This window comes from Nicotiana tabacum, chromosome 12 (genome assembly GCF_000715075.1).
Source record: "Nicotiana tabacum cultivar K326 chromosome 12, ASM71507v2, whole genome shotgun sequence".
Taxonomy (NCBI): Eukaryota; Viridiplantae; Streptophyta; class Magnoliopsida; order Solanales; family Solanaceae; genus Nicotiana; species Nicotiana tabacum.
In genome coordinates, this window is record NC_134091.1 from 39,656,698 (window position 1) to 39,728,786 (window position 72,089).

At 36.6% G+C, this 72,089-nt stretch overlaps 1 long non-coding RNA gene across 1 annotated transcript; it reads left to right on the forward strand.

Annotated features, from left to right (window-relative positions):
* The first annotated feature begins 12,798 nt into the window (after window positions 1-12,798).
* On the forward strand, window positions 12,799-41,401 carry LOC142167415 (uncharacterized). The gene is made up of 4 exons (XR_012697550.1): window positions 12,799-13,124; window positions 13,501-13,572; window positions 39,959-40,054; window positions 40,972-41,401. It is a non-coding gene; the product is annotated as an uncharacterized LOC142167415 (long non-coding RNA).
* Window positions 41,402-72,089: the final 30,688 nt, after the last annotated feature.

Below are 72,089 nucleotides of genomic sequence, written 5' to 3' on the forward strand. Positions count from 1 at the left end.
CAATATTAATGGTGTTCTTATTGCCCTGCTGTGCATATCACTGGTTGATTTGTGCTTCCCTTATTGTTATTTGTTTTCTATTATTTTTGTATACTATATTGCACAGGTTATTAGACTAGTGAGTGTCTCGACTGTACCTCGTCACTACTCCACTGAGGTTAGTATTGATACTTACTGGGTACCGATCGTGGTGTATTCATACTACACTTCTGCACATTTTTGTGCGAAGCCAGGTATCGGAGCTATCAGACTCGGATAGAGTTAAAGTGTGATTGCAAGAATTCAAGGTAGAGTTGCTTGGTCGTCGCAGTCCCTTGAAGTCTTTTTATTTTATTGTACTGTTAATTATTAATCAAACAGTATTGAGTATTCGATCCTTGAGATCATTTCATGTATTCAGTTAGAGTTCGTGACTCAGTATTACCAGTCTTGGGAGGTTGTTATATTCATAATTATTTTCGCTGTTGGTTTATATATATAACAAAAATGGCTTGAAATGTAATTGTAATCAGCTTACCTAGTCTTAGAGACTAAGTTCCATCACGACGCCTGTGGTGGGAGTTTTGGTTCGTGACAAGATGGATGTGCGGGCACACTAGGTTAGATAGGGTCAGAAATAAGGCTATTCGCGACAAGGTGGGTGTGGCCCCTATTAAGGACAAGATGCAGGAAGTGCGGCTTAGGTGGTTTGGTCATGTGAAGAGGAGGAGCACAGACGCCCCGGTAAGGAGGTGTGAGAGGTTGACATTGGAGGGCCTACAGAGAGGTAGAGGTAGGCCAAAGAAGAGGTGGGGAAAGATGATTAGGCAAGACATGGCGCAGCTTCAGCTGACTGAGGACATGACCTTTGATACGAAGGTATGGAGGTCGAGGATTAGGGTAGTAGAGTCGGTAGTGTAGAGTGTTCATAACAGTAGTATTGACACGCATTTTCGCTTTCTGTTAGTAGTATGTTTTTATGACTAACCGTTGTTTTCATTCATTGTTGATCACCTTACTATCTTGTTATTTTTATTTTGCTTTTATATGGCTTTTTGATACTATCCCTTCTTGTCTATATTTTGATTAATGGGGTGCTTATACTTTCCTGAGCCGAGTGTCTATTGAAAACAACCTCTCTATCCTCACAAGGTAGGGGTAAGGTCTGCGTACACACTACCCTCCCCAGACCCCACGGTGTGGGATAATACTGGGTATGTTGTTGTTGTTGTTGTTGTTGTTGTTGTAAACTAAATAAATATATTTGACAATCTGACCCCTGATGTCGCCCAAACTCACACCACTAATTTAGGCTGCGAGGCGGTCGATGTAATAATAAAACCCCAATGCGAGTTGGGGTCGATTCCACAGGGAGCTTGATGTGGGATTAGGTATATACCTAGTGTGAATATATGACGTGCCTAAGATTACACTTCCCCATTTTCAATTGTTGTTTCTACTTCTACTTTTACGCTAAGGCTTGTAATTGTAAAGCTAAGAGACAATATTTTTGGTTTTGGTTATTTTTCAAGTTATAAAAGATCTAGGGTTGTGACTTCCGCCTAGTTGGTTACCTAACAGATTTATAGCTTTAGGGCATGTTTGGTTGATCGGGATACAATATAGCAATCACACGTAATTACTCACTATATACCTCTCGGTAGTTTGAGTGATTTTTCCCAATTCGGCTTTCTTAAGTCCAAATAAGTGAATTGGGGCTATCAATTTCTTGAGTTCATCCCAATTTCTTGTTAGCCAAGTTTTCCTAGACTTAGTCTCACTTTCACAAGTATAGATTAAGTCAATTAGGCATGAATCAATGTTTGCAACCATCAATTCTCAAATTCAAGCAAGAACTAGGCTAAAATTCATATACCCAATCACGAATAAGCCCTAAATCAATCACCCATTAAGTACCTATACTAGGGTTGGGTCACAACCCTAGCTAAGGGTTTAGCTACTCATGGACAATGAAGAAATTAAAGAAGAAACTAAGATAAAATGCATAATAATTGATTAAGGAAAGAAAATCTAATGTTTAAATGCTAAACTAGTACAAAGTTGCTCAATATAATAAATAAAAATGGCTCTAAATGTTCAGGTGCACTAAACTTAACCTAAAAATGACAAAAAGATCTATTTATACCCAGCTGAAAATATCTGACAAAATTGCCCCTGCGAAGGTTGTGCAGCCGCAAAATTCTGTGTGCGGTCCGCACTTTGAGACTGACTGGTGGGTATGTCTTTCTGCGATCGCACAAAGGTGAGATGCGACTGCATTTCCTCTAATTGTGCGGACCGCATAATTCTGAGTGCGGCTGCACCCTTGTGCTTGGGCTGGATCAGGGCTTCACTCTACGGACCACACATTTGTGAGTGCGGCCGCATTTTAGCATCCTGCGGCCGCACAATAATGATGCGGTCCGCACATCTTCAAGCTCCCAAAACTAAAGGTCTCTGAATCTAGTCTTCTGCAGCTGCAGAATAATTGTGCGGTCCTCACTCTGTGAAGAGAATCTATCAGTGCATCTTTAGAGTTTGCGGCCGCACACAGTATTGTGCGGTACGCACTGTAGCCCTTTTTGCCTTGTTTTGGTTCTTGTCCAATTTTACTCCTTTTTGAGTTGTTTTTCACTTCTTTGGCTCGTTTCCTAATATTCCTGCAAGAAAGCACATTTCATTAGTTCTCGGAAATACCTTTAAGCATTTTCGAGCTAAAATGTAAGTAAAAGAGAGCAAATAAGCGATCAAAATCCCTACTTATCAACTCCCCCAAACTTAAGCTTTTGCTTGTCCTCAAGCAATTAAGGCAATTTCCCACCTCCACTACAAAAGGGCTATTTCAGCTGGCCTAAGTTGAATCAAACACAAATCAATTGGGACCAACAATTACCCTCACACTCATGAATCATTAACAAGCCTATGAATTGAATGTTAAAGCACAAATGGCTCTAATGTGACCCTTGAGCATCAAGGGTTGACTTTGTTCATCAAGGAAGCTCGCTCTTTCATGCAGGTCACTGTGGATCCCAAACTCCTCCTCCTATACTCCCCGAAAGCTCATCTCACTCATGAATGAAGAATTTAATTCAATGACTCGAGAAAGATTCGCTTGTCACTCTCAAAAGAATGTCACCCGGCTCTAAGTACCATATGCTTACCCCTCATGTAGATCGCCACTAATGTAAGCTCGCTCAGCTTGAAATCACGTAGGGCTTTTTCGGCATGTAATGAAGGCTTTTGGACTAAGGAGGGAAATATCGGAATGGAATTGGTTCAGCTTCCCTTTAGCACTTCATATTCTCTTTTTGGCTCTTACTTTGCCGACTCTTTGAGTCATTTTCTTTTCCCTTAGGGGGGTTAGGGGGACTTACGTCACTCTTTCTTTGTCATGCTATTCATACTTTCCTTCTTTGTTATCCTTGCTTTGAACTTTTGCTTTCTTTTGCATCTTTTCAACCGTTTTCACATTATTCACTTTCTTTGTGTTTTTTCTTTAGTTCTTCCTTTCTTTTTCTTTGCCTTTCCTCTTCTTCATTTCTTTTCCCTTAAGACCATCTTTAAACTCCTCGTCTCTCCCCCAAACTTATGTTTTTGCTATTTTAATCACATGAGTGCTAAAGAATGTTCGGGTGCCAAGAGAGAGTCACTATAAAACGGGTAAAGGCTTGTAATGTGGTTATCGAATAAAAAGGCTTTAGGCTCAAAAGGGTTTACTAAGGATGATATCATTGGTGGGCCATGGAAGGTTTCAAAACGGGTCAAGGAAAGCCTACAATCACTTCTCAAGCCAGTCTAACTTAGAATTTTGCCTAGAAACACATTCGGGGCAAGTTCTAGATCACTCGCACGGGTACTTGGACTTGTAACAAAATACCTCACCTCCCACACAACCGGATTGTCAAAGAGAATAGAGTCGAGGGCCCACAAACAACCGCATTCAAGATTGAAAATCGCTAATGGTTCAACTAAACCACCCGATGATTGCCTAAGTCAACACAAGAGTCACAAGGTCACTAACTAGGGTTATTTCTTTACAAAAACTTATTTTTAACCATAAGCGCATAGTTAAGTGTGTTGGTACCATGTGAAGCATGCTTGACCCTTATTTATTCATTAATACTACTTGTTTCTACCTAATCATCAAAAACTGACTCGATCCCTTAAGAAGGTTGTCACGCCATCCATCGTCGGGAAGAGCTACCCAGTTCACACAAGACCCATCTTTGGAAAGAACCGTAGCATTAAGAAAACCAAAGGCTTATTGTTCACTAAAACATAAAAAGAAGCTAACAAATCAAAAAGAAGCTAATAAAATAACTAAGAAGCTATACTATTAAGAAAACAAAATGAATAAGCTATGAACTAAAATACTGAAAGTAAGGCAAATGAATATACAAACCGAGAGGAATAGAATATATACAAGCGGAATGAATATATACATAATGAGGGAGAAAATAAAAATAAGAATAAAAGAAAAAGAGTATTAAAGTTATTACATGCCCAAATGTAATCAAATGTTATCATAGTCATCCAAAATGAACCAAAATAGACCACCCCTCAAATTATAATAAGCATTGTCCTCAATGCTTAGCAAAATCAAAACACAAGAGGATAGAGAGTAAAGAAAACTCCCTATGTGGTCTCAGGGTGACTGGCAGCATCACCACCCTCAGTCTCCTACAGCTGTATCTCATCATCACCGGGCTGAGGGACAACAGGGTTGGTGAGCATCTGAAGCATCTCCTCAGCAGTGGGGGCAGTGAGATCTAGCTTGTCAGACTGGCCAGCTGGTGCCTCTGCTGATGGTGCTGCTGGATCAGCTGGTACTGATGGATCTATCTCTATTAGTAGGTCAAAAGGCAAATCACTTGTTGTTGATATCTTCTTCACCTCCCTGCTCAAACTCTTCACTGCTTTCGTTGAAGCCTGGGATTTCCTCATATTCTTCACCTGCTTGGTCAACTCCTCAATAGCACCCCCGTGAGCCACCAGAGTATCCATAATAGTCTTCTGGTTGTCCAGAATCTGCTTCAATGTTTCCTCTACTGACGGAGGGACCTGTGGTGTTGCTGGGGTGGAGGACTGTGCTGCAACAACACTGGATATGTTAGACAGCTTAGAAGTGGCTGTCTGCATCCAGTTGTTGAGGCTCGCCAAAGTTTGGGAGACTCGCAGCGCAGTGAGAGGATAAGTGGATGAGGTTGGCATTGGTACTGCAGCTGATGGCCTAGAAGATGAAGATGGTAGTTGTCCTGGTGGAAGGCTCGACTGTTGTGGAAGGTATGGGAGCTGTAGATGGCTCAGCAGCAGCTCAGAACCCACCACTGATGGCTCGTCATACTGGCCAACGATAATAGTGACCTTACCCTTGAACTTTGGGTTGTCAGCACCCTGTAGGTGGAACCATGAGAAAGGCTTCTTGGCCTTTACTTTTGTGTCATATGGCCTTGGCTCCACCTTGGCATCATTGAAGTACTCTGTGAGGGTATTTGGATAAGGGTAGGACTTTTCACTTTTTCGGACCGCCAATGTGATCTTGGTTGACATGATGGCACCTACATTTATCGGCTACCCCACCATAATAGAAGCCACCAAAACTGCCCGGGGAAGTGGGAGGTTGTTATCATTCAAACTCGGATCAATCCGGCTGCACACAATGGTTTGCCACCCTTTAGCTTCAAAATTTAGGGTGGCCCGGAGGATAGGAACTCCTGTTGTAATCCATGGTGGTGCTGGTCCTCGGGCGGCCAAAATCTCAGCTAGCCACGGGCGAGCTACGTCACTCAGAGCCAACTTCTCTAGGTACTGGACGGCCTCTACGTCTTCGAATCCCACATAAGTGTTCAAAGAGCAGGCGTCGAAGCGGACTTTCAAATTTTTCACCTTTGTCACTTTCGTCCCCTTCTTGATGTGAGCCACATTGGCGTAGAACTCCCTGACCAAGTGCTCATTTGCATCGATGACACTGTGGGTGAACCACTTCCACCCCTTGCGCTCGTGGAACTGACTAAGGACATTTGGATTACGAATATCCAAATCCTTCAATAAGAACTGTCGCTCAAGTGTGAGCGACCTCTGGGGCCACAATTCCCGGAACCTGTTGAAGGCTGTCAAGCTCATGAACCGATCCTCCTACATTTCCTTTTTCTTCGACCTCTCAAAGCCGCACATGAGTGTCCCCCCCTCTACCATCATCTGGGACATTATCATCATCGATATCAATAGGTATTGGTGTCGGAGTAGTAGGTGTAGAGGAGGGCTCGGGACCCTGGCTTCCCACATCAGAACCCCCAGACGAACTAGATGTAGGTTCGTCGTGCAATGGAAATTTCCCAGTAGGTTGGGATGGTTGAGACTGGGCCTCAGGTTGGACCTCCATTGAATGACCCTTGGAGGCTTCCCTGGATGGGCCATAGGAACAGGATTCTGAGGGCTCTGTGTCCCTTCCTCTCCCGGTGGTCGGCTTTTTAGAAAAAGGCTTCGATTGCACTCGCAAAGGGAGAGTGTCTTTTCCTCTGCTCGGAAGGGTTCACCTCTCCCTTTTGATATATCTCCTCCACCACGTGATCTAACCATTGTCTACAATAAAAGGTGCATAGGTCTGTTGAGTTCAAAATACTTCAAACATTTACAAAACAATTGCAGCACAACAGTCATCAAAGGAGACAGTGTGGATCGCACAATTTTGAGTGCGGCCGCAGACTGTCTAGTGCAGACCACATAATTTTGAAGTGCGGTCGCACACCCTGAAGTACGGACTGCATAATTATGAGTGCGGCCGCATATCCTGAAGTGCGGACCGCACAATTTTAAGTGCGACCGCACAAGTCAATTCTTGAGATACTGATTCTCTAAAGTTCACAAGTGCGGTCGCACACATTTTTATGCGGCCGCACAATTTTTCTGCGGACCGCACAATTTTGAGTACGGCCGCACAAGTCTAATCCTGAGATGTCGATTCTTTGAAGTTCAAAAGTGCTGTCGCACACATATTTATGCGGATGTACAATTTTTTCTGCGGACCGAACAATTTTTAGTGCGGTCCGCACTTTTCATGCACAATATTTTCCCTTATCAAGTGGTATACGGACCGCACAAATTTGTGTGCGGCCGCACAATTTGAGCATTTACGATAGTAAAGTTAGGGTTCATGCAATTTTTCACAATTTAGACATGACATGCACAAATTAACATGATTAATGGTCTACCCAGTCCGTAATGAACATATATGAAACTACCCACATGATTTTAAGCACCCATGACTAACAATTGACATTTTAGGTCTAACAACTCACATCACAAAAGAACAAAAACTAAAAGAAATTGCAAAATCTAAAGATGTAATGAATATACCAGTTATGTAGGATGCAGGTAAGAATCTACACTGATGAAATAAAGGAAGATTGTGAACTAATTGATCGTGCACTGTGCTTGCTTAGGGTTCAAGACTTCAGAGTGGTAAAGTTATGAATAGTATCTCGAGGTTCTATTTGTAGTTTAACCAAGTCGCCCCAAAACTTAAGGACAGTGCGGCCGCACAATTTTGAGTGCGGATCGCACTCTTTACCTGGACCTTGAAGCAACTATGCGGTCCGCATATAAGTGAGTGCGGCCGCAGAATTTGTGCGAAACGCACAATTTTATGTGCGGCCGCAGATTGGCTATGAATTTTAACTGGCCAACTTCAGAGAACTTGCAATTTTTGTCTTCTAGTTGTGCGACCACACATAGAATTGTGCGGCCGCAGAGTGATTTATGCTGCTGCCTTTAGAATTATGCGGTCTGCACAATTAATGTATGGTCCGCACTCTTTCAACACTTAGCAAAAATTATTTTACACAGTCCCTGCAGTGCACAACCATTCCTGCATACACTTTAAAACTAGTTAGCACAAAACAAAGCCTATCTAATGAAAAATAAAAAGAAAAAGACACCATGGGTTGCCTCCCAAGAAATGCCTGATTTAACGGCACGACACGACGCAGGTTACCATCAATCATTTGAAATGAATTAACGCCACAATGTGGCCATCATCAACTTTGCCAAGATAATATTTCACCCGGTGACCATTGACTCTAAACACTTCATCATTCTTGTTGTTCAAGTCTAATGCACCAAAGGGTGTCACATGCACAACCTCAAATGGACCACTCCACTTGGATTTCTACTTTCCCGGAAACATCCGCAACGGAGAATTGAACAAAAGTACAAGATTGCCTTCTTTGAACTCCTTGTTCCGGATGTACTTGTCATGGAGGTACTTCATTAAGCTCATTCAATTGTGCCATCCTTAAGTTGGCGACGATATCCCATTCAAGATTAAGCTTCTTCAATGCCCACATAGCCTTGTGCTCAAGTTCCACCGGTAAGTGACAAGCTTTCCCGAACACTAACCGATACGGAGACATACCAATTGGTGTTTTGTAAGCCGTCCTATAAGCCCAGAGAGCATCATCAAGTTTCTTTGACCAATCCGTCCAGTTGGCATTCACGGTCTTTGAGAAAATACTCTTGATCTCCCAGTTGGAAACTTCAACTTGCCCGCTTGCTTGAGGATGATAGGGGGTTGACACTTTGTGAGTAACACCATACTTTGTAAGTAAGGTATCAAAATTTTTGTTGCAAAAGTGCGATCCCTCATCACTAATAATGGCCCTTGGAGTACCAAACCTTGTGAAGTTATTCTTTTTAAAAAATGCCACCACACTCCGAGCTTCATTGTTGGGCAAAGCCACAGCTTCAACCCACTTTGACATATAATCCACAGCTACCAATATGTAAGTGTTCCCACAAGAGCTCTCGAACGGACCCATGAAATCAATACCCCATATATCAAAAATGTCAATCTCCAAGATGGTGGTGAGGGGAATCTCATTTTTCTTAGAAATCCCACCGGCCCTTTGACATTCATCACAATGCTTGACGAGATCGCTAGCGTCCTTGTAAAGAGTAGTCCAATAGAATCCACAACTCAACACTTTTGTTGCCGTTCTAGCTACACCATGGTGACCACCATATGGAGAAGAGTGGCAAGCCTCAAGAATTTCCATTTGTTCCTCCTTCGGTACACATCGTCAAATCACACCATCGGTACAAATCCGGAAGAGAAAAGGCTCATCCCAATAATAGTCAAGGCAATCCCATTTGAGCTTCTTCCTTTGGTTTGACGAGAACTCATTCGGTACAATGCCACTCACAAGATAATTGGCAAAGTCGGCGAACCATGGCATCCCGATCATAGAAATGTCTAGGAGTTGCTCGCCGGGAAATGAATCATTTATCTCAAGGCCATTATGTGGGCTCCCCTCCTACTCCAAACGAGACAAGTGGTCCGCCACTTGGTTTTCACTACCTTTGCGGTCTTGAATCTCTAGATCAAACTCTTGAAAAAGAAGCACCCACCGCATTAATCTTGCTTTAGAATCTTTCTTGCTCATCAAATATCGAAGCGCCGTATGGTCAGTGTGAACAATCACCTTTGTACCCATCAAGTACGGGCAGAACTTGTCCATAGCAAAAACAATAGCAAGGTGCTCTTTTTCGATCACTGTGTAGTTGACTTGGGCATCATTCATGGTTTTACTAGCATAATAGACCGGATAGAAGATTTTGTTGATACGCTGCCCCAAAACTGCTCCGACCGCAACATCACTTGCGTCACACATGAGCTCAAAAGGCAAGCTCCAATTCGGTGCGGTAATAATAAGAGTAGTAGTCAACTTGAACTTGAGCAATTCGAATGCCTTTATACAATCCTTGTTGAAATTGAACTTGGCATTCTTATCCAAAAGTTTACACAAGGGGTTCAACACCTTAGAAAAGTCCTTGATGAATCGGCGATAGAACCCTGCATGACCCAAGAAACTCCTCACTCCCTTTACGGATGTAGGGGGGAGTTTGGAGATCACCTCAATTTTGGCCTTGTCGACCTCAGTACCATGCTTTGAAATTTTGTGGCCGAGGACTATGCCTTCTTCGACCATGAAGTGACATTTCTCCCAATTCAAAACCAAGTTTGTCTCCTCACATCTTGCCAAGACCTTATCCAAGTTGTTCAAGCAATCATTGAAGGAATTCCCAACCACGGAGAAATCATCCATAAAGACCTCAAGAAAATCCTCCACCATGTCGGTGAAGATGGCCATCATACACCGTTGAAAGGTCGTCGGTGCATTACATAACCCAAATGGCATCCGCGAGAATGCGAAAGTACCATAGGGACAAGTGAAAGTAGTCTTTTCTTGGTCCTTAGGAGCAATGAGAATTTGATTGTAGCCGGAATATCCATCAAGGAAATAATAAAAAGCTCGTCCGGCCAACCTGCCAAGCATTTGATCAAGAAATGGAAGCGAAAAATGATCTTTCCGAGTGACTTTGTTGAGCTTCCGATAGTCCATGCACACTCTCCACCCGGTCAACGTTTTTGTAGGAATTAATTTGTTCTTGTCATTGGTGACCACAGTCATGCTCCCTTTCTTTGGGACAATTTTTCTATTATATAAATATTTTTATATATTGATATATAATATACATATTTTTTTATATATTCAGAATGTAATTGTTTTTAGCTAAGCATCCAAGTTGATCGGATAACTCAGAAGCTAACCACAATTTGGTGTGTTTGGTACGAAAATATTTTTCTAAAAATATTTTTCCTGGATAATGAATATTTTTATCAATTATTTTCCCATGTTTGGTTGGTGGGTGAAAAGCTTTTTCGAAAAAATATTTTCTAGTGTTTGTTTAGAGAGTAAAAAATATTTTTTAAAAAAAATATTTTTTTTGTGCTACTTTCCTTAACCCTACTTCCCCTAAATCCCCATGTTTTCTGTGCTCCTCCCTCCCCTCCCCTCCCCTCCTCCCCCTCCAACATTTTCAGGACTCTATTTTCTTCAAAAATTTAATTATTCTTTTAAAAATTCACACAAACCCAAAAGGGACTAATGTGTTGCCTTACCTTTTTATACTCAGAAACAACGTTGAAATTTGTATTACATAACTAAAAAGAAAATACTCTTTTTTGGTTGAAAAAGAAAGTACTTTTTCTACAACATGAAAAAAATATTCATTTTGTTAAAATGAAAGAAAATACTTTTTTACATTATGAAAAGAAAATACTCATTTTGTTGAAATGAAAAAAATAATACTTTTTATTACATATTTATTGAAACGAAAAAAATTACGTTTTTTACATCATAAAAGAAAGTATTTTTTTTGTTGAAATAAAAGAAAATACTTTTTTACATCATGAAAAGAAAATAGTCATTTTGTTGAAATAAAAAAAAAATACTTTTTACTACATTATTTTGTTGAAATGAAAGAAAATACATTTTCAACATCATGAAAAGAAAGTATTTTTTTTGTTGAAATAAAAGAAAATACTTTTTACTACATCAATTTGTTGAAATGAAAGAAAATTATTTTTCAACATCATGAAAAGAGAGTACTTTTTTTGTTGAAATGAAAAAAGATATTTTTTTTGTTAAAATGAAAAAAGATACTTTTTACTACATTATTTTGTTAAAATAAAATAAAATACTTTTTCTACATCATGAAAAGAAAGTACTTTGTTTGTTGAAATGAAATAAAATACTTTTTTATATCATGAAAAAAATACTAATTTTGTTGAAATGAAAAAAAGAAAGTACTCTATCTATAACATGAAAAGAAAGTATTTTTAATAATATTTCTATTTAGGAAGGGGGTAGGGGAGGGTGTGATGGGTGGGGTAGGAGTGGGGTGGGCGGGATAGGGGTGGGGTAGGATAGGTGTTTGGGGGGGGGGGGGGATTGGTGGGAATGGGGAATAGGGTGGGAAAAGTTGAAGAAAGTTTTGAAAAATGTTTTTCTTTCTCTTGATAGAAAAAACATTTTGAGTTCATGAAGAAAATATTTCAAAAATATTTAAGCCAATCAAACATGAAAATTCATACCAAACATACCCTTTAAAAGAAAACTTTTCCATTTATTATCTAGAGGGATCTCCTAAAAATTACGAAGGAAAATCCCTACGGATTTGAGAGGGGGGGAAAAAGAAGAAGAAAGAGACTTATATCGTCATTAGGATAAATTTCGAACATTAATTTAACACGTATGAAGAGTCTAAATTAAGTGCTTCTAGACCTTTTGAGTTTTCACACTGAAAAGCACTAGTGTAGTAAACAACTAATCAAACACCTATACATGTCAAATTATAACGTACTTTTAACCAAATAAAAAAGGTCTTCAATTCGTGCTGGCATTAGTAATTTAGAGTTGGATAAAATAACCACAAAATAAATAATACTAGTAGTACAAAGAACAACCGAAAGTCCATAAAAAGTTCACAAATGTGAGGTTTATTGGTAAAACCCTCCAACTTTTTTAAGTCCCTCCCGAAACCAATCCTTGTATTACATTAAAGAAAATTATGTTCTCCCCAAGCAAGTAGAATAAAATTATTTTCGGGTAAATTTCATAAATGTTTATATGACTATAATTTTTTTACAGTTAAGTCATATAACTTTGCTTTCTCACATAAAAATCATATAATTATGACTTTTTTTTCATCAAAGTCACATAACTATATTTTCTCACACAAAAATTATAAAAGTTTTACTAACTTACACACAATTCATAGAGAACGAAAAATATAAATTTTAGTAATATTTTCTTATTTTGTGATTTTTTATTTTCAATGTGATAAATAATAATCCAATTAAAATAGGAATGATTTCAAGTCTTGATGGTCGACCAAGGACAAAGTGGTAATTTTACATAGCTAATTATAATATGTATTTTTATTGCTCTGATAATAGCCGTGTCCTTCCTCACATTCTTCCATTTAGAATTCTCGACAGCTCTGTCCTGCAAGCTTCTTTCACTATTGTACTTTGTTAATCATCTACTACGGCTAATGAGTTCTAGCAACAGTCGTCTTCCATTAGCATTAGACCTTTCTCCCTAACCTTTTCTTATCTTTCGTATCCTCTTTTAGGGATTCACATTTCCTTATCTCTGATCAGAATTGGAATAAAACTCTATGTTTCACAAATTGGGATAAACTTACCTGCTACTTCCTGCTGAACGAACCCTTGGAACAGCAATCGTCTACCAGGATGGAGCACTCTTGGAGCTTTCGAAGTGCTGAGTCGAAATATTGTGGTATACCCCTTTAATTGTTGTTTTTCAAGGGTTTAAATATTTTTTTCCTTATTTATTTATCTTAATCGGTTAAAGGTGGATCCTCTGATAATTTTGAGATATAACCTCTTTGAAATATTGAATTCTTTTGAGGTCTAAAACAGGTAAAAATTTAATAATCGATGATTTAAAATTTTGATGTATAACCCCTTTAAATTTTAGTTTGCACTTCCCGACTGCTTAGCACCATCTTTGCTATTATATTCTTGTTCTTTCCCTCATCGAGTTTTGTGTTTTTCGTTATTTATATTTTGATTCTTCTTCCAACCTCCTCTTAAATAAGGTTCAAAGTTTTGCTTCCTTAATTTTATTATTTCAACTGTTCAAATATTTTCAGGTGTTCCATAATATGCTTAGTGGGTTGTAAATGCATAACCAGTGCAACATATGAAATTTTAAGACCATAAAGGTACTAATTAGAGGTTAGTTTTGAATCATTCTATTGTTTAACTAAAATAATTGAGCGGATTGTGTGAAGGTTGTTTATCTTTACGCGCTTTGCTTGCTTCCGTGGCTGCCATTGTGAATAACAAAAATGCATGCATTTTATGTATCAGTTGTTATTGAACTGTATTTGTAAAATAATTCTGGAGAAGATAAAATAACATATAAACAGAAATGTAAAAGAAACAGAATTTAATCCGAGCTCATTGAATTCACAGTGTTTCCTTAAGGAATTTAATCCCCTCTTAGTACCCAAGGTTGTGAATTATTTTCTCCCAGGATAGAACGAATTACACACTGGTGTAGCGATACTTCAAACACCAATGTTTCAGCGAACACAAAGATCGGTAGCAAATCACACTTATTGTTGCTTTGTTTGTAGTTAAAACAATGCAGAAGAAAGGAGGAGAAGTCAGAAATTCGTATGGAAAATCTGAGAGAATGGACTGGTATTTATAGCCAATGTTGAGCTCAAACTGAAGAGGTGCAACTCTTCAAAACTTAGAGGTCTTCAAATCCGAAGAGGTGCAAACTGTTTCTTCAAATCTGAAGAGGTGCAAACTATTCTTCAAATGCGAAGAGGTGCAAACTGTTTCAGCCATATTGTAAATGTGTTTTACAAAAGGCGAAGGGCATATACTATTCCGTTGGATTTTATATTAATATTCTATTTACAAAAAATCGGATATTTAATAACATTTCTGTTAATATTTACTATTAACAAATAAATTTGGTCCAAAAAATCAATCAACCAATCGATCATTTGACAAAATACGAAAAAGGACCGCAGGTGCGAGCTCGCGGATGCGAGGATCATTTGACCAAATCCAAATCCAAATTCGAATAATCCGAAGCTGAAGCCGAGCCGAGCCGAGCGAGCGACGACGACGGCGCGAGGCTTGCCTTCTTCTTAACTCTTTAAGAGCTAGAAGAAGTGCAATTGTATATATCCCCATCAAAATCTTTTCCTCTTCCAATATGGGAAAATGTTCCTTTGTCGAGGAGGGAAACTCAAATATTTTTAATTTTCCTCCTTTTTCCATTCACCCTCTTTTAAGCTACATTTAAGCTTAAAACCCCAATAATTTTAAGCTACATTTAAGCTTAAAAACCCAGCAATCCTCCACATGAATGGGGAATGGCTATATCACGAAAATATGCATGAAAAACTGTGTAATTCGCAAGCAAGGATTAATTGCATATGTGTCACGACCCAAAATCCCGCCACAGGTGTCGTGATGGCACCTAGTCTCTAATACTAGGTAAGCCGATTTCAATAACATTTTTTGAAGCCATGTTTTTTTCTTATTTATTTAAATAAGCAACCAAAACTAACAGCGGAATGAATAAGAACATACAACCTCCCAAGACTGGTAGTACTGAGTCACGAACTCTAGTTGAATACATGGAATGATCATGAGGACCAAATATACAATACTATTTGATTAAAAATTAACAGTACAATGAAATGAACAGACTCCAATGGACTGCGACGACCAAGCATCTCTACCTTGAATCCTTGCGATCACACTCTAACTCTGTCCGGGTCCGATACCTCCAATACCTGGCTCTGCACAAAAATGTTCAGGAGTGTAGTATGAGTACACCACGGTCGGTACCTAGTAAGTATCAAGACTAACCTCAGTGGAGTAGAGACGAGGTACAGTCAAGACACTCACTAGTCTAATAGCCTGTGCAATATAGTATACAAAATAATACTGAAAAATAACTAGCAATGATAACAACAAAATCAACCAGTGATATAACAACAACGCAACAAGAACATCATAATTATTGCTCAGACGAATAAGAAACACAAGTACAACTAATTAATCAAGTCCTTCAAATATAAATTCTTTCGCCTATATATTTTTCAAATAATAATCTTCAGGATACAATACTTTCAAATAAATATATTTTCAAGTAAAAGTCACCTTGTGACACCTCATTTCACAATCATAAAAATTACGGGTCTCAGTCCACTTTCATATTTTTTCACGACACCTCGTGCCCATATTTTTATCACCATCACACGGACAACTCACGTGTCAAAATATCAATATATATAAGATCCACAGGATCAATTTATTTTCACTAAAGTAAGGTTAAAATCTTTAAATCAAGTAAGAAATCAACAAAGGAATAAATTTATTTTAGAAATTATTTGGGTAAAGAAAATGACATTTCAATTAAAATAAAGCATCCGATGACTACTAATTTGGATGTAAAATTTATTAAATTAAAATATAATAGCAATTTTTTTTATTTGAAACAACTCAATTCTAGAAAATCAGTAAAAACCATAAATACAAATGTACAGAGTCTTGTACAAAGAGCCAAAACCAATACGATACAACAAGGAATACAAAACACATAATTAAATCAAATAATACATCGCGGAAGAACATAAGAATTTACATATCACGGAAAAATAAAATAACCTAAGGCAAGCGCATCCATAGAAAAACATCAACAAAAGGACACTCCCGAGGTACCGCCTCGTAGTCCCAAAAGTAAATATGTAAGACAGGGGGATCTCCCGGAATACCGTTCCGTAGTCCCAAAGTAAATATGCAGGGTAGAAGGATCTCCCGGAATACCGTTCTGTAGTCCCAAAGTAAATATGCGGGGCAGGAGGATCTCCCGGAATACCATTCCGTAGTCCCAAAGTAAAAATGCAGGGGCAAGGGGATCTCCCGGTACCCAAAGTAAATATGCAGGGGCAGGGGATCTCCCGGAATACCGTTCCGTAGTCCCAAAGTAAATATGCAGGGCAGGGGGATCTCCCGGAATACCGTTCCGTAGTCCCAAAGTAAATATCATTTCAACAACTACACATCAAGTGCTCACATATCACAAATGGCTCATCAAGTGCTCAAATTTAACAACATATCACAAATTGCACGTCGAGTGCTCAAATATTTCAACTTGCTATAGAAATCAACAATACATCATTTTTTTTACAATAAGGAGCCCATGGCTCGATCATAATGTACACAAAATCTTAACAAAAATATCTGGGAGTGAACAACTCAACAAAATAATATTTCACTTAAATTCAAGGTGACAATCACACCAAATCATCATAGAAAAATAATTTCAACAAACAAGGATCTAGGCGTGACAAATAGAGGATTTAATAAGTTATAAAAATTTTCCAACTTAATACTTAAGGGCGTCTACGAATTTCAACCGATATAATTTGCACATATAAACCAAGTACGTATTCGTCACCTCGCGTACATAGTTTTAAATTACATAATTTTCACATAAGACTCAATGCCTAAGGGATAATTCCCCCACTCGAGGTTAGGCAATATACTTACCTTTTTGAAGTTATGCCAATATTCCATAATCGCCTTCTTGCTTGAATTGACCTCCAAACACCTCGAATCTAGCCACAAATAATTCGATTCAGTCAATAAAATTTATTGGAATTAATTCCATAAGAAAATACTAATTTTCCAACAAAAACCCGAAATTAGCTCAAAAATCGTCCGTGGGGCCCACATCTTGGAACCCTACAAAAGTAACAAAATCCGAAAGCCCATTCAACCACGAGTCTAACCATACCAATTTTACCAAAATCCGACCTCAACTCGTCCTCCAAATCTTCAAATCTTATTTTCAAATCCCTAAGTTCAGACCCTGATTTACACCTCAAAAACATGTAATCTAGTCGGATTAGTCGATGATAATTTAATATTATGGAGTAGAAATGATCACAAATGACTTACCTCAAGTTTTCCTTGAATTCTCTCTCAAAATCTCCCACAAAACAGTGCTTGAAGTCCCAAAAATGGCAAAAACTCGGAATCCCTCTGTTTTTAACATTCTGTCCAGGATTTTCGCACCCGCAGTGATTTTTTTGCTCCCGCGGTCTTCGCACCCGCGATGATTTTTTACGCACCCGCGGGCTTCGCACCTGCAATGATTTTTTTCGCACCCGCGATGATTTTTTTCGCACCCGCGGTGCCTGGACAGCCCATGCATTTTCGCTTCTGCGAATCAATCCTCTCATCCACGAGCTCGCACCTACGGCCCTTTTTCGCGCAGGTGCGATCACACCAGCAGCCCAGCTACTTCAACTCCTCCTCCAAATCCAAATTCGATCCGTTAAGCATCTGAAACCCACCCGAGACCTTCGGGACTCCGTCCGAATATACCAACAAGTTCCATAACATAACACGGACCTACTCGAGGCCTCAAATCATATCAAACAACATCAAAATGACGAATCGCACCTCAAATCAAAATCTATGAATTTTGAACTTTCAAATTCTATATCTTGTGCTTAAACATATCAAATCAATCCGGAATGACTTCAAATTTTGCACACAAGTCATAAATGACATAACGAAGCTATTCAAATTTCCAGAATAAGATTTCGACCCCGATATCAAAAAGTCAACCCCCCCGGTCAAACGTCCCAAATTTAATTTTCGCTATTTCAAGCTTACTTCCACTACGGACCTCCAAATACTTTTTCGGACACGCTCCTAAGTCCAAAATCACCATACGGATCTATTGACATCATCAAAATTCCATTCCGGAGTCGTTTACTCAAAAGTCAACTCTCCAGTCAACTCTTTCCATTTAAGCTTCTAAACAAGGATTGTTCTTTTAATTTAATTTCGAATCTTCAGTAAATCAAACTCGACCATACCCGCGGGTCATAATACATATTGCGAAGCTTCTCGAGACCTTAAGTCACTGAACGGGGCGTAAATTCTTAAAACGACAAGTCGGGTCATTACATTCTTCACCTCTTAAACAAACGTTCGTCCTCGACCGTGTTAAGAATCTTTCTGAGGACTTTAAATTACTGAGTATATTCTTGCACATATACTTGTGGGTGATTCTACATTCCCGCAATTTGACACGGGTCCGACAACACCATCTCAATTGAGATTATTTATTTTCTCCATTCTTATAAGCTTTAGAGCAAAAATCCCTAACTCTCCAATCATTTCCAAAATGCCTGATTTTCACTTCGACGCACGGTATTAGTCTCAATTGGCTATAGCAACTCGTGCCTATGCACACATAAACTTTTTTGATAGTGTTGAAGTACTTCAAACTTTTTCTGGGGTATTTCATTCTTCCCCGCTTAGGATCATTCACCCTCAAACACACAACATAACTTATCTCTTCTTTCGCACATCGCAATCCTCCAAATTTTACTAACTCCCAAATTTTTTAGAAAATTTCGGCAGAGTCTTCACTGTAATTGGGCCTAACCACCTGCCAGAGTAACATCAAAATAACTCCTACAACACATCCGCAACCCAACAAAACACCACAAGGTATATATCAATAACACTAATCTCAGCATTGCATTATCATAATGATATCAGGACATGAAGCAAATCATATGTATGCTTATCACCACATCTCTGGTCTTAAAAGTTGTTCATAATAAATTCCTGTATCATCAATTAATCTCATATTAACCACCACCTCGTTTCGAATTTTTACAACACTGACAACAGAATGCGAGGCATGAAGACCTCATGATTACTTACTCGGATTAATGAGTAACATTTAACGCCACCTGGGCACTCACCTCATAGGCTAAAACTCAATGTTTACAGCACGAAAATGGCTGAATATGAACAGAAAATCTACAGCCTAACATGCATGAATCCCTATTAATATTATTGTACAAATTAAATTTCACAAAGGGAGAATTTTAAAATCATAAATATTTCACCACAAGGACCTCGTCCTTAACTCCGAATCACAAGTATTTTGCATATTGTGCCAACTGAAATTTCAATTTCCTTTCTTTCTTCTTTTCAATAAATTTTTGTAAATATTTTTCATAACACATAATGAACCCTCATACCGGTAGGGCATATAATTCATAAAATTGGAATCAATTATTCCGAAACACATCAAACCCACTTTAATGAATAGTAAAAGTTACTTTTGGACTTATAGTCCTCAATGGTGCCCAAAAATAAAAATGATAGACACAGGCTCACATCTTCAAATCTCCCAACAGGAATAAACATATAAGTGGTTCACAAAATTACGAAGCTCACCCATAAGCAGAGCATAATAGGAGGGCTCACCTCAATATTCAAAACCGAATCAAATTAAGGGAAAAATATCCTTTTATAACAAAAATCAGGATCGTACCTGTAACGTCACCATCTGGTGTATTGGCCTCAGCAAAATCACAGCGATTATATCAACGGGTCGGGTCTCCACCTCTTAGGTGCCCACTACCCGCCTGTCCTCCACCTCTAGCTTACTGTCCACGTGGAGTATTAATTGGAATAAAGCTTGTAGCCTAATTATTCTGATGAAATTCGTCTCTTCCAAGTCTGGGACATTCCTCTTGATGTGTCTAGTACAATCACATTGAAAACAACCCCTCTGCGGGTTCGGCTGCTCATACTGAGTCTCTGTCGGATAACTGGAATAACCATTATAGGAATCCCGTGCCGGTGGTGCATTAAAAGAACTTACTATAGCACCCCGAGTATTCTGAAATTGTTTCTGTGACCTCGCTGGTACTGAAATATAGAATTATTAGGGAAACGGGAATACCGTAAGTCCCAGCATCATCCCATACGAATCTCAGCTCTTAATCATATACAAATTTCGGAGAACCTTTCAATACTACATAAATACATCTCAGGCCAAAACTGATATAACACATGACCCCCACAATCTGATCGTTGATAGTGGACTCCCCTCACTTGGTGTAAAGCCATAGGGCACATTCTGATGATCCACAATACTAACCTTCATCGCTCGTACGACTCCGGTCATAAGACATCTCAAACCATTTATTTGGCGCATGTCATCCTCGTGACAGTTAAACTCGCTTCCTCTAGTGCCTTGGTTGCGTACGTACCCTTCGCTAAATAGAAATCCTATACGAACTACATAGTCTTTAATACCACCAGCTATTTCAGGTCTACATCCACCTCGTGACCCTACTACAATTTATGATGATTAGGCAATTAATTAAACCTTCTTAATATCATACTTATCAACCAGATGTCAGAACCTACTGCACCCCAATGTGCACAACTGAATGATCTCTCAATACTTCTGTATCCTCTATCTGGACGACACGTTGTAATAATGGTTGAGCAACCCTGGATATCTTATAACCCCTCTATAGTATCACGAACTATTGGCGCATAGTTGATACCGAGTGCGCAATTTCATACACGAGCGGATGCAAAAAAACATAAGATATATGCTTCAAGCTGATTAATGTTGCACGATGAGGAATGAAAGAAGTGAAAATATTTCCTACTAGCTCTGTAGCCTCTCGAAGATAAGTACAAACGTCTCCGTACCGATCCGCAAGACACTACTAAACTCGTTCGTGACTCGTAGAACCTATGAACCTAGAGCTTTGATACTAACTTGTCACGACCCAAAATCCCGTCACAGGCGTCGTGATGGCACCTAGTCTCTAATACTAGGTAAGCCGATTTCAGTAACAATTTTTTAAGCCATTTTGTTTTCTTATTTATTTAAATAAGCAACCAAAACTAACAACGGAACGAATAAGAACATACAACCTCCCAAGACTGGTAGTACTGAGTCACGAACTCTAGCTGAATACATGGAATGATCACGAAGACCAAATATATAATACTGTTTGATTAAAAATTAACAGTACAATGAAATGAACAGACTCCAAGGGACTGCGACGACCAAGCAGCTCTATCTTGAATCCTTGCGATCACACTCTAACTTTGTCCGGTCCGATACTTATAATACCTGGCTCTGCACAAAAATATGCAGAAGTGTAGTGTGAGTACACCACGGTCGGTATCCAGTAAGTATCAAGACTAACCTCAGTGGAGTAGAGACGAGGTACAGTTAAGACACTCACTAGTCTAATAGCCTGTGCAATATAGTATACAAAATAATACTGGAAAATAACTAGCAATGATAACAACAAAATCAACCAGTGATATAACAACAATGCAACAAGAACATCATAATTATTGCTCAGACGAATAAGGAACACAAGTACAACCAATTAATCAAGTCCTTCAAATATAAATTCTTTCGCCTATATGTTTTTCAAATAATAATCTTCAGGATATAATACTTTCCAATAAATATATTTTCAAGTAAAAGTCACCATGTGATACCTCATTTCACAATCATAAAAATTATGGGTCTCGGTCCGCTATTATATTTTTTCACGACACCTCGTGCCCATATTTTTATCACCATCACACGGACAACTCACGTGTCAAAATATCAATATATATAAGATCCACAGGATCAATTTATTTTCACTAAAGTAAGGTTAAAATCTTTAAATCAAGAAAGAAATCAACAAAGGAATGAATTTATTTTAGAAATCATTTGGGTAAAGAAAATGACATTTCAATTAAAATGAAGCATCCGATGACTACTAATTTGGATGTAAAATTTATTAAATTAAAACATAATAGCAATTTATTTTTATTCGAAACAACTCAATTCTCGAAAACTAGTAAAAACCATAAACACAAATCTGCAGAATCTTGTACAAAGAGCCAAAACCAACACGATACAACAAGGAATACAAAACACATAATAAAATCAAATAATACATCATGGAAGAACACAAGAATTTACATATCACGAAAAAACAAAATAACCAAAGGCAAGTGCATCCATAGAAAAACATCAACAAAAGGGCACTCCCGAGGTACCGCCTCGTAGTGCCAAAAATAAATATGCAAGACAGGGGGGATCTCCCGAAATACCGTTCCGTAGTCCCAAAGTAAATATGCAGGGCAGGAGGATCTCCCGGAATACCGTTCCGTAGTCCCAAGGTAAATATGCAGGGGCAGGGGGATCTCCCGAAATACCGTTCCGTAGTCCCAAAGTAAATATGTAGGGCGGGGGGATCTCCTGGAATACCGTTCCGTAGTCCCAAAGTAAATATGATTTCAACAACTACACATAAAGTGCTCACATATCACAAATGGCTCATCAAGTGCTCAAATTTTACAACTTATCACAAATTGCACATTGAGTGCTCAAATATTTCAACTTGCCACAGAAATCAACAATACATCATTTTTCCACAATAAGGAGCCCATGGCTCGACCATAATGTACACAAAATCTTAACAAAAATATCCGGGAGTAAACAACTCAACAAAATAATATTTCATATAAATTCAAGGTGGCAATCACACCAAATCATCATAGAAAAACAATTTCAACAAATAAGGACATGACAAATAGAGGATTTAATAAGTTACAAAAAATTTCCAACTTTATACTTAAGGGCGTCTACGAATTTTAATTGATATAATTTGCACATATAAACCAAGTACGTACTCGTCACCTCGCGAACATGGTTTCAATTACACAATTTTCACATAAGACTCAATGCCTAAGGGGTAATTCCTCCACTCGAGGTTAGGCAAGATACTTACCTTTTTGAAGTTATGCCAATATTTCATAATCACCTTCTTGCTTGAATTGACCTCCAAACACCTAGAATCTAGCCACAAATAATTCGATTCAGTCAATAAAATTTATGGGAATTAATTCCATAAGAAACTACTAATTTTCCAACAAAAATCCGAAATTAGCTCAAAAATCGTCCGTGGGGCCCACAACTGGGAACCCTACAAAAGTTACAAAATCCGAAAGCCCATTCAACCACGAGTCTAACCATATCAATTTTACCAAAATCCGACCTCAACTCGACCTCCAAATCTTCAAATCTTATTTGCAATTCCCTAAGTTCAAACCCCGATTTACACCTCAAAAACATGTAATCTAGTCGGATTAGTCGATGATAATTCAATAATATGGAGTTGAAATGATCACAAGTGACTTACCTCAAGTCTCCCTTGAATTCTCTCTCAAAATCGCCCCAAAAACCGTGCTTGAAGGCCCAAAAATGGCAAAAACTCGGAACCCCTCTGTTTTTAATATTCTGTGCAGGATTTTCGCACCCGCGGTGATTTCTTCGCACCTGCGGTCTTCGCACCCGCGGTGCCTGGAAAGCCCATGCATTTTTGCTTCTGCGAATCAATCCTCGCATCCTTGAGCTCGCACTTGCGGCCCTTTTTCGCGCAGGTGCGATCACACCAGCAGCCCAGCTGCTTCAACTCCTCCTCCAAATCCAAATTCGATCCGTTAAGCATCTGAAACTCACCCGAGGTCCTCGGGACCCCGTCCGAATATACCAATGAGTTCCATAACATAACACGGAGTTACTCGAGGCCTCAAATCATATCAAATAATATCAAAACGATGAATCGCACCTCAAATCAAAATTTATGAACTTTGAACTTTCAAATTCTATATCTTGTGCCGAAACATATCAAATCAATCCGGAATGACTTCAAATTTTGCACACAAGTCATAAATGACATAACGAAGCTATTCAAATTTCCAGAATAAGATTTCGACCCCGATATCAAAAATTCAACCCCCGGTCAAACTCCCCAAAAATTAATTTTCGCCATTTCAAGCTTACTTCCACTACGGACCTCCAAATAATTTTTCGGACACGCCCCTAAGTCCAAAATCACCATACGAAACTATTGACATCATTAAAATTCCATTTCGGAGTCGTTTACTCAAAAGTCAACTCTCCAGTCAACTCTTTCCATTTAAGCTTCTAAATAAGGATTGTTCTTTTAATTTAATTCTGAATCTTTAGTAAATCAAACTCGACCATACCCGCGGATCATAATACATATTGCGAAGTTGCTCGAGACCTTAAGTCACTAAACGAGGCATAAATTCTTAAAACGACAAGTCGGGTCGTTACAATATGGATAAGTAGGTTTCCCTTTGAACTTTCCGTAGTGAACTTATGTCGGATATACTCGGTCAATCGGTAGATTTGATATCTTTGAACCGTCGAACTTTGGTGTATACCTAGACAACCATAAATCACACAACCAACCCTTAACTATCTTTGGCTGTCATTGTTGTGTTCGTTTCAGCCATGAACACCGCCTGGTTTAATAAGTGCGTAGAGAATTGGCCTTACAAAATTCCCCTTGAAGCGGCTAACACTTCACACTTACATAGGTGATTCTTAAACGTGTCATCCCGTAGATACACTATTTGATATACCCCGTATCAAATTTAGAAATTATTAAAAAGCCTTAATGTTTTATCCTTGGTACTGAACATTGTCCCATCACGAGAAAGGACCAAACTTTTAGTTGACAATGTTGAACCGTCATTAATGACTTTGTTTGATCTCCTTCAACCTAGATCTTGGGATTTTCAGTCTTCTAGGTAGAGTTACCGCCACAATGGCTTGTTCTCGGCCATAGTCCCATTCCCCTCGATGATTTCTCAACTACCTCTCTAGTTTGGCCTTTTGTAAGTGGAATCGACATATTATTGCTTGACTTTACATAGTCAATCGTGATAATTCCTCTAGAGAGTAATTGCCTAACGGTTTTATGTCTTCTCGTATATGACAAGATTTACTGTTATACATCATGCTCCCAGCCCTTCCAATTGTCGCTTGACTATCGCAATGTATGCATATTGGTGCCAATAGTTTGGGCCAAAATGGAATGTCTTCCAAGAAATTCCGGAGCCATTTAGCTTCTTTGCCGGCTTTATCTAAGGCTATGAACTCAGCTTCCATTGTAGAGCGGGCAATACAAGTTTGCTTGGACGACTTCCAAGATACCGCTCCTCCACAAATAGTGAATACATATCCACTTGTAGACTTAGAATCAGTTGAACTGGTAATCCAATTTGCATTACAGTATCCCTCAATCACTGCAGGATATTTACTGTAGTGCAAATCAAAGTCTTGGGTATGTTCTAAATATCACAAAAGTCATTTCATTGCCATCCAATGATATTGACCTGGATTGCTCGTATATCGACTCAATTTACTTATAGCATAAGCTATATCTGGTCGTGTAAAATTCATGATATACATTAAGCATCCCAACACACGCGCATAATCCAATTGTGATATGTTTTGGCCTTTGTTCTTTGCTAATGCAAGATTCACGTCAATTGGAGTCTTTGCAACTTTAAACCCTAAGTGCTTGAATTTTCCAAGTACTGTCTTAATATAATGAGATTGTAACAATGCCAGACCTTGAGGAGTCTTATTGATCTTAATCCCCAGAATTAAATCAGTAACTCCCAAGTCCTTCATATCAAACTTGCTAGTTAGCATACGCTTAGTCGCATTTATGTTGGCAATGTCATTACTCATTATCAGCATATCATCCACATATAAGCAAATAATGACTATGTGATTTGGAACATTTTTAATGTACACACATTTATCACATTCATTTATCTTAAAACCATTTGACAACATTGTTTGGTCAAATTTCGCATGCCATTGTTTGGGTGCTTGTTTTAGTCCGTAAAGAGACTTAACAAGTCTACATACCTTCTTTTATTTACCTGGAACCACAAACCCTTCAGGTTGTTCTATGTAGATTTCTTCCTCCAAATCTCCATTTAAGAAGGTCGTCTTAACGTCCATTTGATGAATTTCAAGACCATAAACTGTAGCTAATGCTACTAACATTCATATGGACGTAATTCTTGTAACTAGAGAGTATCTATCAAAATAATCAAGACCTTCTCGCTGTCTATACCCTTTGACTACAATTCTTGCCTTATATTTATCAATAGTGTCATCATCTTTCATTTTCCTCTTAAAAATCCATTTAGAACCCAAAGGTTCATTTCCAGGAGGAAGATTAACCAATTCCCATGTATGGTTGTTCAATATGGATTCTATTTCACTATTGACTGCCTATTTCCAAAACAATGATTCCGAAGAAGACATAGCTTCTTTAAATGTTTGAGGCTCATTTTCCAATAAAAAAGTCACAAAATCTGGTCCAAATGAAGTAGACGTTCTTTGACGTTTACTACGTCTTGGATCATCCTGATTAAATGTACTTTCTTTTGTTTCTTCCCGAGATCATTTAGATCCTTCACCAATCGACTCACATTCCTTTTTATACGGGTATATATTTTCAAAGAATTCAGCATTATCTGATTTTATAACCGTATTATTATGAATGTCGGGATTTTCTGATTTATGAACCAGAAATCAATATGCTTTACTATTGGTCGCATATCCTATGAAAACACAATCAACGGTTTTCGGTCCTATTTTTACACTTTTGGGTTTAGGAACTTGCATTTTTGCCAAATACCCCCACACTTTAAAATAATTCAAATTGGGCTTCCTTCCTTTCTATTTTTCATATGGAATGGATTGTGTTTTGCTATGGGGTACTCGATTTAGTATCCGGTTGGCCGTAAGAACGGCTTCCCCCCACAAGTTCTGTGGCAAACCAGAACTTATTAACAATGCGTTCATCATCTCCTTTAATGAACGATTCTTTCTTTCCGCAATCCCATTGGATTGGGGCATGTAAGGGGCCGTTGTTTGATGAATTATTCCATATTCTAAACATATTTCTTCAAAAGGAGATTCATATTCTCCACCCCTATCACTTCTTATCATTTTAATTTTCTTGTTAAGTTGCGTTTCAACTTCATTTTTGTATTGCCTGAATGCATCTATTGCTTCATCTTTATTATTAAGTAAGTAAACATAGCAATATCGAGTATTGTCGTCAATAAAAGTTATGAAATACTTCTTTCTACCGCGAGATGGTATTGACTTCATGTCGCAAATATCTGTGTGAATTAAGTCTAAAGGATTTGAATTCCTTTTAACTGACTTATAAGGATGTTTAACATACTTAGATTTCACACATATTTGACATTTTGATTTGTCGCATTCAAACATAGACAATACTTCCAAATTAATCATTTTCCGTAAGGTTTTGTAATTGACATGACCCAATTATGCCATAATTCATTTGACTCAAGTAAGTAAGAAGAAGCTGAAATTTTATTATTATTCTCAATAACCATTACATTCTGCTTGAAAAGGCTCTCAGTGAGGTAACCTTTTCCTACAAATATTTTATTCTTACTTATTACAACCTTATTGGATACAAAATACACTTAAATCTATTCTTAACAAGAAGTCCAGCAGAGACTAAGTTCTTTCTAATCTTGGGAATATGAAGGACGTTGTTCAAAGTCACTACCTTACCAGAAGTCATTTTCATAAATATCTTCCCAGATCCTTCAATTTTGGCCATTGCAGAATTTCCCATAGAAAGCGTCTCTTCGGGTCCAACAAGAGCATATGTAGCAAAAGCTTCTCTAACAGCACAAACATGGCGACTGGCTCCAGAATCAATCCACAACTCCTTAGGATTTCCCACCAGGTTACATTCAGAAAGCATAGTACACAAGTCATCGATATCTTCGTGCTTTTCAACTATGTTTGCTTGACCCTTCTTCTTGTCTTTCTTTGGAGCACGACAGTCTGCAGATCTGTGTCCAGCTTTTTCACAGTTGTAGCAATTTCTGTTGAACCGCTTCTTGCTTGGGTTGCTTTTTCGGTCCATAAGCCTTCTTCCTCTTTTTATCCTCAACAATGTTTGCTCCCATTATTGTTGAGTTTCCACGACCTTTCTTTTCAGCAGCTTTGTTGTCCTCTTCGATTCTCAACTGAACAATGAGATCTTCAAGGGATATCTTTTTTCGTTTGTGTTTCAAGTAGTTTTTTAAGTCCTTCCACAAAGGAGGCAACTTCTCAATCATTGCTGTAACTTGGAACACTTCATTGATGACAAGACCTTCAATGAAAATTCTGTTAGTAGAAACAATATAATTAATACTTTCAACATTAGTATTAATTTGACTTATACCTCAGCAAGGAGATCGTGAATAATCACTTGTAATTCTTGAACTTGGGTAATAACAGACTTGCTATCTACCATTTTATAGTCTAAAAATTTAGCGGCAACGAATTTCCTTAACCCGACATCTTCCGTTTTGTATTTCCTTTCAAGCGCTATCCACAGTTGTTTTGACGTCTCCATATTACTATAGACGTTATACAGATCGCCCTCTAGTCCGCTAAGAATGTAATTCTTGCATAGAAAATCAGAATGCTTCCACGACTCAGTCACGAGAAAGTGTTCATTTTCTGGAGTTTCGTCGGGCAGAACAGGAACATCTTCCTTAATGAACTTCTGCAGACTTAAAGTCGTCAAGTAGAAGAACATCTTCTGCTGCCAGCGCTAGAAATCAATCTCGGAAAATTTTCCGGATTTTTCTGCCGGTGCCAATGCCGGTGTTGTTCGGCTTGTCGATGCATTGGCAGTCACCATAGGAACAGTCTGGTTCCCGTTGTCATTCGTCATTTCTGTAAAAGAATGACACAAAGAAACGTTAAAATCACGTAGATTTTAATCTCCACTGGAGTAGAAAATCACACAGGTTTTAGTCTCCAGAAACAGTGAATATAACATAAATACATAAAATATTAAATTTCTTAAGCTTGTTATTGAACTGTATTTGCAAAATAATTCTGGAGAAGATAAAATAATATATAAACAGAAATGTAAAAGAAACAAAATTTAATCCTAGCCCACTGAATTCACAGTGTTTCCTTAAGGAATTTAATCCCCTCCTAGTACCCAAGGTTGTGGATTATTTCCTCCCAGGATAGAACGAATTACACACTGGTGTAGCGATACTTCAAACACCAGTGTTTCAGCGAACACAAAGATCGGTAGCAAATCACACTTACTGTTGCTTTGTTTGTAGTTAAAACAATATAGAAGAAAAGAGGAGAAGTCAGAAATTTGTATGAAAAAACTGAGAGAATGGACTGGTATTTATAGCCAATGTTGAGCTCAGATTGAAGAGGTGCAACTCTTCAAATCCGAAGAGGTGCAAACTGTTTCTTCAAATCTGAAGAGGTGCAAACTATTCTTCAAATCCGAAGAGGTGCAAACTGTTTCGGCCATATTGTAAATGTCTTTTACAAAAAGCGAAGGGCATATACTATTCCGTTGGATTTAATATTAATATTCCGTTTACAAAAAATTGGATATTCAATAACATTTCTGTTAATATTTACTATAAATAAATAAATTTGGTCCAAAAAATTAATCAATCAATCATTTGACCGAAGCCGAGCCGAGCGAGCGACGATGACAACGGCGCGAGGCTTGCCTTCTTCTTAACTCTTTAAGAGCTAGTATACCCATCAAAATATTTTCCTCTTGCAATATGGGACAATGTCCCTTTGTCAAGGAGGGAAACTCAAATATTTTCAATTTCCCTCCATTTCCCATTCACCCTCTTTTAAGCTACATTTAAGCTTAAAAACACAATAGTTTTAAGCTACATTTAAGCTTAAAAACCCAACATCAGTTACCTTAACTATCATGGTTGTTGATTAAAGAACTTCATACTGTATTTCAAGATGAGTATTGTTTTTTAAATTCACATCCCATAATATTGATTCTTACCAAACTAAAACATTGGATTCAGTGGTGTCTACCTATTTGAATTTGCAGGGTGGTGCATGTCACGACCCAAACTAACCCCTGTCGTGATGGCGCCTATCGTGGAACTAGGCAAGCCGACTCATTTCTAAAAGAAACTGACATTTTCATTTCAAAGATAATTTCAATGTTATTTAACATAAAACCCTTCGTAAAGGAGTACAAATCAAAATAAAATTGCAGAAGAAAAAGCCCGACATCGGGGTATCACTAGTCATGAGTATCTACTACAATCTATCTAACAATATCAAGGCTAACTCAGCCTGGAAAATAGCTAAATACAACTAGAGGAAGATAAGAGGGAGAAGAGCAGGGGCTGCGATCGCCAAACAGCTACCTTGCTATCTCCGAGAAAATCTGCGACCAGAATAATCAACAATCGCTACCATGTCCAGCTACACCTGGATCTGCACACAAGGTGCAGGGAGTAAAGTGAGTACGCCAACTCAGTAAGTAACAACAATAAATAAAGACTGAGCAGTAGTGACGAGCAATAAAGCATAAAACATTCATATCATGAAATCTCAGTAAAATACCTCATGCTTTTAAAATCAGGATTTGAATCAAAATATCTCGTTTAAACCTAGTTCCAGTAAAAATCATTTAAGGATATTTTTCAACAGCTTTCAAATAGAGAAAAAATGCAAAGGTGAAAAAAAATGAAGAAATCATAAATAGCACCTCGGGCAAAGCATCACTCATATACAGCCCCGTGGGCAAACCTCACAATCACTCTTACCACTCGGGCATACCTCACAATCACTCATGCCTCCCAGTCACTCAGCACTCGGCACTCGACACTCGCACTCAGTAGGTAACTGCGCTCACTGGGGGTGTATACACACTTCAGAGGGGCTCCTTCAGCCCAAGCGCTATAATCTGCACGGACAACTCACGTGCTATAATAATAAAGTATGCTGCAGGCGGGCAGCCCCGATCCACACTCATCCTCACAATCAGGCCCTCGGCCGATATCAACATGCTGCGGCGTGCAGCCCGATCCCATAAATATCCTCACAAATCAGGCCCCGGCCTCACTCAGTCATAAACCTCTCAAGCCACTTGGGCATTTCAGTAAAACAGGGAATTCGGCCCAAAACATTTATATGCATTAAAATAGAGTCATAAAACTAAGTTATGCGGTAAACAAGCATAAACATGACTGAGTATAGATTTTCAATTGAAAACAATGAGAGGATAGTAAGAAAAAGCCCCTAAGGGTCCAAACAGCACTGGCGCAAGGCCCAAACATGGCATTCAGCCCAATTTACAAAAATTCTTTCTAAAACATATAAGTATCATATAGTTTCAACAAAGCATGCACCTTTACAGTCGCTACGGGACGGACCAAGTAACAATCCCCAACAGTGCATGCCCACACGCCCGTCACCTAGCATGTGCGTCACTAAAAATAGTAGAATGATATAAAATCCGGGGTTTCGTACCATCAGGACTAGATTTACAATCGTTACTTACCTCAAACCAGTCAAATCTCTACCCCGCAATGCTCTTGCCTCTGGACTCGGCCTCCAAATGCTCCAAATCTATTCACAACTTGTACAATACCATCAATACGCGCTAATGGAATGAATTCCACAAGAAAAGCTACAAAATTAGATCAAAACCCGAAATTGGCTCAAACCCGGCCCCCGGGCCCACGTCTCGAAATCCGACAAAATTCACAAAACAAGAAAGCTCAATTACTTACGAAGCTAACCATACCAAATTCATCAAAATCCGACATCGTTTGGTCCTTAAATTACTCTTCAAAAATTCCAAGCCCTAACCCCTCATTTTTACTAATTATAATGATTAAACAACGGAAAATCACCATATATACGAGTATTAGGGCTCAAGAAACATACCTCACGGATAGCCCTTGAATCACCCTTCACAAATCCCTCCAAAAGCTCCAAAAACCGATTTGAAAATGGTGGAAATGAACCAAATTCGCGAAGGGTTCTATTTATGGTTTCCGCCCAGGTTTTTCGCACCTGCGGAAACTTTCACGCTTCTGCGCCACCACACCTACGGAAAAATCCATCGCAGGTGCGGAACTCACTTAGGAGCCCAGCTTCCACATTTACGGCCCAAAACCCTGCGCCTCCAAAGGCGCACCTGCGCATTTCCTCCGCTTTTGCGAAGTCTGCCCAGGATCCCCCTTTCCGCATCTGCGCCCCAGGTTTCGCACCTGCAGGCTCGCAGATGCGACCTCCAACTCGCACCTGCGCAACATGCCTAGCCCAGCATTTCCTGCACCTGCGCACTCCCCACGTGCACCAGCGGCCTCGCACCTGTGACTCTTTCTTCCGCAGGTGCGAAAATAGCAGTAGCAGCAGCTTCAGCTGCATTTTCCAACTTCGACAAATCCGTTAACCACCCGGAATCACCCCGAGGCCCTCGGGACCTCAACCAAAAATATCAACAAGTCATATATCAACATACCAGCTTAGTTGAACCTTCGAATCACTCAAAACAACATCAAATCATCAGATTACCCTCGGATTCAAGCCTAAGAACTTCTAAATTTCCAAATTCGGCAATTGATGCCGAAACCAACCAAACCACGTCCGAATGACCTCAAATTTTTCACACACATCACAAATGACACTACAAACCTACTCCAACTTCCGGAATTCCATTCTGACTCCGATATCAAATTTTCCATTGCCGACCGAAATTGCCAAATTTCCAATTTCGCCAATTCAAGCCTAATTCTACCACGGACCTCCAAATCATATTCCGGACGCACTCCTAAGTCCAAAATCACCTAACGGAGCTAACGGAGCCATCAGAATTCCAATCCGAGGTCAAATGCTAAAGAGTCAAATTTTGGTCAACTCTTCCAATTTAAAGCTTCAACAATGAAATTCATTCTTCCAATTCGATTCCGAAATACCTGCGACCCAAAACCAACGATTCACACAAGTCAAAGTACATCGTACGGATCTACTCATGCCCTCAAACAACCGAGCGAAGTGCAAATGTTCAAAATGACCGGTCAGGTCGTTACATCCTCCCCCACTTAAACATACGTTTGTCCTCGAACGTGCCCAGAGTTGTTCCAAAAGCCATCAAATCGTTGTGTAGCTTTCACATGCACATACCCGGGGGTGATCCCACGTCACCATATCCCATACAGGTCCGATAACACAGCATAACTGGAATTTCTCAATTCAACCTAGCCCACAAGCCTTCGAATCAAATTTCCAACATCCAAAATTTCCTATAAGATGAGAAGTTTGCATCTACATACCGTATAAGTCTGAACAGTCTGTACCAAAAGCCATAACCATAACTCAAATACTCAAATTCAAATACCGCATAGCTCGAATGCTCGAAGCAATGATTTCAAATCACAGTATCGGCTCAAATCAACCCAATGCTTGTAATAAACCTCATATCAGACAAAACCTCGTTCTAAAACCTTCGTACACTACCGATGATGAAAGAAACATACCGAATTCATAACCATTCATTAGACCAACCGGTCATGGAGCTCTCGTTCCTTCTACAAGTACTATAGCCAATTTCAAAGACGACTTCTGATATTATCCTCCCAATTATACCACAATCAAATCTGATAGCATCCATTCTAGGCCCAATGACCTCGTCTCATCCAACACGGCCACTCTAGTGACATGACATATCAATAGAATCTAAAGCTATAACCCGTGCAATCCGTGCACCAGATAGCAACATTCCAAATATACCTAGTCGTAACAATGACCCAAACAGGAGAACCGTTCCGCAAGCTCGACGAGTACCACCCCGACGCAATGCTAAGAACCCATCACACACCGTAGAATCATAACACACGAATCTTACACGAGGGATCATATTTCCACATAACTCTGCTGCAATACGCGACCCTATCCAAATACTGGTCCATATGAAACACCTCAAGCCACCCTGCTAAAATCAATAACCATGCGCAATTCGACATCAAGTACCCAAAGTGCATTACCATAACCACGGAGAAGCAAATGACACCATGCCACATAAAACCCGAAAGAACATAACCAATACGTCATCAGCCAAGCAATATCCAATACTATTCTCGCTCAAATTCTGCTATAAGGCCATAATAGAATCGCACCATATGTGCATATAACCAACGAATCACAACTTCTCGTAGCATAGAAGAGTAACTCACAGATCATTTCAGAACATGAATAAGCTTCACATTAACCGAATCGCACATCCTTCAACAATAGCAGTATGGAGCCAATCAATCCGGCTCGGTGTAGAATACACATCCTAATTGGGCCTACCAATGGGCCCCAAATCAACTATGGTCAGCCACCAATAGATAAACAACCTCCGAAAGTCCACAATGACGGAATCATAATACCTTCTATCATCTGGCTAGCTCCGGCCACAACTTTACAGTCCACAACCATGAAACAATATGCTCCTGAGAACTCCCAATCTCAAATTCCGTAAAACACATGAATCACTATATTTGATTCCACCTCCACCACCCGAATGCCTAACACCTCTCTCATACATAATCATCCCACGAGAAATATTAAAAAAAAAAAAAAAAATTCTTCAGTGCCACATCGCAAAAATTTGAATATCCACAGTCGATCAACCAGGAGAGTGCCGCAATACCAGCGAAGTACCCATAAATCAAAACACACTGCCCCTTCTGAAATGTACACTCTCATCAAGCTATACCAGATAGTAATATCATTTACCTAGTCATCAGAAACCATTCATGTTGCCTAAGAATTTATGTCCTTCCCTTCAAAACTGAACTGTGACCGTGTACATGTAAATTTTATTCCCGCACAACACACCACATCTATTATGCCATCATTGACAAGCATAAGAATTCCATTATCAACTCTGAGTCACTAGCAAATTACATACCTTATTAGTCAGAAACCTCTTTCTTGCTTCTTTCTAGGAGGAAATCATAACACACAACACGCTCTGTACATCGGTAGAAAATATCCAGTTCAAACCATGGTAGAACCTATCATGAACACTTTGAAATCCATTTGCACATAACCAAGCTATCTGAACTGAATTCCTCTAACTCCACCAAGCCACACAGGTTGCCAAATTCAAGAGCATTGCCACGAAACACCTGTAGATACTAACCACATCATAAGTACCCAAAGAACCGATCATACCCATTACTGTGCTAACCCAACCTACTACCAAGCCGTCCTATTTCTCCAAGTTCTTCTAAATTGCCTTCAAATTGCTACTTTTTCCTTGTTAGAACACTACTATCCTTAACTAAAACTTACCTTTACGAACTCTAGCATAGAATCACGCCGCCCTAAGGCTTATAAGCCGCCAAATTCCCTTTTTATGTATCCCAAAGGCTCCACAACCAAAAATGCTTACTCCGAAGAGACTTTATGTGAACCTAAAACTATTTCCTTCACCTTCTTGATACTGAAATGCATAATTCACAATGATATAAAATGCCACGAGTCTCGACACCGCTCAATACAACTCCTAGTTTTCTAGCCATATTTATAAATCTTGAATCCATTGGAACATTCTCGAGAGTCATCCACTCTACTCAATTCTCGAATTAACCGACCAAACGGACCGAAATGACATGTGCCCCATTAGCACACCAATACCCAAGGGAATAAAGAGTAACCCATACTCCTACGCAATCGAGCAAAATCCCGCTCCATGTACACTACATTCTTTGTGAATAACCATTCAATTATTTTATGGTCCTCCTATAACCATACAGTGTAATACAACTTGTGTCCAGAAATTTCTTTACCCGAGTCATCCTCGATCTCGATCTCGATCTCGACCTCTGCAAGTCATAACTGATTCACCGGTATACCCTGAACCGAAACTAATACGACCCATAACCGTGCAATCAACTCGTCGATAGCAAACTCCCCCACTTAGCCTTAAGCTGCAATTATATAAAATTAGAACCCGTAAGGATTTCTCCTTCTCAATTACTAAGGTCTCGCATCGTTAACCTGCCAGACTTCTCGAAGTCTTTTATTAAGCCTTTCATGAACATTCTGAATCTCCAGCCAAAATCACATACGCGACCTCCTACCGAGTAGCAAGTAATATTCCTCGCAAAAACTTCATCAACGTTACGCCACCGCTAGCTGCACACAGGAGATAACCCACATGTGGAATTCCTTACCGACATCTTCCAATGACACTGCACTGAGTGCAACGACCACTAAATTAGTAAATTCTCCTAAGTTCATGCTCGCCCACAATTTGTATAAGTCTACACTTTCCCTATTGACATCAATTGTACATCAACAATACCTTCTGAACTCAAGTCATATTACACCTGACACGATAATCAGATCTTTACGCCTCTATTCATTTCAAACATACTCCTTTCTACCATATTCAATTTTCCTTTGTACGCTAACCATCACTCCAAATAGAGTCTGCAGGCATATTCACATACTAACATGATTCCAAACCATTCTACACTTTCTCGCGCACGACTACCCTACTAGTGAATTCATATGCTAATCTGCCACTCTTACGTCGGTTAAATCATCTCCTTTAAGAAACTTCTCAACCTCTACTTCTCCTACTTGACCTGCTAGTACTTCAACCACTGCGAAACACTTCCCGTCATGTCTTCCCTCATACTTTGCTACCCAACTGCTGCATCAAATCGAAATGTATCTCTGTCGCAGCTGAACCAATAAAATGTTACCGACTCTAAGTCTCTTCGAAGATCATCTTTCTTGAGCCATCAACATCAAAAATACCCATTTGCAACCACAATTACTACACAATCACTTACTCTTCTTGAGTCCAAACTCATTGACAAGACATGAGAATTTAATTTGCCCCAAAATTTTAACAACGTGAAAGATCCTTCAAAACATTCACACTCAAGACCGTACGTCACATCAAAACGAAAATTAAGCGCCCAATGGCCTTCCTTTACATTTCAAGGAAACACTTCTCGTCACATTCAAATCATCTTAACACATCCCGCAGTTACATCATACTCATCACAAAGCCATTCCACCACTCATTGAGCCACGAATTCCACTCGTAGGGGCATTACCGGACATATGAGTCCAAATGTACAGGTTATAACTGAAGCTACCAAGCCAAAACTACAGTTTAAACCTGGCCTCAAGTCTTCCAGACTAGCCCATGACCAAAACACATAATACACATCTCGAACCTCGTTCATAGAATCACAAGCCGGCGATGCACAACTGATACCGAGCGCTCATGTGCGTATACGAGATGCGTGGAAGGAATTCAAAGAGTTATGTCTCAAGCTGAATCAATTTCGCATGATAGAATACAAGTAAGTGAAATTTTCCTAAGGGTTCTGCAGCCTCTCGAAGATAAGTACAGAAGTCTCCATATTGATCCGCAAGATTCTACTAAACCCGCTCATGACTCGTGAGACCTATGTAACCTAGGCTCTGATACCAATCTGTCACTACCCAAACTAACCCCTGTCGTGATGGCGCCTATCGTGGAACTAGGCAAGCCAACTCATTTCTAAAACAAACCGATATTTTCATTTCAAAGATAATTTCAATGTTATTTAACATAAAATCCTTCGTAAAGGAGTTCAAATGAAAATAAAAGTGCGGAAGGAAAAGCCCGACATTGGGGTGTCACTAGTCATGAGCATCTACTACAATCTATCTAACAATATCAAGGCTAACTCAGCCTGGAAAATAGCTAAATACAACCAGAGGAAGATAAGAGGGAGAAGAGCAGAGGCTGCGATTGCCAAACAGCTACCTTGCTATCTCTGAGAAAATCTGTGACCAGAACAATCAACAACCGCTACCGTGTCCAGCTACACCTGGATCTACACACAAGGTGCAGGGAGTAACATGAGTACGCCAACTCAGTAAGCAACAACAACAAATAAAGACTGAGCAGTATTGACGAGCAATAAAGCATATAACATTCATATCATGAAATCTCAGTAAAATACCTCATGCTTTTAAAATCACGATTTGAATCAAAATATCTCGTTTAAATCCAGTTCTAGTAAAAATCATTTAAGGATATTTTTCAACAGGTTTCAAACAGAGGAAAAATGCAAAGGTGAGCAAAAATGAAGAAATCATACACAGTCCCTCGGGCAAAGCATCACTCATATACATCCCCTCGGGCAAACCTCACAATCACTCTTGCCACTCGGGCATACCTCACAATCAATTATGCCTCCAGTCACTCAGCACTCGTCACTCGGCACTCGCACTCGGTAGGTACCTGCATTCACTAGGGGTGTATACACACTCCGGAGGGGCTCCTTCAGCCCAAGCGCTATAATCAGCACGGACAACTCACGTGCTGCACGGACAACTCACGTGCTATAATAATAAAGTATGCTGCAGGTGGGCAGCCCCGATCCACACTCATCCTCATAATCAAGCCCTCGGCCGATATCAACATGCTGGGGCGTGCATTCCGATCCCATAAATATCCTCACAAATCCGGCCCTCGGCCTCACTCAGTCATAAACCTCTCAAGCCACTCGGGCATTTCAGTAAAACAGGGCATTCAGCCCAAAATATTTATATGCATCAAAATAGAGTCATAAAACTGAGTTATGCAGTAAACAAGTATAAACATGACTGATTATAGATTTTCAATCGAAAACAATGAGAGGATAGTAAGAAAAAGCCCCTAAGGGTCCAAACAGCACTGGCGCAAGGCCCAAACATGGCATTCGGCCCAATTTACATAAATGCTTTCTAAAACATATAAGTATCATATAGTTTCAACAAAGTATGCAACTTTACAGTCGCTACGGGACGGACCAAGTCACAATCCCCAACAGTGCACGCCCACACGCCCGTCACCTAGCATGTACGTCACTAAAAATAGTAGAATGATACAAAATCCGAGGCTTCGTACCATCAGGACTAGATTTACAATCGTTACTTACCTCAAACCGGTCAAATCGCTATCCCACAATGCTCTTGCCTCTGGACTCGGCCTCCAAATGCTCCAAATCTATTCACAATCAATACAATACCATCAATACGCGCTAATGAAATGAATTCCACAAGAAAAGCTACAAAATTAGACCAAAACCCGAAATTGGCTCAAACCCGCCCCCCGGGCCCACATCTCGAAATCCGATAATTCAAGCTTAATTCTACCACGAACCTCCAAATAAGCTACTCCAACTTTCGGAATTTCATTCCAACCCCGATATCAAATTTTCCATTGCCGACTGAAATCGCCAGATTTTCAATTTCGCCAATTCAAACCTAATTCTACCACGGACCTCCAAATCACATTTTGGACGCGCTCCTAAGTCCAAAATCACCTAACGGAGCTAACCGAACCATCAGAATTCCAATTCGAGGTCAAATATTAAAGAGTCAAATTTTGGTCAACTCTCCCAATTTAAAGCTTCAACAATGAAATTCTTTCTTCCAATTCGATTCTGAAATACCTGCGACCCAAAACGATGATTAACACAAGTCAAAGTATATCATACGGAGCTACTCATGCCCTCAAACAACCGAGCAAAGTACAAATGTTCAAAACGACCGGTCGGGTCGTTATAGTGCATGTCATATTTCAGCACAATTTAGCTTATCGGTGGACATAATCAATGCTCACATAAGATATTAAAAAAGTAGAATACATTATTTTATCCTTGATCTCTCTTTTCTTTTAGAAAAATCATGGTTAACCTATTGATATTTGCCTATGACAATACATTTAAGTCCTACTGGTTATAATTGAACTACCGGTTATGTAAAAGAATATGTTGTGATATTATAACAAGTTGTCATTCAAGTTCATGATTTTCGAAAAAAAAACACAGAATAGTAACTTAGAAGTTAAGATTGTTCTTCTTTTAGTGTAGCAAAAAGATCTAGGAAGAGATAATGCCACGAATGGTTACATTAGCACTTTGGATTATAAAGTATTGACTCTTACTTGTTTTCATTAATGCTTAAGTTGTAACTACATGTCTCGATTACAGGAATCACATATTGCAAAGAAGAATACAATCAGCTCAAAAGTGCCAAACATTTAGAGGACAAGTAATTTCCTGCTGCGTGCAACAGTTAAATATGAGGTTCATATAGCTTAGAGTCAACTCATTAATTGGTCTCCCTATTCTTTTTTGTGGCTAAAGATATCTGCTTGCCTATTACAGTGATATAATGTATATAATACTTCTTTCTCCTCCATTTGAAATCGTTGAAAGTAAGATAAAAGATAGCACGTGTACTGTTATAACTTCAACTTAGTAAGATCACTTTCGTGAGTAAAATACTTCTCTTGCTTGCCTTATGAGTTTTGAGTACCACTTCTCTCTTGATAGTTCTCCTTATATCAGCTCAATTATTGAAGTTATTATCCTCTGCAACCTTCTCTATCTTACCTTATAAGTACGGCATCTCTTTTTTGATAGTTCTCATTACTTCTCAATTACTGAAGTTATCATCTTTTGGAACCTTTTGAAGTTGTAAATTTGAGTCCTCTAGGCATATTTTTCTATTACCTACATTTACTTTTTTCCTTAACACACATAACAACTATAATATTTTTAATATCTTCAAGTTGCCTTTCCTTCTTCCTTCTTTTACTCTTGGATTTATCGTTATTTTTTGTGTATTCAGAGCTTATGTTTTTGTTGTTTGTGGATTAGTGTACCATTTTGTCTTTCTTCTTTCCCATGTTTTGTAGCTACATGTGCAGGTACAACTTATCCCTCTTCCTCCCTCCCTCCTTTTTCCCTTCCTAGAAATACTAGCAGACATCCATAATATTGTTTAGATCTTCTGACGGGGTTTTATGTCTGTACTCTGCGTCACTTTTATGTCTTATAAGAATAAGATCATATATACTTCTAAAAAATTTGCTTTCGATATCCATAACACAACAAATTAATTGATGTAATATGTACTAGATACAAAGGTTTATGTTTTGCACTTCTACCTGTTTATTAAATTATTTTTTCTTTATGGTTAATAGTCAGTTCATGTACAGGGTCTCGAGAAATAAGAAGACATCGATGCCAGATTGGAAGTGGTGTTGAGGTTGATCCACGAGCATATTCCTGAAACTTATGATCGACCAAATCAAGATTTTTGACCAGTTTTCTTCAAAGAAGCTTAGAAGGCTCATTGTTTCAGAACTTGTGTTCGTGTAATTGAAACTAAGTCGCAGTGACTTAACCTGCAGGCTACGTGAAAGGTCAAGCTCCTAAGATTTGGAGGAAAAGAAAAGTAATAAAAGTCAATAGGTTAGGTATTAGACATCGGATGTACCACTTTGCACTAACTGTTTCTACTGTGCAACTTGATAATTAAATAAGGATTCAATTATTTTGTTAAAAGACAAAATAATGACATAGCTAAGACGCAAGTTTTATTGTGATATTTTTAATGGACACTAGAACAGATGGTTTTTAGTAGTAATTAATACTATGCAGAATTTATGAATAATGAATCTTGAATATTCCATATTTGAGTAATGAATATTAGGAGTAGTCGACATTCTTAATTGTTGCCAATTTGTTACTTCCTATGACTTCTTTGACCATCTCAGTTGGATTCCCAAATTAATTCTCCAAAGCATCATTAGAGAATGATAGTCAGTTCAAATCTATAATGCTAGGCCAGTGCTCTGTACGGGCAATTCTCATCTAGTTTCCAAAGAAAGTGTTCAAGATGGTAGAATCTATATGCCGAAATTTCCTCTGGACGGGTAGAGGAGAGTTAACCAAAAGAGCACTATTGGAATGGGAGAAACTATGTTATCCTAAGGTTGAAGGGGGTCTTAACATTCTGAATATATCAATATGGAATAAGGCAGCAGTGTGTAAGCTTATGGAACCTATGTCAGAAAAAAGACAAATTATGGGTAGTTTGGGTGCATACAAACTATGGTAAAAGGAAGCAAGTTTGGGATATATAGGGGAAACAAACATCTTGGATAGTCAAAAAGTGCTGAAAGCTAAACTTTACTTAGAACGTGCTGGAGTAAATCAAAGTGAGTTAGAAAGGATGAGGTCTTTCTCTATCAAAGTGATATACCAGAAGATAAGGGGAGTCCATCAAAAAGTTCCATGGAGAAAGTTGATTTGTAATATTTATGGCAGCTCATAGGAGGCTAAGCACAAGGGACAGGCTGGCTAGCTGGGGTGTGACTGATACAGTGGTGTGTCCTCTGTGTAATGTTGCTACTGAAACTATTGACCATTTATTTTTCAGATATGTGTACTCAAGTGGAATATGGAACATATTATTATAATGGCAAGGCAAGAGGTGCAAGTTACCAGACAAATTGTTCAAGAGATATTCTGCAGAGGTTCTGTGTGGGCTCGACCGGCTAAAAAACTTGAAAGCTTAAATTTTTATCCTTAGTTAGAGACTAGTAAATGCTTTATGATGTTGTTGTTGTTTAGGGGGTACAATAGTGCTTGAGCTGTACAAAGATTACTTGGTAATTAATAAAAAAACTATTTACCAAAAAAAAAAAGGAATGACTCAACCCGATCTAGCCCACCTGACCCAATACTCATATATATAAATTAAAATAATACTAAAGCGAATAGTAAATCCTTCAAAATATGATACTTCTATTTTTTATTTTTGTTTTCAAGATTTTTATTCAAATTGGTAGCATTTTTATTCAAATTGATAGCATTTTTATTTCAAATTCTCTCTAATTATACCTTTTATTTTTTTATTTTTTGGTCAGAATCTCATGCATTCCGAACAAAAATTTTTTATGGGAAAAGACTTCACTTTTAGTATTATTTTAACTTACTTATATGGGTATTGGTCCAGGCTGGGTCGGGTCATTCCTATTTTAAGAGAAAAATATAAAATTAATCAGCCGACCGAAACTAATTGCATTTGCTAACCAAAATATATATAGAATGTGTATGTCATATGTATATAATACACATATATATATAAAATATATTTTATCGGTTATTATTTTAGGAGCGGCTAAAAATATACTAATATTACTTTTATTTTTATTGGGTAATTATTTATTATACTGAAAATAAAAAAAATAAAAAAATAAAAAATAAAAAAATACTACCGAAAAATTTATTTTCGGCCACTATGATTTTTGTGTGAGTTAGTGAAAGTTTTATAATTTTGGTATGAGAAAATAAAGTTATATGACTTTGGTGAAAAAAAAGTCATAGTTATATAATTTTTGTATGAGAAAACAAAGTTATATGACTTTGGTGAAAAAAAGTCATAGTTATATGACCATTTGTGAAATTTACCCAATTATTTCCTGTACAAAAAGAATATTTTTCTTTCCTTTCAAGCTAATTTACCGATTTAATGAAAAATATTCAATAAAAGAATTAAAGCATGTTTGGATTAACTGATTTGAAGTAGCTGATAAGAATTAGGTGCTGAAAAGTATTTTTTAAGTGTTGAAATTAATTTAATAAATAAGCAGTTACGTATTTGGGTACAAGTGCTGAAATAGATAATAAACTGCTGCAGTATTTAATAAAAAAGTGCTGATAAGCTCTTTTTCTGTTAAAATGACTTGAATAACCTTAGAACTGTTTACACTTATAAGGGCGTAATTTCTTCAAAATTTTAGATTCCAGATCGATTCAAATACAAAATATTCTATTTATTATTTTATTTTAAATACAACTGTAATTAAATAAGATAATTTTTATAATAAATATAATTTATTTTATGATAAGCATATAATCATAAGTTATAATAATTAATAAATTGACAAAAGTTTCTCAGTAAAAAAAAAATCTAAATAGGATAATATATTTGAAGAAAAACATTGTCTTCATCAACCACAATACTTTGAAACCAATACACCAAAAATTTGATGTCTTCGTTTATTGCATATAGTTCAAAGATTAATACAAAATCACATAGATACAAATATGCAAAGGAATAGAGAATTTTCTTACCTCAAATAGTCAATGAGAATTGCAGACTTGAAAAGATGTGGAGTTTAGATTGAAAAAATACGTGAGGCAATGAGTATCGATGTAGGAGTTTTGTTTTGAAAAGGAATAGAAGCCACTAACGAGAGTAGCTTAGGGTCAACGTGTCTGCATAAGTTGTACGCGTAAAAGCTGGCGTTCTGTATTTGCTAAATTGTTGTCACGTGTATCTTAGCCTTTTTAAATTGGGCCCGGGAGGACTTTTTATAAATATATTAGAATGGAGCAAGTCTTATTGGTTGAAAAGGAACTTTAATGTAGCACCAGTGTAAAATTTTGATTGTGTTGACCTATTTGCCACTGTGCTTATGTCATCGGATTACTTTGTTTTTTTCGAAAAAAGGTCAAAATTGTCCTGGACTATCGAAAATAGCTCAAATATACCCTCCGTTTGTTTTTGGTACCAAATTTGTCCTCACCGTCTAAAAATTAGACTATTATTGCCTTAAAAACCAACGGCTGCCACATCAGTTTTTGGACACATTTAAATATTATGGAAAAGGGTCAAATTTGCCCTCGAACTATCTAAAATAGCTCAATTATATCCTTCGTTTGTGTTTGGTACCAAATATGTCCTTGACGTCTAAATATTGGACCATTATTGCCCTAAAAACTAACGGTCGTCACATGAGCTCATATGAACAACAAAAGTCTATCTCCAACAGACGATCCTCTATCTTGATAAAAGCCCACGGATAAAATTTCTTTCTCTATTTTCATTCGTTGACTCATCTAAGTATTGCTCCTTCCAAATAATTAAAGCTACACCAATCTTATTATGAGAAATTTAGTTGGGCTATTCTTAAGATTCACAAATCTGTAAAAAAATTTTAATATACTATACAAGAAATAAAATACCAACTTTTATCACTTAAAATCAGAAATCTTATCACAAAAATGGTGAGAACAACAAAAACTGCATATTGCAGTATTCCCATGGCTAGCTATCCAAGCTCATAGCTCAAAAAGGTTACAAATTAGTTGCAGAGATATATCCTTTTAAAAACAACTCTCATAAAAAACTCGAAAACCATTAGAATGAGACCATTCTCTAAAATACTATACCCTTCCACTTCCGGCCTTCATCAACATAAAAGAAAAAAAGACCGACCGCAAATAAGACCTAGACCCAAAACCTCGTAAAAATTTTTAGACACCACTTAATCCTTCCCATCCTCACTGGCCTAGCTAGCAGGCCACCTGAAGTGCTTCACTGTGCCTTCACGGGAAATGCAGCAACCTCTCGCAGAAAATGGGTTCTTGCGGGTGGAGAAGGTTTTTTTTGTGTCTCATGTTGTACTGGCATGTTAACATGATTATAGTATTTTAATAGGTCCAGAAGCTGATGTGACAGCCATTAGATTTTAGGGCAAGGACATATTTGGTACCAAACACAAACTGAGGATATAATTGAGCTATTTTTGATATATAGTTCGGGGGCAATTTTGATCCTTTTTCCGTAATATTTAAATATGTCCAAAAGTTTATGTGGCAGCCGTTAGTTTTTAGGGCAATAATGGTCCAATTTTTAGACGGCGAGGATAAATTTAGTACCAAAAATAAACTAAGGGTATATTTGAGCTATTTTCGATAGTTCGGGAATAATTTTGACCGTTTTCCGTTGTTTTTCTGACGGTCACAATCAACTAGACCCCGTTGTATACTCTTAAATTTCCATTGCCTTTCTTCTTTCAAGAGGAAAGAGTTCACTCAGTTGTTTGTTTCCTCAAACATGCATCAACATCTCCAGCTTGAAATAGGAATTCCTAAGTTGAACTGATTTGTTTATTTTCTACTCACATTTTAGAATAATTTTGTGTATTATCAGTTGAAAAAAAGCTACTAAATTATTATTTTGCGCGCATAATATCCTTAAGAGCACTTAGGTTGTTAACTTTTTGAATATTTTGGGTAGTTATTATTCGATTTTTATTTATGTATAATTGGATATTTACCTTCATGGAATTAAATTGTTTGAATATATCATATCACTTAGTTCAATCAGATTTAAGTTTCGTAATAGAAAAGACTTGGTTTATTACTAACTTTACTTAGTAAATATGAACCACATTAAGCAATGACTCTCAAGGGCCTTATGGACTCGATCGGAGTGACTCAAGGTCGTTATCCTCCGATTTTCATTATGTAACTGTGTATGTATCAATTATCCGAGAGTCAACAAGGATCATAAGAAGACATAAGATTCAAGATGCTATCAAGGCGGTAAGTGATCTCGACAAAAAACAATAAGAGTCATGAACTATAACAATATGAAACAATGAGGTTCACAAGCCTTAATCTTGAGAAAAGAGTTCATTTTGAAGTAACGCCATTATAGTTACGTTCTTTGTACATTATGCCAAAAGAAAGAAAGAGTGAGCCTTAACATACGCCTTTGTCGTTTACTTAACGACTCAACGTATATCTTCCCGAAAACTTCAATCTTATACAACAACTTCAACTCCAAATCCAAGCTTCTCTTAGCTCACAACAATCCTTAATGCGACAACACAATCTTGTTAAATTATACTGGTAGTTACTAACTGGATTGGTTCTTTTCTTCCCATTTTGGATAGGCTTTTCCAGATATGAAGTCTTGGGCCATACAGATGCAAGCACACAATTTCGGATGACTTTCTCTTGTCTGCATCCATGATGGATAGAGGGAGGGTGAAGAAATACATCTACTTTTATTTGTTTAATTGTGCTTTGCATTTCCTTGATTATCGGCATGATATTTAATACTCTGAAATATGAATAGCTTGGGGCTTAGGAGTTAGGAGAAGAACATATATATGGAAATCACACATGATCTAAATCCAATTTTTTAATTATTCTCTTTGTAGATAAAAGAATGCATCCAGAATGAATAACCATGTAATCTACCTACGCATATTAAATTACAGGTTTACTCCTGTCCTTGCAAGTTATTTTAGATACAAAAAATGAATGATATCCGAAAAAAATAACAAAAATTGTAAATAGCCGTTGGACCAGGGCATACCCTCACTAGTGTAACTAGAAACGCCATTGAGTGCAACATCCATTACTCAAGCCAGAGAGCAACAGAAGAGCAAGTTCTTCCTCAAAGATAGTAAACGTCAGTCCTTCATCTTCAACTTTCCGGTGATCTTCCATCATATTTTCCGGTATAATCGCGCTCCGGCAAAGCGGGCACGTGGCTTGACCCTTGCCGTATATTAACCATTTATCTAAGCAATTTTCATGGAACATATGACTGCAACTTTCAATCTTCCTCCCTTTATCTCCGTGCTCGAATTCGCATAAGCAAATCGCACAATCATGTGGTTCTGTAGCAGCTAAGCCCAGTAACTTCCTCTTTTTGTACACAAATTTAGAGCTCTTCTTGTTTATTATTTTCCTGCACTTGTGTTTTTCTTGTCTCTGTACGTATAAACTGGCTGAAACAAGAGAAACCAGCACTAGAAACCTTAGTACTTTAGGAAGCCATGAATAGAATAAAATGTTGATCAGTTCGTGAAAATGAGAGAAGAATTTAGTGAGAGCCGGCATTTCTTTTTTTCTTTTTTTACCCTGTTTTGGAGGAAGAGAAAGAAGAGCTCTATTTATGTAGTTTATTAATTTAACCTACTTGTGGATAACCTAGAGGTTGTAAAAGGGATTTAGTTATATTAATTTAACATGTTATACCAAATTATTTATAATCACTTCCTGTAAGTTAGCAATAAATTATTATTTGCATAAAAATTGCAGTAACTTTAAAAAGATAGACAGCCAAGTTAGGGGCAACAGTGTCGTTCAAATCCAAAGGAAAAGTAGAGTAAATTAGAATTACGGATGATGCCTTACATTCTTTATCTTTAGATAGTGTCTTCATACAACGATAAGCACTACGGTCAACTTCTAAAACCGTGGATAATAAAATTATATTTTCTCATATTTATAGGAAAGTCAGGAATTTATTACTGCTAATCAGATTAGTGCCTGTATATATCTAAAGGACAACTACATCTAAAGGCAAAAAGAATACACGCGCATAATTAAAGATAACAATTTGTATATATCTTCTATAACTATACTCCCTTCGTTCACTTTTACTTGTCCAGTATTCTAAAAATAAATTTTTTCTTTTACTCTTTCCGTTCACTTTTATTTGTCAAGTATTCTAAAAATAAATTCTCATTTTTATTTGTCACTTTTCACATATCAAGAGAAAAATAAATTATTTTTTCTGTTTTGCCCTTAGCATTAATTACTCGTTCCAAATCATTTTTCAAATCCATTAAGAATATACACCAATTAATATGGGTATCATGGTAAATGAAACACTTTATTTATTATTTCTTAAGGGGTGTGCAAAATCAATAGTGACAAGTAAAAGTGAACGGAGGGAGTACTTGTCACTTTTAGTATATCAAGAGAATAATTTTTTTTTCATGTTATACTCATAGTATTAATTACTCATTTCAAATTATTTTTTTAAATTAATTGAAAATATACATCAATTAATATGGGTATCATGGTAAATTATGCATTTTGTTTATTATTTTTAAAAGGAGAGTGTAAAATACATAGTGGACAAGTAAAAGTGAACGGAGAGAGTAATTAGTAGCAAATTTTGTCACGGGTATAAAAAGAATCCAAGTGAGAACTTCAAACTTTATGTGCAGCCTACGGTTTGTAAATCGAATTTGTGATTAGACACGTTCGGATACAGTATTCCACTATAAATTTTCCGAATGACAATGTACTGATTCTCACTGTTCCAAAGGATAATTTTTTTTTAAATCGATCGCGGTCGATCGATCAATTTCAGTCAGTCAAAAAATCGGCCGAAAAACCGATCGAAGTCGGTCGTTTTTCAAAATATTTTATTTTTTAATTTTGTTTTTGCGAAACCGACCAACTTTGGTCGGTTTTGTTTTGCGCAAAAATGCGGAAAACTATTTTTGATTCCTGTAAAATTTTAACCGACCAACTTTGATCGATTTTTCATTTAAAATTAATACAATATTGCGAATTTTAACCGACCAACTTTGATCGGCTTTACAAGGCCATATTTGTTTTTATTAATATTAAGACGTCTGAATCTAGATGCACATCTGAATATTAATATTTTGTATTAAGTTTACAAGGTGTGAATCTGAATACTAATTTAAAATGTTATATTACGATCTGAATACTGAATAACTAAGACTGTTTGTTTTCTATACATCACTATGTATAGAACTTTTCTTTATTTAAGAATTAATAAGTATTAATTCAAATCAAATAGTTCTAATTAATCTAATATTATATTAAATAAATATTTTCAAATATTATATTGTGGTTGATGGTGATTGTGGCTAACAATGGTGGTTGGTGTTTTCAGCGGTGGCGGAGCCATAATTTTCGTTAAAAGGTGTAAAAATATATAAAAGTAAATATACCAGGAAATTAAGGGGAGTCAATGTTGCGGCCAAACGCACACGCAAGTATACGCGGTCGTCAAGTAATAAAGTGACTAAAAGTCGGATGTCGAATCCCACGAGGACTTGTGATTAACTATTAACTAAATTAGACTATCATAATTATCTAAACAAGAATTAAACCTAAAAATATTTTATTCTAAACTAATTAAATAAAAAAATATAAATAATGAACTTTGAACAGAGAAAGAGCAGATTTTTTTATGATATCAATGTAATGAAGACGATCTAGGGTTATGGGCTATCTAACAATCCTATTATATTCTTCAATTGAATTGACCGACTAATTTATCTAGCTTATTCGTTGACAGGATTAATATTTCTCATAAGAATTTGTCGAGTTCTTACTCGCCTATTTAAGCTAACCTAACGCCTATATGTCTATGGAGTTAGAATCAACAAGAACACATTTATAATTCCTATAAATCAACCAAGCAAGGCAATTAGGTATATGTCTATCCTAACCATGAATCCGTTCCCCGATGCCCGAGTTCAAGAACTTGCTCTACTCAATCCTATATGCAATCTAGAATTTCCACTTTCGAGTTCAATTCAAGATTCGTAGATAGTATTCAATTGGTGATCAAGCAATTAAATAATTAAGCGCAAGATTGAATAAATAAACCAATATGATAAATCAAGAAGGCAAAATCAATATCCGAATAATAATAGTCATGAAAGAACCACAACCCTAGAACGTGAAGTTTAGCTCCACATAGACATGGTAGCGAAACAACAAATCATACAAAGAAACATAAAAATTGCTAAGTTTGGTGGGAAAAAGATGGAACTTAATGAATTCTGGCCTCCATAGCGGCTCTGTGCTTGTATTTTCCTCTAAAAAAATGTCCTCTCCAAGTATGTTCTCCCCAAGTATGTTTTTAGGTCTATTTATATGTGTAGAAAAAGACCTAAACGTGTAGGACAAGTCCTAATCAAACCCGGAAATGAATTAAATCTTCAAAACTCGGATTGGACCTGGCCCCAGGCCTAGCGTCGCCAGCCTAACGCCAGCTTCTGCCTGGCTTTATTCTTGCAAAGCCAGCCAAACGCCAGCTTCAGCCTGGCTTTAGCCTTGCAAACCCAGCCTTAAGCCAGCTTCAAGCATAGCGTCGCCACGTTCTCTCATTCACTGCTCCTGCGCACACTTTCGACTTGTAGGTCTCCTTTTTCTTCTACTTTCATCTCCAATTTACCTACACATAAAATAGACTCAATTAAGCATAAATATAGTATAGTTTAGCATTAAAGACCCAAAATATAAGGTAAGTAATGCACTAAAAATATGTAATTATAACCAAACATCACTACCCCACACTTAAACTCTTGCTCGTCCTCGAGCAATCAAACTACATTTTATATAGAAACGGCCTTTTAAAACAATTCTCCTAACTCATCACACCAAGAATCTTTAAAATAGATTAAGCACAAGAGTGTAACATCTTCACCTCAAAATTTGACTCATAAGTACCACGCATTATTCACATCTCACTCACTTACTCTAACATAAAGGTCAAGGACATTACCTTTCCTTCATGAATCAAGTGCGCTCACACAACAAAAGAGAGTAGTTCCACACACAATAAAAATTTAAGAACAATTAGGAACTCAAGATAGAAAGAATTCACTTACTCTATGAAATAACATTCATATGCCACAAAAGATGCGCCATAGGCTTTCCCGTAGTGTACTACTCTACTAATTGAGCTCATTCAGTCTAGGATCAAGTAGGACTTTAATTGGTTGTAATGTAGGCTACGGGTCGGGTAGGATACATTTGGATATAAAAGTGACTACACCTCCCTAAGCACTTTAATACATATACTTTAGCATTTAATCCCACACTTATGTCAAACAATAACTCCATACTTCTTTAAGCACAATTATATCAAGAGTCACCACTATCAAAGAATATTTTTCACAGCAATACAACTAATTTTTCCTTTCTTTTCTTTATTTTTCAATTCAAGTGGCTTTTTTTTTTAAATAGTGCACATTTCTCCTTATTTCATTAGTTCCACACAAAAGTCAAACCAACCACCCACACTTTAACTTTTACAAAGTTCATAACAATTCAAGTGCTCATGAGAGGTGAAAAGATTCAAATAAATGGTTAATTCAAACAAATACGTAAGGCTTATAATGTGGTTGCCAAAGAAACAAGATTACAGGCTCAAAGGGGTTAACTACGATACATAACAATAAGGTGGGTAAATTATATAACTGGTTCAACAAAGAAACGCCTATATCACTTCCAAGATTGAACAAAACTACTATTTCGCTTTGCAAACACACGGGGCAAGTTCTAGATATCAAATGCAATGCATAGAATTACACACAAACCTCACACACGCATGGCACATAACTGACTTAGGATTGGACTCATCAAGACATTCTAGTCAAAGCAGTTAAGCAAAGTTAAGATCATACGATTTAAGCTATTTATACAAGAGTCAAAAACTGAGCTTAAGCGTCACAACCAAAGTACTCACTATTCTCAAGGCATAACAAAGTTAAGAGATATTACTCCAATTCAATTCGTCTCACAGTGGCTCCTACTCCAAAAAAAATATAAAACTACCTACACCCGGTTCAAATAAAACCCTTGAAAAAGAACCGCGACACAAAAAAAACCAAGGGAGAATTATTACACTACCTAACAAAAGAAAATCTCTTTTTTTTCAACTTAAATCCCTCAAGAAACCTTTCGAATGAGATCCATCGTCGAAAAAAGTCCAAAATTGTATGAAAGATTTTTTTTTTACTACACTAAGAACGAGTACTACAACTAAGCTAAGATAGCACAGAAAAATACCCAGACAATCTCCTCACCCCACACTTAAAATTGTGCAATGTCCTCAATGCACAATATAAATAACAAGAAGGAAAAAAAAGACTCCCTCGTAGGACAAAGGCCGAAGAATTAGCAGCTCACAAGATACTCAGACTTCTCCCAAGTATGGTCCTTTGTGTGGGCACCCCACACTTAGTTCTCACCATCTAACTCACTTTTTCACTCTTCCAATGACTTTGTTTCATATGCTTATCATCATACAAAATCAAAACAAACACTACGAAATAATAAAATAAAAACAAAAATAAAAAAAAAGTAGTAAAACTCGGTTGCCTCCCAACAAGCGCCTTATTTAAAGTCGCGGCATGACTTGAACCACTTTTTGCCTCCACCTTGAACTTATGAATTGCTCCCCTAATTTGGTTTCAAGTTTTCTGCTATGCTCTTTTGGTGGGGCTACAAAGATAACAAGACCAAGTAATACATTTTTTCCTCTGTACTTTTCGGCCTTTAGACATGGAATGTAATTTTTATTTTTTGGCACAACAAATTCAAGAATATAGGAATTCTCATCCTCACCCTTTGACTCCCCCATAGGCTCAGATGGCTCGATTAGTATCTTACTATCTAAACACAATGTGGAAAAATGATTGGAATGAAGTCTAATGCACCCTGACTCATGAATTGTACTACTATTTACATCCTCATATATACGCACACTCAAGTCTCCCAAAGTAATGTTATCTACTCCCTCGTATGTCTCTAGATCACCCTTCTCAACATTGGCATCCTAAAAATAAATATGGTCTAATGATTGGTATTCTCGTTTTAGCTCCTCAATTTGGTCTAGAAGATATTTTTCAGCTTCACACAACTCATCATTAAATTGTTGGCCATTACACGCATCAACCTTTGCATTCAAATTTGCATCCAAGTTATGCACAACCAAGCCAAATTGTGCAAGATCAACTCTCACCTTAGACCAATCATTCACCAACGTTGTTAAGAGACAACGTCATTCCGTATATTCCCTTAATCGAGAATATATGTCCCAATACCAACCCTTACTTCCATATTCAAATTCAGACCTCCCAGAGTTCAGGGCATGACAAGACCAAAAAGATGGGCCATAACGGTCTTCCATCAACCAAGCGTCTTCATCAATAACCTTACCTCCGGATACTTCATCCCTAGATGTCATGTTGAGAGAACTAGAAACACTAAGAGAAAAGTTAAATAGTTATAAAATTAAAAATATTTAAAAAAGAAAAAAAAAGTTAAAAGTAAAAGTCTAATCTAGAAAGATAGCTAATTCTAAGTCCCCGGCAACGGCACCAAAAACTTATTGCGGCCAAACGCACACGCAGGTATACGCGGTCGTCAAATAATAAAGTGACTAAAAGTCGGATGTCGAACCCACGAGGATTTGTGATTAACTATTAACTAAATTAGACTATCCTAATTATCTAAACAAGAATTAAACCTAAAAATATTTTATTCTAAACTAATTAAATAAAAAAATATAAATAATGAACTTTGAACAGAGAAAGAGCAGATTTTTTTATGATATCAATGTAATGAAGACGATCTAAGGTTATGGGCTATCTAACAATCCTATTGTATTCTTCACTTGAATTGACCGACTAATTTATCTAGCTTATTCGTTGACAGGGTTAATATTGCTCATAAAAATCTGTCGAGTTCTTACTCGCCTATTTAAGCTAACCTAACGCATATATGTCTATGAAGTTAGAATCAACAAGAACACATTTATAATTCCTGTAAATCAACCAAGCAAGAAAATTAGGTATATGTCTATCCTAACCACGAATCCATTTTCCGATGCCCGAGTTCAAGAACTTGCTCTACTCAATCCTATATGCAATCTAGAATTTCCACTTTTGAGTTCAATTCTAGATCCGTAGATTGTATTCAATTGGTGATCAAGCAATTAAATAATTAAGCGCAAGATTGACTAAATAAACCAATATGATAAATCAAGAAGGCAAAATCAATATCCTAATAATAATAGTCATCAAAGAACCACAACCCTAGAACGTGAAGTTTAGCTCAACATAGACATGGCAGCCAAATAACAAATCATACAAAGAAACATAAAAATTACTAAGTTTGGTGGGAGAAAGATGAAACTTAATGAATTCCGGCCTCCACGGCGGCTCTATGCTTGTATTTTCCTCTCAAAAACGTCCTCTCCAAGTATCTTCTCCCCAAGTATGTTTTTAGGTCTATTTATATGTATAGAAAAAGACCTAAACGTGTAGGACAAGTCCTAGTCAAACCCGGAAACGAATTAAGTCTTCAAAACTCGGATTGGACCTGGCCCCAAGCCTGGCGTCGCCAGCCTAACGCCAGCTTCAGTCTGGCTTCAAGCCTGGCATCGCTAGGTTCTCTCATTTATTGCTCCTGCGCACGCTTTTGACTTGTAGGTCTCATTTTTCTTCTATTTTCATCTCCAATTCACCTACACATAAAATAGACTCAATTAAGCACAAATATGATATAGTTTAGCATTAAAGCCCCAAAATGTAAGGTAAGTAATGCACTAAAAATATGTAATTATAACCAAACATCAACTGATAACAGTGATGGGTGATATATAATGATGATTGATAGTTGTGGATTGGTGATTGTTATGGTAATGGTGGTTAATGATGATGGTCGTAAATGATGGCTAGCAGTAGTGACAACTGTCATTCGTGCTTGGCAGCGGTGGTGGTTGTGGCTGAAGATGGTGGTACTTGGTAGTCTATAATAGTGGGGAAAATCGATAGCAGTGGTGATGATGATTAGTGGTGAAAGTGTAGGAGTAATAGTAAAATATCATTTTTACATAAATTCTTGAATGTAAAACATCTTAACAATATCAAGACTACGTTGTAGATCTTAATCATGAAGATCTATTCAGACCCATTAAATAGTTGTAAAATCGAAAAAACAAACAGATTTAATGGTTAAGATTTGAATGATTAAGATTCAGATCTAGAAAATATAAACGAACTTAATGTTTGAGATATGATGAAATAAAATTCAGACCTCCATTAAGTGCAAACAAATGAGGCCTAAATGTGCTCTACTTTAATTGACTTGCTGCAACAATATTTGGGATGACTAGTCTATTTTGGAATAGAAGGTCATATATAGTGTGTACTATAAGATTAACTGAAATTAGAAGAAATACTTTACATAATATTAGAGGGTCAATATTATTGCGGCACGCAACCCGTTCTCAATATTAACTTATTAACATGAACAATTCAACACAACTAAATTTTGTAATCTCATCACAAAAGGAAATAAAGCGTATAGAACATCAAGAAACTACCAGTAAAAATAGAACATAACCAGTGTCGTATTCGCAAATCTCGACAAATTATCAATACAAGAATAGCTGAAAGACTCCCACAATCGAACAAAATATAGTAAAGTAAATACGATAAAGGCAAGTAAAGACACTAATCAATGAAGATATATAATTAATACATGTAGGAACATATATCATGTAAGTAGGTATTGATTGAAGAATTAATAAACTAAAACAGGCAGCAACCAATTGACAGATAACAAGTAAGGCATGGATAACAAGTAAAGACATGTAGCAAATCAAAGCATGTAACGAAGTATAACATAGAATAAATAAGGATACAAAGATAAATAGCACAACTCGCATGCTTTATCCCATGAAAATGTATATACACTTGTCACCTCGCATATACGACGTTCCCACATATAATTCACATAACAAATAAACCAACAAGTCTGAATTCTCTCAAGTCAAAGTTAAATGCGGCCTTACCTCTTTCCGCAATCAAATCAATCGAATCTAGCCAAATATTATTCAAACAATCCAAAATAAGCTTTAGAAAATACCGACAAATAAAAAGGATTCGATCTTTAGAAAAATTGAAAAGGTCAACAAATGTCAACCCCGGGTTGGCTTGGTCAAAATCCGAGATTCGGACCAAAACCCGAATACGCAATCACCCCGAGCTCGGTTATGTGATTTGTTTCAAAATCCGACCTCAATTTGAGGTCTAAATCTCAATTTTACAAAATTCCTAAATTCTACCCAAAACCCCTATTTTCTACCATTGAATTCCTAGATTTAATGTTAAAAACTCATGAAAAGTAATTGGGAATTGATAGAAAAAGAATTAGAGTTACTTACCAATGAATTTGGGAAGAAAAGATTCTTCAAAAATCACATCTAGAGAGCTTAGGGTTGAAAAATAATGTAAAATGAGTTAACTCCCGATTTTTTTATCTTTTACCCAACTGCAAGTATTTGTTCACAATTGTGAAGACCCCATTTGCGAAATGCTGATCGCAAAAGCGAACAGTGCAATAGGCCCCTAGAAGTTGCAATTGCAACAAAAGCATCGCATTTGCGACTGCCCCTCGTGTGCAAATGCGATCAAAGCTGACCAGCCTACCCAAGTGTGGCAAATGCGACAGGTATTTCGCATTTGCGGAGCTCCCCCAGTTCGTATTTGTGATCAAAACTTCGTATTTGCGAAGTGCACATTCCCCAGCCCCTTCACAGATGCTAGCAGCCACTCGCAAAAGCGAGGCTCGCAGTAATATCTCGCATTTGCGAGATCTGAAGGTTGGCACTAGCAACAACTATGTATCAACTGTTCCAAATTCTTTCGTAACACATTCGAAACTCACCTGATCCCCTCTAGCTCCAATTCGTACATGCACACAAGTGTAATAACATCCTACAAACTTGCTATATACCTCAAATCATCAAATATATCAAATAAAAAGAATCGATCCTCAAAACTCAAGAATTTCAACTTAAAACTCAATTTTCACAATCTTTCACATAATGCGCCGAAATCTGCGCGGGTCACCCCGGACCCAACCAAACGTGCATACAAGTTTAAAAATATCATACAAACCTACCGGAATCGTCAAAACACCTATCCGGAGTCGTTTACCAAAATGTTGATCTTGGTCAACCCAATCCTTATTTTAGGTCAAAATCGCTTTTTCTTCAAAATTTTATGTAAAAATATTCTAAAAGGCGACACGGACCACACACTCAAATTAAGAAACATCAAATGAAGCTATGAGAGATTTCGAATCACGAAAATTAAGGCTAGTATTCAAAAACACATGTCAGGTCGTCCAAATATTCCCCTATACTTTCGAAAATGGTCTAAGAATACCTCTCGCTATACTATTGAGTTATCTATACCCCTACAGTCGTACTTTGAGTTCAAATATACCCCTCATTTAAACGGAGGGACACGTGTCATTGTCCTGTTGGCCAATTCTAAATATATCCTAATTAATTAAAAAGACTCATTACCCATACCCGAAAAGCAATTTTCTAAAGCAATTCTTTTTTTGTAAAAACTGGAAAAAACTAATTTTTTTTTTTACTAAAAACTGAAAAAACGAAAATATTTTTTTAAACAATGTTTTTGTAAAAACTGGAAAAAAAACTGAAAAGCAATATTTTTGTAAAAACTGGAAAAATATGAATATTTTTTTACTAGAAACTGAAAAAATCGAAAATAGTTTTTCCTAGTTTTTAGAAAAATATTGCATTAAAAAAACTGAAAAATAATTTCTAAAGCAATTCTTTTTGTAAAAACTAAAAAAAAAACTGAAAAGCAATTTTCTAAAGCAATGTTTTTGTAAAATGATTGATCTTTCTCAAAGTCCGGACTAAATCTAAGTAGGTTTGGAATTCTAAGTATGTTTAAGTTATTAATTAGGTCATTTTAAATTAATAATTTACAAAATTCAATAAATTTATTAAGAAAAGTTAAATTTTAACTAAAGCTACTAAATTCCATAATCCTAAAGTACAACTTGACATTAAAAGATTTAAAGAAGGGAACATAAACCAAGTATATATTATTGGGGACTATAACCCCTATTCCTTTTCTCTTTTTTACCGTACAAAACATTGTTAAACAAGTAGTCAAGAAATCAAAAAATTTGTGACTAAGAACACCTGTAAGTAGAGAATTGTTTTCAAATAGAGAAAGTGGTCATTCTTTTTTGTACAGACTTAAAAAAAAAAATAGATTCACATAATTAAAACGGATATAATATTTAATTGACTAGCTATAGAAATATTTGGGATGACTTGACGACCAAGTAAACTATAAATATATTTTTGTGGAATACAGGATATAAAATGAATTGAAAGTAGAATAACAATTACCTTTGTGTTCACATGCACTTTATATGATTACTATTTTCTTATTAGTTATTCCAAAAAAAAAATTATTTAAAAATAATTTAATTAAATTTAAACCTTTTATTTTATCACACAAATAGAGGCGGATCCAGAATTTGAGTGCGACAGGGGTACCATTATATGCTAATTACTAGCGATAAAATTTGGCGTGCAACTAGAAGCTAATTATTAGCGATAAAATTTGGTGTGCAACTCTTTAAAATATTAATGATTACTATCAATAACTTATCATCTAAGTATTAAAAAAGATTCTAAAGAAAGAAAAAGCACCGAACATAGAGAGATATTTATTCGCAAGATGGGAGCTACGGGAAGGGAAGATGTTTGATTTAAGCCTATTTTAAACTTCACAATTTCTAGTTTGTTCTCAAATTAAAAAGGAGTTTGTGATCAAAAGGGTGTGTTAGTAGTCGAAGAATTGAAGAAGAGTCTCAATCTCTCGGTTGCCATCGTGGAGTAAGAGTTGGCGATGCCCACTACTTTATCAAAGTGATTATTGAAGAAGCTTGTGACAGAAAAGATTTATATTTTTTTATTATTTGTGGAGCAATAAGTTGCAATTTGAGGTTTTTGATATGAAGGGTGAGATTTAAAAAAAAGGATAAAATTAATTAAGTTAACCATCATGTACTAGTACTAAACTAAAATTGAATTTAGAAAAAAAAAACAAAAAAAAACCGGTTTGCTATTAAATTTAAATTATGTTGAATTCAAATAACTAAAATAGAAAGAAGGAGAAAAAGCTAAACATGGGTTTCAAACTCAAATCAACCACGGAAGGGAAGAAACTTAAGTACTCCACTCAACCACTCCTCGAGTCAAGCTTTTTGTATTTGAGGCACAAGTAAATTATTTAAGGGGTCTCATCTGTATTTGCAAATATATATATACATATGTAATATATATATACATGGTTTCTGTTGAGATTAACGGGTCCCATGACCCCTCAAACAGCAAGGTAGGTTCGTCTCTGAACTCAAATATTATGAAACGTTTAAGATCACAAGTTTCAAATTTTTATTTTTCTTAAAATGTAATTTCGTATCTAATGAAACTAGGTCAAGAATATTATAGCATATACATCAAGAAGAGAAGATGTAGGCGTAATTTTGACGCGTTAAATTTTTCAGAAGCTTCTTTGTAAGATGTTGATTTTTTACTTGACTTATTCGAGGTGGATTCCTTTTAACCTATTTGTCAATAACCTATTTGTCAATAACCTAGTCAAAAGTAAGGCAACCAGGTCTTGGAATTCAAAAGAAAACTACAGTTAGTCCCAATTTAAAGTCCAAGTTTTTGTTACCGGGATTTACCATCATTACGCCATCGGTTTCAAATCAATTATATAACGTACAATAAATGAAATAAATGGTTATAACGGGCAGAACAAGGCAATCAATTACAAAATTGACTAAACAGACACGAGATTGAGTCAACAGGCACGTGATTGACTCAACAGGCATGGGATTGACTCATAAGTTACGGAATTCCAGCATTTACACAGATGTTACAAGTTTTTTTAAAAGTAACAGATGGATTGAGCAAATACTCATAATGGACCTATAATTCAAGGAGAATGGTTACTTAGATTTAGCCATATAAATAGACACATTTTACCACTATTGTAATCATCTAATTTTCTTCTCTACAATTTTACACATTGTAATTTATAGCATCCTGGTCCCAAGCTAGCTATAGTTCGACCCTTCAAGCTCTGTTCGGCTCATCATCCTATCAAGGATCATTCAATAAGAATTATTTCTTCTCTGCTTTATTTTTATTATATTATTTGTCACGAGGTCAAATGCTAAAGAACTAAAATATATCGTTGACTTCCCAAATAGGAAGGTTTACGTTGGTCAGGACTCGACACCAAATTTAAAGGTAAGTTGATTGAATTTTTATGTGTTAAAGCAAATTGCTTTGCTTGCCCCCATGCCCACATAATAGGTATACCATCAGAGGTAATGGCTTGTATGGTCAATATTGACCCCCGCTATAATCCGGTCAAGCAAAAGAAGAAACTTGAGTTAAATAATAAAAAATAAAGTAATAAAATTTCAAACGGTCGATTTAGCCCGAAAAGTCGAATCATCCGGACTCGCTAGCTAGCATCAACCTATCATTACCTTCAAAATTCCGAGGAGAAAGATGGTTGCTAGTGTACCAAATTGTCTTGGATGTCTCATTAAATGTAATCTTAATTCAAGAGATAAAGGTACATAATCTCAAATCTATTATAAAATACTCTTAGACACGGAAACTACATATCTACGTTTTGAGAAGTTGGCATTAATAGAAACTGCCCTAAATCTAAGGCTTTATTTTCATTGTCATCAAATTCCCATAGTCACTATATTTTTATTATGCAATATTTTGCAAAAACACAAACTGTAAGGAAGGCTATCTAAATCGGTAGTCGAACTTAGTGAATATGATATTATTTATCAGCCACGTATGGCTATAAAATTACAAGTTTAATAGATTTCATGATTAATCTTAGCTCAAACATATTGCCCGAAGCTAAAAAGGAAGTACATATTGTTTCTGGGATAATTATCAGATTTGAACCTTCTACACAATTATGTTCTCAAGTATTAAAAGTCCTGGGTTAGGGACAATGCTTAATGCACCTATTGGGGAAGTAGTTACATAATTCATAAAAGTTGCATTATTACTAACAATGAAACCGAGTATAAGCATATGTTACAGGGTGCGAATTAGCTCGGGGACTCAGTGTCATGACCCAAAATTCATTAAAGGTCGTGATGGCGCCGGATCCCACTGTCACGCAAGCCAAAAATAAATACTTAATTTGGTTCTCATTTTAATATTTTTGAAATCATATTTCCTTCAATTAAATAATAAAAGATGGAATTTATAGTGTAAATAATAATATTTTTAACAATTTCAATATAGAACAATCCCTAATCACCCCAAAACCCGGTGTCACAGGTGCATGAGTATCAACTAGGAATGTAAAATAAATATAGCATCTGTCCGGTATACAAATTGGAAAGGAAAAAAAATATAAATACTCTGAAGGAGACTCTGTTGGCTGCGAATCATAGAATAGAGTGCAGCTCACCTAAGTCCCCACTATAACCGTGCCTCTGCGCCCACAAGACCACTAGACATATATGTACCTGCACAAATATGTGCAGCAAGTGTAGTATGAGTACGTAAATCAACGCGTACCCAGTAAGTATCCCGTCTAACCTCGAATAAGTAGTGACGAGAGGTCTGCTCCGACACTTACTATGGGCTATAAATAAAATACCAACGATATAATTTAGCATGGATTACGTAGAATGGCTGTAAGCTCAATATCATGAAATAAGTAAACAATTCTTTTGTTAATAAGAAATTTTCAAATTTATTTTTCATCGTTTATCATTTTGTAACTCAGGTCAATGAATCAATGTCAACTATCATAAATTCCAAAGCAAACAATTCAATCATGCGCAAATCATGCCGAGGTCGTACGACCCAATCCAACATATAAATATAAATTGTGCACTGCCGAGGGTCGAACGGCTCGAACCATAGATGCATCTATTAAATCTGTCGATGCGTTCGGCCCGCTCCACAAAATAATAAACACATTCAAACAACCAAGTCAAGAATTTATTAAGGGGCAATTATTCAAGAAAATGCCAAATTCTCATTTAACGGCCAAGAGAACGAATTTTATCCTTTTAAAAATTCCTTTACCAAGTTCAGTGTGATTTAAGCAAATAAAATTAACAAGAAGGTTGCAAATATCGCAAGTATAGCATGATTTGGATCCTAGACTACCCGGACTTAAGCATAATAGTAGCTACGCACGGACTCTCGTCACCTCGTGCGTATGTAGCCCCCACAAATAGGAGCACATATTGAATTATTTTACCTATGGGGTTAATTCCCTCTTACAGGGTTAGAAAGGAGACTTACTTTGCTCCGAAGTTTCATAGCCGGCTCCCAAGCCTTTCCAACAACTCAAACCGATGTCCAACACTCCAAAACTAGTCAATAAATGTGCAAACCCATAAAAATATACTCTAATACTCACAACAATTCGATTTAAATAAATTTTCAACTCCGCTCGAAAAGATGATCAAATCACTTTCAGGCCCACGTGCCCGAATTTTGAAAATTTCGAAGATAAACTTTACCCATAACACTACGAACTCAAATATATAATTTATTTTAAATTCCATGTCCGATTTCGTGGTCAAAATCTAAAAATATAAATTTTTAGATTTTTCTTCAAAATCTCAAATTTCCACAAATTTTCAAGTCTAAATCCATATATAATCTAAGCATTTAACTTGCAATAGATGGGAATCACTTACCTTGACATAGATGACAAAAATCTCCCTTCCACGAGCTCCAAAAATCGCCCAACTAAATGAAAAATAGAGGAAAATGGCCGAATCCCGTCTTTTAAAAACCTCACTGCCCAGGCAACCCTTCTTTGCGAACACGGCACATCCCTCGCTTTTGCGAGGCTCAATAACCTCATGCCCATAAATCTCTCTTCGCGTTCGCGACACTCTGATCACGTTCGCGAAGGCCAGCTGCCCAGAACCCTCACGTTCGCATTCCTTCTACGCATTTGCGTTGGCCAAATGGCCTTAGGTCCATCTCCCCCTTTCTTTTTCACGTTCGTGTCGCCTTGGCCGCATTCGCGAAGGCTTGTCCAGCTCTTGCCTAGCGTTCCCGTTCGCGAAGGCCAACCAAGCAGCCTCACAATTTCCTCTACGCGAAATCCGGACTTCCTTCGCGTTCGCGAAGAAGGACACTAGACACCAGCAATAGCAGTCCAAAACAGCCCGAAATGATCCGAAACAATCCCGAAACACACCTGAGGCCCCCGGGACCCGTCCAAATCGCACAAACTAGTCCCATAACATAACACCGACCTGCTCGAGGCCTCAAATCACTTTAAACAACATCATAATCATGAATCACATCATAATTCAAACTTAATAAACTTTAGAACTTCAAACTTCTACATTCGATGCCGAAACCCATCAAATCACGTTTGATTGACCTGAAATTTTTGAAAACAAGTCACATTCGATATTACGGACCTACTCCAAGTCCCGGAATTGGATTCTGACCCCGATATCAAAAAGTCCACTCCCGGTCAAACTTCTCATAAACCTTAAGATTTCTAACTTCCACCAAATGACCCCAAAATGACATACAGACCTCCCAATCCACTCTCGGACACGCTCCAAATATCAGAATTGCCATAAAGAGCTATTCTCAGATTTGAAATCCCAAACGGACACTGATAATATTGAAATGCACTTCAACCCAAATTTATGAAATTCTTACAAAATGTCAACTTTCACAATAGGTGACGAAACGCTCCCGGGTCATCCAAAACCCGATCCGGACATACTCCCAAGTCCAAAAACCTCATACAAACCTGTCGGAACCTTCAAATCCCGATTCTGAGGTCGTTTACTTAAAAATCCAACCTTAGCCAATTCTTCCAACTTAAAGTTTTCGGAATGAGAATTTTCTTTCCAAATCCACTCCGAACTTCCCGAAATTCAATTCCGACCACACGTACAAGTCATAATACCTGAAGTGAAGCTACTCATGGCCTCGAACTATTGAACGATGCGCTGGAGCTCAAAACGACCGATCAAGTCATTACACTTAGAGCAAAACTGTTGATTTAACGATTGATTCTTAACTCGTGATCAAATCCAAGAAAATTAGGCATCCTGAGAAAACTAAGACATATATGCTAGTCTCGAATCTAGTGCTAATATCACAGACTACAACAACAACTATGGACTCTTATTGAGAAATATCGTTTCGGGATCAAATAGTCTCGGAATCGAGTCATTCCTTATTTGGGCGATCCCTAATCTATCATCAACTAGAATAAAAATGAGTTAATATTGACTAATTTAATTTGGAATTAGCATAATAAATTCACTGATTACTTGCAGAATGAGACTTTACCCAAAGACAGACACGCTCTCGACAACTCTGAGTGTGTCTCATCCCGTACTGTTGTAATGACTCGGACGGTCTTTTTGAGAGTACTAACCTCGAAACCCTATTTATTTCTTCCTATATTTCATTTTGTGGTTACGTAACTTGCCGGGAGGATTTATTTTTGGTTTCGGAGTAAAATGGGACACATAGTCCCTAAAATGGAAGTTTAAATTGTAGGAATAAACTGTAGTTTGAATTGAATGAAGACAACGCCGAAATGGAGTTTTGTTGGTTCCTATAGCTCTGTAAGGTAATTTTGGTCTTAGGAGCGTGTTCGGGTATTGAATTGGAGGTCCGTAAGTCATTTTAGCGTTAATTGGCGAAAGTTGAAAAACTTGGTGTAATTAGAGGACAAGTAATTTCATGCTGCGTGCAATAGTTAAATATGAGGTTCATATAACTTAGAGTCAACTCATTAATTGGTCTCCCTATTCTTTTTTGTGGCTAAAGATATCTGCTTGCCTATTACAGTGATATAATGTATATAATACTTCTTTCTCCTCCATTTGAAATCGTTGAAAGTAAGATAAAAGATAGCACGTGTACTGTTGTAAGATCACTTTCGTGAGTACAATACTTCTCTAGCTCACCTTATGAGTTTTGAGTACCACTTCTCTCTTGATAGTTCTCCTTATATCATCTCAATTATTAAAGTTATTATCCTCTGCAACCTTCTCTATCTTACCTTATAAGTACGACATCTCTCTTTTGATAGTTCTCGTTACTTCTCAATTACTGAAGTTATCATCTTTTGGAACCTTTTCAAGTTATAAATTTGAGTCCTCTAGGCATATTTTTCTATTACCTACATTTACTTTTTTCCTTAACACACATAACAACTATAATATTTTTAAATGTCTTCAAGTTGCCTTTCCTTCTTCCTTCTTTTACTCTTGGATTTATCGTTATTTTTTGTGTATTCAAAGCTTATATTTTTGCTGTTTGTGGATTAGTGTACCATTTTGTCTTTCTTCTTTCCCATGTTTTGTAGCTACATGTGCAGGTACAACTTATCCCTCTTCCTCCTTCCCTCCTTTTTCCCTTCCTAGAAATACTAGCACACATCCATAATATTGTTTAGATCTTCTGACGGGGTTTTATGTCATTACTCTACGCCACTTTTATGTCTTATAAGAATAAGATCATATATACTTCTAAAAAATTTGCTTTCGATATCCATAACACAACAAATTAATTGATGTAATATGTACTAGATACAAAGGTTTATGTTTTGCATTTCTACCTGTTTATTAAATTATTTTTTCTTTATGGTTAATAGTCAGTTCATGTACAGGGTCTCGAGAAATAAGAAGACATCGATGCCAGATTGGAAGTGGTGTTGAGGTTGATCCACGAGCACATTCCTGAAACTTATGATCGACCAAATCAAGATTTTTGACCAGTTTTCTTCAAAGAAGCTTAAGGCTCATTGTTTCAGAACTCGTGTTCGTGTAATTGAAACTAAGTCGCAGTGACTTAGCCTGCAGGCTACATGAAAGGTCAAGCTCCTAAGATTTGGAGGAAAAGAAAAGTAATAAAAGTCAGTAGGTTAGGTATTAGACATCGGATGCACCACTTTGCACTAACTGTTTCTACTGTGCAACTTGATAATTAAATAAGGATTCAATTATTTTGTTAAAAGACAAAATAATGATATAGCTAAGACGCAAGTTTTATTGTGATATTTGTAATAGACACTAGAACAGATGGTTTTTAGTAGTAACTAATACTATGCAGAATTTATGAATAATGAATTTCGTATATTCCATATTTGAGTAATGAATATTAGGAGTTGTCGACATTCTTAATTGTTGCCAATTTGTTACTTCCTATGACTTCTTTTACCATCCCAGTTGGATTCCCAAATTAATTCTCCAAGGCATCATTAGAGAATGATAGTAAGTTCAAATTTACAATGCTGGGCCAGTGCTCTACACGGGCAATTCCCATCTAGTTTCCAAAGAAAGTGTTCAAGATGGTAGAATCTATATGCCGAAATTTCCTCTGGACAGGTGGAGGAGAGTTAACCAAAAGAGCACTATTGGAATGGGAGAAACTATGTTATCCTAAGGTTGCAGGAGGTCTTAAAATTCTAGATATATCAATATGGAATATGGCAACAGTGTGTAAGCTTATAGAACCTATGTCAGAAAAAAGACAAATTATGGGTAGTTTGGGTGCATACATACTATGGTAAAAGGAAGCAAGTTTGGGATATATAGGGGAAACAAACATCTTGGATAGTCAAAAGGTACTGAAAGCTAAACTTTACTCGGAAAAAGGGTCAAAATTATCCTTGGACTATCGAAAATAGCTCAAATATACCCTCCGTTTGTTTTTGGTACCAAATTTGTCCTCGCCGTCTAAAAATTGGACCATTATTGCCTTAAAAACCAACGGCTGCCACATCAGTTTTTGGACACATTTAAATATTATGGAAAAGGGTCAAAATTGCCCTCGAACTATCTAAAATAGCTCAATTATATCCTTCGTTTGTATTTGGTACCAAATATGTCCTTGACGTCTAAATATTGGACCATTATTGCCCTAAAAACTAACGGCCGTCACATGAGCTCATGTGAACAACAAAAGTCTATCTCCAAGAGACGGTCCTCCATCTTGACAAAAGTCCCCACGGATAAAATTTCTTTCTCCATTTTCATTCGTTGACTCATCTAAGTGTTGCTCCTTCCAAATAATTAAAGCTACACCAATTTTATTATGAGAAATTTAGTTGGGCTATTCTTAAGATTCACAAATCTGTAAAAAAAATTCCAATATACTACTATACAAGAAATAAAATACCAACTTTTATCACTTAAAATCAGAAATCTTATCACAAAAAAGGTGAGAACTACAAAAACTGCATATTGCAGTATTCCCATGGCTAGCTATCCAAGCTCATAACTCAAAAAGGTCACAAATTAGTTGCAGAGATATATCCTTTTAAAAACAACTCTCATAAAAAACTCAAAAACCATTAGAATGAGACCATTCTCTAAAATACTATACCCTTCCACTTCCAGCCTTCATCAACATAAAAGAAAAGAAAACCGACCGCAAATAAGACCTAGACCCAAAACCTCATAAAAAGATACACTTTTTAGACACCACCTAATCCTTCCCATCCTCACTGGCCTAGCTAGTAGGCCACCTGAAGTGTTTCACTGTGCCTTCACGGAAAATGCAGCAACCCCTCGCAGAAAATGGGTTCTTGCGGGTGGAGAAGGTTTTTTTTTGTGTCTTGTTGTACTGGCATGTCAACATGATTATAGTATTTTAATAGGTCCAAAAGCTTATGTGACAGCCATTAGATTTTAGGGCAAGGACATATTTGGTACCAAACACAAACGGATGATATAATTGAGCTATTTTTGATATATAGTTCGGGAGCAATTTTGATCCTTTTTCCGTAATATTTAAATATGTCCAAAAACTTATGTGACAGCCGTTGGGCAATAATGATCCAATTTTTAGACGGCGAGAATAAATTTAGTACCAAAAATAAACTAAGGGTATATTTGAGCTATTTTCGATAGTTCGGGAATAATTTTTACCCTTTTCCGTTGTTTTTCTGACGATCACAATCAACTAGATCCCATGTGAATCTCACTTTCCCATCCAATCTCTCTCTTTATATACTCTTAAATTTCCATTGCCTTTCTTCTTTCAAGAGGAAAGAGTTCACTCAGTTGTTTGTTTCCTCAAACATGCATCAACATCTCCAGCTTGAAATAGGAATTCCTAAGTTGAACTGATTTGTTTATTTTCTACTCACATTTTAGAATAATTTTGTATATTATCAATTGAAAAAAAGCGACTAAATTATTATTTTGCGCGCATAACACCCTTAAGAGCACTTAGGTTTTCAAACTTTTTGAATATTTTGGGTAGTTATTATTCGATTTTTATTTATGTATAATTGGATAATTACCTTCATGGAATTAAATTGTTTGAATATATCATATCACTTAGTTCAATCAGATTTAAGTTTCGTAATAGAAAAGACTTGGTTTATTACTAACTTTACTTAGTAAATATGAACCACATTAAGCAATGACTCTCAAGGGCCTTATGGACTCGATCGGAGTGACTCAAGGTCGTTATCCTCCGATTTTCATTATGTAACTATGTATGTATCAATTATCCGAGAGTCAACAAGGATCTTTCTCAAAGTCCGGACTAAATCTAAGTAGGTTTGGAATTCTAAGTATGTTTAAGTTATTAATTAGGTCATTTTAAATTAATAATTTACAAAATTCAATAAATTTATTAAGAAAAGTTAAATTTTAACTAAAGCTACTAAATTCCATAAACCTAAAGTACAACTTGACATTAAAAGATTTAAAGAAGGGAACATAAACTGAAAATACAGATATTTTCTTTTTTTCAGTTTTTAGTTAAAAAATTTCAGTTTTCCCATTATTTAATTGCTTTTTAATTTTTTTTCCAGTTTTTACAAAAACATTGGTTTAGAAAATATTTTTCAGTTTTTTTGAAGCAGTGTTTTTGTAAAAACTGGCAAAAAAAAATATTTTCATTTTTTTCAATTTTTAGTAAAAACAATTCAGTTTTTACAAAAAATAATGCTTTAGAAAATTGATTTTTGGGTATGGGTAATGAGTCTTTTTAATTAATTTGGAGATATTTAGAATTGGCCAACAGAACGATGACACGTGTCCCTCCGTTTAAATGAAGAGTATATTTGAACCCAAAATATGACTGCAGGGGTATAAATAACTCAATAGTATAACGAGTGATATTTTTAGACCATTTTCGAATATAACGAGGTATATTTGGACTTTTGTAATAAATAATTTAGGGGTAATAAAAACTTACCGCTAAAGATGCCGCTAAAGACTTTTTTTTGTTGTCGTACCAATTAGTTCCAAAGGTCAATTTTTTTTAGTATGCATGACTCAAATTCAATGTTTTTGTTGTTTTCTATGTGCAACTAGTCCCTCTTGTTTCCGACTGCCAGGATCTAGACTAGGCCCAACGCTCGTCAATTTGGCTATTTGACTCTTCCAAAATGTGGCTGGTCTTTTACGCTTTTCTTTTTCTACTATGAGATATCGAATTATTTTGTAAATATTACTAATTGAGTTGTATATATTGATAGTGTAAAAATTAATTATCTATATAATTTAACTTATAATAGTAGTATTAACTGTCTCGTTTTTTCAGATTTTTAATTTTACTTATTATGAAAATTAAAAAGTTCACTTTTGTCATGAAAATAACTTTGCTCAGAGCATGTTTGGCTAAGCGTCTAAGAATTGCCTGCTTTGAGAATTACTTTTATCAAAATAGCTTTTGCAAAAAGGACATTTGGATAGAAACAATTTATGATTGATAACAGATTGTGTCTGACTAAACTTTTCAAGAAATGCTTTTAGTGTTAAATTACAAAAACAAATAGTAGGTTTGGAATTCTAAGTATGTTTAAGTTATTAATTAGATCGTTTTAACAACTGAAAGCAAAAAATTTGTGACTAAGAACACCTGTAAGTAGAACATCCATTACTCAAGCCAGAAAGCAATAGAAGAGCAAGTTCTTCTTCAAAGAGATTAAACCTCAGTCCTCCATCTTCAACTTCCTGGATCTCTTCAACTTCACAATTACGCATTAATGAACAAAAATGTTGCTTTTTACATGTCATTAGTTTTTACATAATCACACTCCGGCAAACCGGGCAATTACTGTTTTGTCCCTTGCCGTGCATCACCCATTTATCCAAACAATTTTCATGGAATATATGACTGCAACTTTTAATCTTCCTTCCTTTATCTCTGTGCTCGAATTCCAGTAAGTAAATCGCACAATCAAGTGGCTCTTTTGCTCTTCTATTATACACAAATTTAGAGCATTTCTTGTCTATCATCATTTCCTTGTGCTTGTTTTTTTCGAGCCAACGTACATATGAACTAAATAAAATAATAAACACCAGCAGTAGACATCTCAAAATTTGAGGAAGCCATGAAGAGAAGAAAATGTTTATCAGCTCGTGAAAATGATGGAAAAGTTTAGCGAGAGTCGGCATAATAACAGAAAAAGGAACTACGACTATATGGTAACAAGTATCAAGGTTGTCAATATATATACTACAACTTGAATGGCAAAAGCATATACTCCTCCCGTGAACTCATTTGACTGGGCACGAAGTTTAAAAAAAGAGAGAAGATTTTTGAACGTGTGGTATAAAATGAGACACATATATTTTGTGTGGCTATAAATTATTCCATAAAGATAAATTGTTTCCAAATAGAGAAAGTGGTCATTCTTTTTTGTACTGACTTAAAAAAAAATAGGTTCACATAAATTGAAACGGATATAATATTTAATTGACTAGCTGTAGAAATATTTGGGATGACTTGACGACCAAGTAAACTATAAATATATTTTTGTGGAATACAGGATATAAGATGAATTGAAAGTAGAATAACAATTACCTTTGTGTTCACATGCACTTTATATGATCCCTATTTTCTTATTAGTTATTCCAAGAAAAAAAAATTATTTAAAAATAATTTAATTAAATTTAAACCTTTTATTTTATCACACAAATAGAGGCGGATCCAGAATTTGAGTGCGACGGGGGTACCATTATATGCTAATTACTAGCGATAAAATTTGGCGTGCAACTAGAAGCTAATTATTAGCGATAAAATTTGGTGTGCAACTCTTTAAAATATTAATGATTACTATCAATAACTTATCATCTAAGTATTAAAAAAGATTCTAAAGAAAGAAAAAGCACCGAACATAGAGAGAGATATTTATTCGCAAGATGGGTGCTACGGGAAGGGAAGATGTTTGATTTAAGCCTATTTTAAACTTCACAATTTCTAGTTTGTTCTCAAATTAAAAAGGAGTTTGTGATCAAAAGGTGTGTTAGTAGTCGAAGAATTGAAGAAGAGTCTCAATCTCTCGGTTGCCATCGTGGAGTAAGAGTTGGCGATGCCCACTACTTTATCAAAGTGATTATTGAAGAAGCTTGTGACAGAAAAGATTTATATTTTTTTATTATTTGTGGAGCAATAAGTTGCAATTTGAGGTTTTTGATATGAAGGGTGAGATTTAAAAAAAAGGATAAAATTAATTAAGTTAACCATCATGTACTAGTACTAAACTAAAATTGAATTTAGAAAAAAAAAACAAAAAAAAACGGTTTGCTATTAAATTTAAATTATGTTGAATTCAAATAACTAAAATAGAAAGAAGGAGAAAAAGCTAAACATGGGTTTCAAACTCAAATCAACCACGGAAGGGAAGAAACTTAAGTACTCCACTCAACCACTCCTCGAGTCAAGCTTTTTGTATTTGAGGCACAAGTAAATTATTTAAGGGGTCTCATCTGTATTTGCAAATATATATATACATATGTAATATATATATATATATATATATATATATATATGGTTTCTGTTGAGATTAACGGGTCCCGTGACCCCTCAAACAGCAAGGTAGGTTCGTCTCTGAACTCAAATATTATGAAACGTTTAGGATCACAAGTTTTAAATTTTTATTTTTCTTAAAATGTAATTTCGTATCTAATGAAACTAGGTCAAGAATATTATAGCATATACATCAAGAAGAGAAGATGTAGGCGTAATTTTGACGCGTTAAATTTTTCAGAAGCTTCTTTGTAAGATGTTGATTTTTTA